The following is a 72,089-nucleotide window of genomic DNA, read 5'->3' as shown; positions in this document are numbered from 1 at the left end:
TAAAAAGCTGCATACGTGAACCTGTTGGGCTGATGCTGTCCCCGGTTGCATTTGGAACTCTGTCCAGTAGATGGTGCCAGTGGAACCTTTTCATTATAGCATCTGCCTGCTTTGGAGAACTGCACAAAGGCAGAGCATATATTTGCACCTGACCATTTGATAGGTAGGTGCTATTTGGACATCATCTTATCCTTAAATTGTGCCAACATTGTCTACAAACAGAACATGTCTCCCTTGCAGAAGCCAGCATGGCCAAAGTTTCACATGCTTAGAAATGAGAATTCAATTCCCTACTCATCAGTGAACCTTACTTGAGTGACCTTGGGCTAGTCACTCTCTCTTAACTAAGCCTACATTGCAAGGCTGTTGTAAGGCTGAAACAGAGGAGAGGAGGACCATGTAAGTTACACTGAACTCTGTGGAGGAAAGCATTAAAATGTACTAGATAAATAACGATGAAAGCAGCATAAGAACAAATGATGAGGAGAATGGCATTTCTTAACTATTGGCTTTCTTAACTGCTGACCTGACCTGCAATATGTGAGTGGAAGTGAAGTGCAGCTGGTCAGGAAAAGTTGCCCTTACCACCAACATGCAGTTTCTAAAAATGAAGGAGATACATTAAAATGATGAGCTAGCAATTGTATAATACCTACCAAAAAGGGGGGCGGGGTGGGGCAGGGCAGGGCGGGAGAGATATGATACTTTCCCCAAAGTATCTGAAGAAATGAGCTTTATCTCATGAAAGCTCACACCCTGCCAGATATTCAGTCTTTAATGTGCTGCTGGACTCTTGCTCTTTTCTACGTCCCCAGAGTGAGGGGAAAGGACTGCAGACTTCCAGTGAGTGGTAAATTTCTTTAAAGAAAGGCTGGGCCCTTCTCTGCCCAGGAGAGACTGGGGTGGGACTTTCCAAGCAGGAATTACGCAAGGTCCCACAGGAAGCCAAGGCAGGAAAAGAAGCTGGATGAACCTAGAGTGCCAAGCTAATCTCAGCCATGTGTCCCTTCTGGATAACAGGCTCTTGCTCCTCCCAGACAGACTATTACTTGTTCCTTAAAAAGTTCTGTGTCTTGCAGACTTCGGGGGCCAAAGCGCACAGAATGATCATGTGACAGCCCCGAAGTTTGTCTCATGCATCCATCTGTTGCTATTGTACCGAGCTACAGGAGAGGAACACATTCTGATGTGGCTTTCTGGGCCATTAAAATATCTGGTCCCAGCTGGAGACTCCCAAGTGATGCAGCAGGTGAAGAAGGTCAGCTTATGAAGACTCTGAGGACACAGGAAGGCTGAGTCACTTAAATTCAGGATGTGTTTGTGTTTATACATGCTTGGCTAGAGCTATGCCTTGGATTGGTCATCTGAGTGATAGTAACAACACTGTCTTTTCCAGTAAAATTACATCTTTTTAAAAAGTCAAGTTTCTAGGCATCAAGTGATTGAGAGCACAGCATCTGTGAAAACCTTCTATGCATACTGGTTCTGGTGGGTTTTCCGGGCTGTGTGGCCGTGGTCTGGTGGATCTTGTACCTAACGTTTTGCCTGTATCTGTGGCTGGCATCTTCAGAGGTGTATCACAGAGGGAAGTCTGTTACATCTGTGTCCTACAGTGTTGTGCAGCAGTATTTCTCTTTCCCTCACATGAATGTTGATGCAAATCTGTTGAAAACGACCATTTCTGCAAATCTGCAGGCTAATTTGAACATATACGTGTGGGTGGAAAGTGGTCAAGTTGCAGCCAACTTATGGCTACCCCAAAGGGCTTTCAAGGCAAGAGATTAAGACCCGCACATGCAGAATAAAGCACTTTCAGTCCACTTTCAAAATTGTTTGCAAGTGGATTTTCTATTCTGCACAGTAAAATCCAGCAGCAAGGTGCATAGAAAGTGGATTGAAAGTGCATTATTCTACATGGGAGGAAGAGGCCTAACGGCGTAGTTTACTATCACCTTCCTCTGCACAGCAACCCTGGCATTCCCTGGTGGTCTCGCATCCAAATGCTAATGATGGCTGACCCTGCTTAGCTTCTAAGATCTGACAAGATCAGGCTAGCCTGGGCCATCCGGGTCAAGGCGTGTTCCATCAGATAAGTCATCCATACAAAATATTCTGCTTAGAAGCAGGTGATGCACACCAAAGAGGCCCATGTTGGCTCTTGCCTGGTTGCTGACAAGCTGCCCTCCACCCATTGGCTGAGATGCCATTGAATTAACCACCTAATTTAGAGCTTTCAGCTTTGCAACCAGCACCTGTTTCTGGGCCTTTAACATCAGCTTTGCAGGCAGTGGCAGGTGAGAATATTTATCTGATGAATGTTTGCCATGAATGTACTACAAGTCAAGCTGCTTTTAAAAGCCCCAGAGCCGAACTCACATTCCTTGGTCTGTTGGCAGCTTTGCTTGATCTCTCTTGGAAGAACTCAGCAGCACCAGACAATGCTGAGAGGTAGGACAACTTCGGAAGAGGGTTTCCACGTTTTCCTGGCATGAATAATCACAAGATACGGGTGGGGAATCAAAACTCTGCACTGCTGTCACGCATCTGTTGAAGATACTGAGCCTTTAGTGGCCCTACAAGGCTGGGAATCAGTGTGGTGTGGTGAGGATAGGACTGGAGGAACAGAGGTTCACATCCCCACTTGCTGTGAAGTTTGCCAGATAATCCTATCTCTCTCTCCCCCAGGCTCATCTACCTTGGAGGATTGTTGTGATAACAAAACAGAGGAGGAAATAGGAGTTAGGGGTACCATACCCAGAATGGGAAACTCCTGAAGATTTGGGGATGGAGCCTCAGTGGGTACAATGCCACAGAGTCCATCCTCCAAAGCATCGTGTTTTGCTAGGGTGACAGACCTCTGTAGTGTAGCTGTAATTCTGGGGGATCCCCAAGTCCCACCTGGAGGCCTGGCATCCCTAATACCAGAGTTGGTTCGGACGTGCCCAGGGGTGGGATCCAACCACAGTTCTCACCACTTCTCTAGAAGTGGTTACTAATTTTTTCTGAATGCCGAGAAGGGGATACTAAAGCAACCACCCCGGTTCAGGACTGGCGCGTGTGTGCTGTGGCGCCACTGTTTGAATCCCACCACTATCGGAACCTGTTATTAAATTTTTGGGATCCCACCACTGGGTGTGCCTGAGCAGAGAGTTTCCCTGGGCCCTGGCCCTTGTCTACCACCAGCTTTGCCAGCCTTTCCACCCCACCATCTGTCTCCAACCTGCCTGTGTGCCCTTTTCTGCTCGCAAGCCTTCCTGCCACCCTCATGCCCTTAGTCTGATGGCACTGGGTGGTGCACATAGTTAGTGCTGCCAGAAGTCTTCTGCTGAGCATTACCTGCACGGCAACAGTGGGCAGCACAAACACTTGTGAGCAGGTGGGGGAAAGGTAGGCATCAGACAATGTGTGTATATGGGCTGGTAGCAGCAGGCTCCACCAAAAGCCCTGGCAACTGCCCCACTGGGAGGTATGCTGATGCCAGCCCTGATATTTGCCACCATGAGATCTTTGGAAGAAGGGCAAGATAGATACGGGACTTCCCATTCCAGATAAGCCCTGTGCTTTCCTGCGTTATAAGGAGAGGGCTGGAAGCTGGAGCAGAAGGCAGGGCTGGCTGGACTCTTTCGGAGTCTGCTCTCCATTTGATACCCAGGCATGCCCAGGCGGTTGGGTGTGGCGTGCTCCCTGGTGCTATATCCAGCTGCCTCCATGCCTCGCATGCCATCATAATCCAGATCATCCTGAACCTGCCGGCCTGTCACAATCGCTTTGCTTCTCAGGAAAGTTGTGCCTGTGTTGACAAAACTCAAGCGCCCTGGAACGCAACTGTTGTTTCTGCCTTGGCTGGCTGTGGGAACCGAGCAGCTGGGAAACACACACGGCAAGTGCGACCCAACTGCCATCTGAACCACTGAGGCAGATGCACATTGGCTTCTGCACACACTAGTCACAGACAAAGGGACAGTGAACCACAGCCTAATAGAGAAGTCCAAACAAGCCATAGGCATCCCCACTGGAGCTGTGTTCACACACTCTGGAATTGCTAAACACTCACCCTCATGAGATTATTTAATACCTCCCTGTCCTATGAATGAGTGCTGTGCCGCAGGAGAGAGTAGGGAGGAACCTAAAGCCCAAAAATCTCTGATAGGGTTACCGGAAGGCGAGCTGCAGCTGCATCCGAAGAGCCCAGAACTCTGCATGCCACAAATTGTTGCTGGCCCTACCCTCTGGTCAGGCGCAGCTATGTCTCTTCTCACCTTCACAACTAGCAGCAGTTTGGTCTTTTTATTCATTCCAGTTCTGTATTCAAGGGGGATGGAGCCAAGGAAAGGCTTTCGGAGATCTGAGAGAAATGGAGTCACACCAGCCAAAATAGCATTTCATAATTTTTTTACCCTGATCCACAAATCCTGACATAAGCCATGAGAGTCACGTGGCTGCATATGATGTTCGCACCGGTACTGGATTACCATGAGAGCCAGTATGGTGTTAGTGGTTAAGAGTGGTGGATCCTAATCTGGAGAAGGAGGAGGAGGAGGAGGAGTTTGGATTTATATCCCCCCTTTCTCTCCTGTAGGAGACTCAAAGGGGCTTACAATCTCCTTGCCCTTCCCTCTCCCCACAACAAACACTCTGTGAGGTGCATGGGGCTGAGAGAGCTCCAAAGAACTGTGACTAGCCGAAGGTCACCCAGCTGGCATGTGTGGGAGTGTACAGGCTAATCTGAATTCCCCAGATAAGCCTCCACAGCCCAGGCAGCAGAGCTGGGAATCAAACCCGGTTCCTCCAGATTAGATACATGAGCTCTTAACCTCCTACGCCACTGCTGCTCCAATCCCAGGTTTGTTTCCACACTTTTCCACATGAAGCCTGCTGGGTGACCTTGGGCCAGTCACAGTCCTCTCAGCAGTGGCGTAGCAACAAGGGGATGGGGGTGCATGGCTCACCGGGCAAGCACCGGGGGTGTGTGTGGTGGGGGTGTTCTGGGGCGTGGCAGGGGCACAGGCTGCATGCGTGCCCAGGGCGCAGTTCCTCCTCGCTCCGGCCCTGCCTCTCAGGATTTTCTTATCCCCACAGTCTCTTGTGGTGGCAGTGTTCGTGGCAGGGGAAGGTGCTTGTAAGCCACTTTGAGACTCTAACGTGGGGTGGGGGAGAGAAGCAGACCTGAAACAGGGAAGTTCTTACCCCAAGGAAAGGGGGTAAGTGGTCAGGTACCATTGAGGGTGTCCAAAAAGGAGATAGACAGATCTGATCCACAGAGTACAACTTGGCTGGGCCACAAGTTTCTTTGAAAGTAACAAGAGCTATGCAAAAACATCACTGTTGAGTTCTATCACAGAAGGATCCTTGTAGTAAGGTGTCATTTAGATTTTCCCAGGCACTTGAGTATCTTGAATCAGACTTGATAGGGAAAGCTTTCTCTGCCTGCTGGTATAATTGTCACCTTTCTCTTGCAATTGTAAATTACTGTGTGGCAGACCTCTGCTAAAGGCACAGGAACAGAGCCAGTCAAAAATGTTGGCAACCTACTGGAAAGTAGAGAAGTTTCATTTCTAATGGTTTGTAGAGTAAAGCATTTGGGAAACTGTACTCTGAGTTGCCAGTGCAACTGCTATGCATTTATCCCATTGCCAGGAGATGACGCCAGTGTGGTACAATGTATCTATCAATTTATGAAATATCTAGCAATTACAAGGAGCAAATAAAATTAAGCTGAAATCAGGGTGTGTTTTTTTTTCAAAAGTGAACTGTCACTTACATAAAAGCATGAAATCAGAAACTCCCTGTTACCAAACTGATGTAAGTTGGTTTGTGTACATGAAAGTACATGTATGTTTGCATAAATACAGTCTCTCAGTGAATGCACACAGTATTCTAGAGTACAAGACCCAATAATCATGTTCAGGTATACAAAAAGCTGCATCTACAGCTGTCATGGTAAGGCCCGACAGAGTGCCACTGGCACTGCCAGCTAACTTCTATTCACCAATCATTATTAGCCAGACACACCACTTATTAGTCAGAACTTATGTCTTTAATCTTCCGATGCCTATCATATGCATTTTCTATCTGTTTTAACCCATATTTTTGTAACTTCTGCAATTTTATGATTTTAATTTTTTGTACTTTGCTGGTCAATGGCCGTAAATAAATAAAACTGATTGATTGATTGATACAGCTGTCATGGAGATTCAAACAACTTGGTAGAAGCAGAAAGGACAGAAGTGCCCAGTTCAAGGTGATGCCCAGATAAGCAGGAAAGGATGGGTGATAAGCATGTATACTTTATGGTTGAAAATGCAATGCAAATATTGCCCTGTGCCTCTGAGAAAGGAAAGAATGGGGGTAATACACACTTTCCCCTCAAAAAGTACCCATAGCTGAAACCTTTTACCACTATTTTATTTATTTAATTTTTAAGCCACTCTTATTTGGTTGTGGGTTTTCTGGGCTGTGTGGCCGTGGTCTGGTAGATCTTGTTCCTAACGTTTCACCTGCATCTGTGGCTGGCATCTTCAGAGGTGTATCACAGAGGGAAGTCTGATACACACTGTGTCCAGTGAGAAGGGAATGTTAATGGGGTATATATAGTGGGGAGTCTCCTATAGGAGAGAAAGGGGGGGTATAAATTCAAACTCTTCTTCTTGTTGTTCTTGTTGTTCTTGTTGTTCTTGTTTTTCTTCTACTACTGCTGCTGCTGCTGCTACTACTACTACTACTATATTGTCCATGCCCCAGGGTGGGAAACCAATCAGTGCTTTATTATACTCTCAACTACTGCTTCACCATTTCCCTCAGGCCTCACACTTTCCCTCAGCACCAGTCTTCTCCTTTAGCTGTATCCAAAGCCAACCTTTTCATTTGCCAATTCGACCACTCCCAATTGAGCTCCACATCATTCATTCTTCTCTGAGGGGGCTGGTCTGGTTTTAAAGCCCAGGCTTGCTTTTTCTTGTCAGATCTCAGGAGCTGAACAGGGTTGGTCCTGGTTAGTACGGTTGGGAGACCGCCAAAGAAATGTAGGGTTGCTATGCAAAGGAAGGTAATGGCAAACCATCTCTGCATCTTGCCTTGAGAACCCCATGGGATCACCACCTTCAGTCAGCTGTGACTTGATGGCAAAGCACACACCCAATTCCTTTAGCTCAGTACAAATGTGTAACAATCCCCACAGTTTCATCTCATAAACAATGAAAGACAGTATAGGTTGTTAACTCAGAACTAGAACATAATATGTTGCAGGCCAGGACACCCAGGTGCCCTAACCCAGGGGTAGGGAACCTGCGGCTCTCCAGATGTTCAGGAACTACAATTCCCATCAGCCTCTGTCAGCATGGCCAATTGGCCATGCTGGTAGGGGCTGATGGGAATTGTAGTTCCTGAACATCTGGAGAGCCGCAGGTTCCCTACCCCTGCCCTAACCCATTCTCTTGCCCCATGCTTTGGTTCCACCTGAAAATCTGGTTGACCTGTCAGAAAAAAAGGGGGCAATCTTTTAGTTCTGGACCAGCAAGACCAACTTGGCACCGTTTTGTGTGGAAATTACTTCCTTATCTCAAAATTCCCAAACTACCCACAGGCTGATTGTGGTTAGGGACTCCTGGTCTATCAAATAAGCAAGATTCCTTCTGTTATGTAATGGAAGTATAGCCTTTTGATTTGTTTTAAAAGGCAGCAACGCCCCCCCCCCCTTCAAGTCTTCCACATATTAACATGCAGGCAGCCATGCCTCTTTCTGTCACCCTCTACATGGATAGGATTTTGAAGTACTTTATAAAGTCATATTGAAGTGGTCAAAAAAACTTTGCTATAAGACTCTCACACTTTTAATCCTGGTGAGAATTCTGGAAGTTGCAACTTGCCATGCAAGCGAGCGACTGAAATTCATCTGTCTCAAAAAGATTAGATGTACAATAGTCATACTGTCCCCCTTTTATGTGGTTACCAGCTGCCTACATTGGACTAGGCCTGTAGGAGTTGAGTTCAAATCCTTATCCAGATTCAATTTCTGCCCTTATTGCAGCCTGGCTGAGGAAGTATGGCCTTGGGAGAAGCTGTCCTTGACAGAAAAAATATCTCCGCTAAAAACCTCTGAAAGGGGCAAGGGCCCTTTTGGGCCTAGAGTTTAAAATCCTAGTATTAGGTAACAATACATGGGCAAAAGAAAAGTGGGTGACCAGAAAGGAACAGAAGAAGCGCACATAACAAAAACAGATACAGCTATTCCCACGTTACTCCTTCGTACATTATGTACACACATGCACAGGTTTTCTAACTATATCTCATAGTTCACATTAGTCATTTGGTGTTTGGCCACCTACACGTGGTAACACATTTCCCAAAAAGCCAAGTGACAGGGATTTTAATATTCATGCCAGAACTGCCACAAATAATAATCCTTCACAGTGTAATTCTTTTTGTGGGCATGACTTATCCCTGCAGAGCCATAGCAAGGAGGAACTGCGTGGAGTGGCTGCCCATGGGGGGCGGGGGGCATCCAACTCAGGTTTTGCCCAGGGCTACAGTTTGCCTCATTACGCCCCTGTTGCCATGCCTCCACCCGCCGCCTGCCATGCCCCTGCACCGGCACACGCCTGGTGCATCACGCCCCTCCCCTGCCCCCTTGGCACTAAGCCACTATATCCCTGAAGCTTTGCCTTTCTTCCATGACTTGACTGCAGGCCAAAGAACAACTTGAGCCTTGATGAGGGCCTTGAACAAGGAGCAAGAGGGGTTAGACAAAACTCAAGAATTCTGTTAATCTTTCCCCACCTTTCTTTAAAAATTAAAAAAAAAAGATCATCACCACTGGCTGCATCAGTGGTAGAAGACTGAGCAACTGAACCATGTTCCAGTCCAATACGCTGATCTAGCAAGATCAACTGCCCATTTTATCTTGTAGAGGTGGGAGAGATGCAGAAAAGGACCACCAACATGATTAACTAGTTAGGAGCTTTTTCAGTTTCAAGAAAAAAAGGAACTTCTGGGGTGACACAATAGAGATAAAATTATGCAGGGAGAGATAATGTTTTTCTCTTTTCACAGTTCTAGAACTGAAGGGCACCCAATGAAGCTGAAGGGCAGCAAATTCATGACCGATTAAAAAAGTACTTTGTCACTCAGCAAGTAATTAGCTTAGGAATCCATTACCACAGAATGTAGTGATAGCCAGTAGTAACTTAAATGATCTTTGAAGGGATTTGGAGGCACTTATGGAAGATAGATTTGATCCATTTAATTCTCACAACAAGCCTGTGAGATAGGTTAGGCTGAGTGTGTCTGACTGGCCCAAGGGCACCCAGAAAGCTTCCGTGGCAGAGCAAGGGATCATACCTGGATCTCCCAGATCCCAGTCTGACCCGAGGATTATGCTTGTAATAACTTGGCCTTCAGTCAGCCTCTCTGAGCTATTTTACCCAGTTTGCCTAGTTGCAGACTTAATTTGTTTTCATTTAAGAAATGTTAGTTTTCATTTATGAAAGGAAATGAAAAGTTTGAACTCTAGAGGATAATCTTACACAAGGTGGGAAAGTTTTATAACCTGTACCTGATAGGTAGAGATTTCTGCTCATCCCAGTCTTTAAAAAAGTGGATGTCATCACTGACTCCCTATATTTTTAAGGGCATTGGCAAAGCTGTATCCAAGTGCAGCTACAGAGAATCCTGTCTAACATTAGGGTACATACACACTATTTATAGTGTAGTGACAGGGTACATACACACTATTTATAGTGTAGATATCTTAAGAAATGAGAACCTGAGAAATGGGTTTAGGAGGGCGGAAGGGGATAATCTAGCCTGCAAACACAGATTACTTGCTGAAGTACCATTACAAAAGCTAAACCAATGTAATTTTCCTTCCCTAGATTTCTTTATAGATGCTCACCGTTACAGTAGGAAGGGGGAAATGGTGCCTTTCCTTGCCATGAAACTTCCTTAGAGCAAGGATTCCTAGATGGTACTCTCGTAACCATCTGCCACTACTCAGGACCTTCTCAGAACATCTAACCTACCCACTGAGAAGGTATTTTTGCCAGCACAGTAGTAGAGCAATAATGTATAATCACCTTGGTAGCACCTGTGCAGTCTAGCACATGGGGAAGAGATTAAGAGAAGCATCCCAGAGAAATAGATTGTACTAAGCAAAGCCAAAAATAAGTCTTTATTAAAAAAAGATTTATTGTAAAAGAGAGAGAGAAAGGGTGGTTGAATTTAAAAAGGGGTAGAAAAATGTATTATAAAATTTAGGGAAAATAACTCAGCAACAATAATAGGGTGATATTCAAATGAAAGGCATGGAACTAACTAAGCTAAACATGTTACCTATGCTGTATCTGGTTCCTCAGAACATGGACAGAGTTCCTTGTGATAACAAGAAGTTGAAGGAGCCTTAATCCTTACCCCACTTCCTGTGATCCCAATTTCCACTGAAGACTGAAAAGAGAAAATCCCAAATGTCCAGATTTTTTGCCTATTTGGAGTTGGATCTAAGCCAGGCTCGCTCGACTGACAAACTGATTCCTCCAATCCCACACAGATCCCCATATCTGAAGTCAGAGGTGATTTTTACCAATCAGAGCCATACACAGTATAGCTCCATCTCCATCAAACTCCTGGAAATGGCTCGGAACTTCCATGACAGATAAATGGTCTGGTCCGAACTGGTTCATCTGGTTTGATTAAATTTGCCAGGATGGTCCAATGTGGAATGGCAGTGAATACCTCATTCTTTAGGAGTCCAAGATCCCAAAAGCTCTCTAGATAGTCCTCTTGAACCTTAGCAAACTTTAGGATTTCTGTCACACAAACTGAAAACTCTTACAGAAATACCAAACTGCCCCACCCCCACACTCTGGCAAAATTCCAGTTCATCAGAATCAGAAGGGAGAGATGGGGCAGTTAAACTACTTCAGGATGGATTTACACCTGCAGTTTATAGTTCGTTTTACTCTTAAGGGGGCACGAGTCACACCTGACTAGTTGCAGTTCATTATTTACTGCGCTTTCCCTTAGTAAACTGGGAAAAGCCCATCAGCAGAACCAAGGCAGGTGCAAAGCGGGGGGCTGCAAACTTGTGGGGCCTGTGGCAGTGGTGGGATTCAAATAATTTAACAACCGGTTATTTACAACCACCATTTTAACAACCGGTTCTGCTGAAGTGGTGCGAACCTGCTGAATCCCACCTCTGGCCTGTGGGCACTTTCAGGTAGAGGGTGCCACCACAAAAATGGCGGCCATGGGAGGCGAGACTACTTGCACAACAGATTGCCAGGAGGGCAATCACAAGATGTTAGAAAGGCATTTGCCTTGGGATAACTTGAAGCATCTCCTACTCCAATGAGGTGGATGAATCCTCATTTGCTCATTGCAAGGGTCTACCAGATAGCCAGAGATTTCTTTCCTTTTCTGGGGGTGTGTGTAGGACAAAGCCAGAAATGCAGTAGTTCATGTTCCTTTGAAGAAAAGGCAGTGAAACACCTCACTGGAGAAGCAAATGGAAAAGGCAGATGTGAACCTCGTCAAAGCATGCGCTGAAAAGGTGGAGACAGCCCTTTATGCCCCCAAATAGAAGAATTTCAGCAGCCACATCCCTTGCACTGAACTGAACAGCTGCTCAGAATCCCCCTCCCAACTTCACTTAACAATTGCCAGTTTCTCATAGAATAAGATTACAGGACTCAGTCAGGAGCCTTCTCTAATTTTGAACCTAGCCTGGTTAGAGGTATTTGACAGGATTAGAAGACAGGCATTTCCCTCTGGGGAGGTCAGATTTATTAGAGGGCAGGAACACTCTGGTTAGGTAGGGTAATGAAAATGAAAAGTGAATGTCTAAAAACGAACAAAAAACCGTACGAAACTAGCTAGGAAACAGACTAAATAAAAGGTCTCACTAGGGCAATAACTCCCCCCCCCCTTCATGCTATAACATATTTCCACAGCACACAAATAAATCTTTTTCCCCTAGGCAATGTTGTATAATGGTTAGAGTGTCAGATTAGGATCAGGGAAATCCAGGTCCAAATTCCATTTCTGCTGTGCTGTGAAAGCTCGTTGGGTGAGCTTGGCCAGCGTGTGTGTCTCTCAGCCTCATCTATCCCGAAGGCTGTTGTTGTAAGGGTAAAATGGATAGGGGAGTGGTGTCGCAAACATGGAGGGGTGTGCCCACACTGGGACTAGAAAGCAAGGCACAAATACCTGTACAAAGCATGAAGAAGGAAACTTGTCTTATCTGCTGAACTGCCTGTCATGCAATCCATTCAAAGCGCAGTAGCCCTGTTAGAAAAGACTTAGCAAACATAGGTTGTGGAGCATTTGCTATTTTTACAGATTACCAGAGATCCATTGTTATCTCTCCACTCCCCTCCCTGTTGGGTTACTGAGGAATATCATTAACTAGAAACCGCCAGGTGCTCAAGCACTATGGAAACCAGACCAGGTGAGTGTTATTGTCAGCAGCACCTGCTTTCTCAAGCCATTGTGACTGCTATTTATAGATTCAGCCACCAGCCCCCCTTCAGTAGCAGAACCCCACAACAACCCAAGCCCACCTTCTCCCCTCCAATCTTCACCAGGCCCAACCCCTCACTAATCCCCTCAGCCACTGAGGTGCCACCTGCTCAAGGGCACAAACAGAACGATTAAGAAGCCAAGCAATAGGCAGGTGGCTTTGTTTTTTAAAAGGCACAGAGCTTGATTCCCACCTGGCACAGGGTTTCCAGTCTTGTTTATTTTATGTGGGAGGAAAAGTCTGGCCAGGAATGGAGCCTCTTTTGCTAATGGAGCTCTATAAGAAGAAACCACATCCGAGAATATTTATGAAGCTTCAGAACTCTTATAGGTGCAGGTTATGTTTAAAGCATGTCAGACATAGTTCAGAAAGACTTGTCTCACTTAAGTGTGCAATGGAGCAGTCTGATATACTTACCTGGAAGTAAGCCCCACTGAACATAGTAGAGCTTCTGATATGGAATACTACACTATCACAGGAGGAGATTTAACCAAGATGAGGGAGTGCACTCCAAGATGGAAGCCCTCGGCCCTGCTTGTTGGGACCACAACACCACAGCTCAGCTGGCAAAGACAGAACTATGAGCAATTATGTTGAACAGTCAGGAGAGGAAAATCCAGCAAAATAGATGTAGGCATAAGTAAAGCTTCAGGGGCTGGATTCTGAATCTCCGTGTCAAATCAGCTTGCGAATCTTGTTTATAGACTTTCACACAGCTTTATTACGGAATGGGAAACCAAAGACTTAGTTGCCAGCTGATCAAGAGAAAACAGTGTTGCTGTTCCTCTGCCTTTAATAGCAGCTTGAGATGCAGAAATCAGCCAAGGTAATCAGGGAGGTGATCACTTGCCAAGTGTTCTCATCTCCAGCAGGACACAGTAGTTCGTCTACAGCCGTGATGGCGAACCTATGGCACGGGTGCCCAAGGCAGCACTCAGAGCCCTCTCTGTGGGCACGCATGCCATCATCTCCCCCTCCCCCTTCCCCCCTCGCCCAGCCAGAGGCAGCTGCCAGCAGACGCGTTGGGAATCACGCTGCACAGGCTGACCGTGCACAAGGCGCTCTGCCGGCTGGAGCTGAGCTTCAGGGAGGTCCTCTTGAGTCAACCTGATTTGCTGTAAGTACCATCTACTGCCCCACGAGTACCCCCTCTCCCCCAAAAGGCTTGGGAAACTGGAGGCTGGCACACTTTTCTTGGCATGTAACTTTTGGGACCAAACTAAAACGTTGGGGGTAGGGTTAAAAAGCGGCAGCCCGGGTGAGGGGCTCCCATTGGGAGGAGTGCATCTGCCAAGAGCAGGGCGGGCACAGTGGTGGGATTCAGGCGCTCGTCCCGATTGGGATGAACCATTTGTTAAGGGCCTCCTTCCCCTGGGAGAGAGAGTGATGGGGCTTTTAGTGCCTGGGAGCCCAGGTCAGGGAGGAGAGATCTTTCAAGGTTCCTAGGCTCGTGACGCCAATCCCGTTTTCACAGGATCAAAGCAAAAGTACAAAGGACAGGAGGCATTTCACACCAAAAAAGAATTGAGCTAAACTAGGCCCAACCAACTGGCAGGAAAGGGAGAGGAGCATCCCTTACTGCCTTGAGTATCCCTTCTTCCCCACTCCCTTGTCAGAATTAGGGCCATTCTGACAGAAGCAAATGTGGGACAGAAAGGTCCATTTCAAAATATTCTCCATGCTTTTATTTTTCTCCTCCTGCTGCATTTTTGTGGGAAGTCAAGTGCTGTGATGACATGTGAAGGAAAAACCGCAAATCAGATGGCTGCTCCACCAATTTAGCTTTCCTGAAGTTATCCCACCCCTTGCACAGCATTCTTGCTTAGGATTGCCTTGCTTGACTGCCTTTTTACTTCTATTTTGTGGTGGGGGGTTATTGGGTTTTGGAAAGCAAAAGTTTTACTTCCCTCTCCCCCCACACCCCTCCCCCTTCCCCCGCCAGGCCCCCAGTGTGATAATAGGGCAATTATTTCAGGGAGATTATTAGCATTAAACCTAAGACCTAGTTTTGGGGAAGCAGTGTAGGTAGCCCTGTTAAGCGCTGTTAAACCCCACTGATTTTCGCGGGAAGAACTAAAGCATGATCCTTTACCTGGGAGTAAGCTTGGTTGCTTGCAATGGGACTTGCTTTTGAGTTAACCCTCCTAGGTTCGTGATTCACCCATTCAAAGTGTTGCACGGTTGCTTCAAAGCAAAGCCACCGACTACCACCGTTTACTCCCGAGTAACGCGCACCTTGGAGCCAAACGTTTTTTCTTAAATAAAACCTCAGTATTCAGGCTAAATTGCCGTGTTGGCACTTTGTGATAAATAAGTGAGTTTTGGGTTGCAGCTTGGGCACTCGGTCTCCAAAAGGTTCGCCATCACTGGTCTACAGGTTCCTCCACAGCTATAAGGGCCAGTCGAACAGGCAACCTTTATTGTGTTTTGGGTTGAAAGTGGAACTCTGGCATTTTGTTATGGGGTCGTGGCGGTGGGAAGATTCTGGAAATCTGGACTTCTGATGTCCCCCCCCCCCCCAGCTGCATTATGAACTTACAAGCAAGAGCTTTTGTTAAGAGCTCCTGAACTTCCAGCTGAGCGTGCAGTTCTCAGAACAAGGAGCAAGCAGAACAGCTGGTCTTGGCCAGCAAGGTGACAGATGGGGACATTCTAGTAAGCCAGGATCTTCTAAAAGCATAAGCTTTATCATGCACAATCCTCCCCTCCACCCTGCAAACAGAGCCAATTAAGCAGCTCCCAGGTGCCTTTGGAAGGAAATAGGGATGAATATAGAAGAAAAGCCACTATTCACAGCATCACATAACCAAATATTATGAGGGAAGCCTGAGGCTCCACCCCTTTCCTTTTAAGGGGGGAGGATTTGCAGGTGAAAGGCAGGGCTGAAGAAATGAATTTCACTCTTCCCCTGCTATTCTCCCCATCCACAGCAGTTTTAAATAAAAATCCGCCCAGCTGGGCTTTGAAATTAAGCCTTGCTAGTAGAGACAAATGGCAAAGGAGGCATTTGTAGGTGGAAGGGTGAAGCACCCTTCCCTAAAAGGAATTTCATGGCAGATCCTTTTGGTCACCTGAGCATCACGAATTCAAACAAAGCCCAGGACTGAGGAAGGTGTTTTCCTAAGCAAGGGTATCTTCATCTGAATCATGTGCCCCAAATTAAGTAGACCTTATTTCCAGGTTTTAGCGGAACTGCAGAAACTGGCGTAGGCAGTTTCCTTTTATCCTCTCACAGTGCGCATTTATAGGTGTTTGGCCTTCAACTGCTTAAGGTAACCAGTTTTCCAGCTTTGAAAGGTGTGTGTAAATGTATGCGTGTGGGGGACATCTTAGCAAACTATCTCAACTTAGGGCAAAGGACAAAAATACTCCAAACTCGATATCAACATTTGAGATTTCTCTCAACCTCTTTACCACTGGCAGGCTAATAAGCCTTAGATGAGTGCCTTTACATCTCGCTCTCTGCGTGTTCTCCATCCTATCTTTGAATCTCCAGAAAGGAATTCAAGATGGTGCACATGGGGTTGTATTACTTGAAGCTAAGCTACACTGAGGCAGACTTGGCTGAGATGTTGAGACCTGGCCAAGTCCTCTCCCCTACATGGGTACCGTGCACAGGTGTATCTCTAGGGAAAATGTAGCCCGTATTGCATATTTAGCAAAGGCTCATGTGTATGGTGTTGAAATGCTCCCCATAACTTGAAAACATAGTCCAAGGAAAATCTTGAGAGATCAGGAACCTGGCCCCATCCCCCTGCTTTTCACAGACCTAGTCCTGCCTTGGACTATCTTTTCAAGTTATTGTTGAAATGCTCTACATAACTTGAAAAGATAGTTCAAGGCAGGACTAGGCCTGCTAAAAGCAGCCAGATTGAGCCATGTTCCTGATCTCTAGAGAGGCCAGGGGGTGGGGCTAAGGGATGCCCAACTTTGCACACTCTATAGGTGGGTGTGGCTTCAGGGGCCACCTGCAGCAGTTGTAGGTGGGGCTCCTGGGGGGCGGGTGCTTTTTGGACCCTGTACAGCTCTGCTGCAGGGTGTCTGCATCTCTCCTTGCTCTTTTCCTGCTCTTTGACTGGTTTTTGGGACAACAGGAGGGAAGGGAGAAGCCTCTTGAAGGAACAAACAGGAGAGCTTGCTGGTGCTTTCCTGTTTGGCCAATGGCTAGTCTGCTGCATTCCTAATGCGGATTGCAACAACCTAGAGAGGAGAGGGTGGAAGTGGAGGCAGTCAGAGTGATCAGTAGTATTTCAAGTTAGTGACAACATTGCTCTTTGGCTACTCACAGAAGTTGTTTTTTGCCTGGGTTTCATTCAGATTTTTTCTGGGCCTGGCCAAAGAACATAGAAAGGACCCTATCCCAGACAGAGGTTTAAGAAAGTTTAGTACAAAATTTGGCTTCAGCTACTGCTCCTCCACATTTCTCATTTTTTGACTGCTGCATTCTTTGGATTACTACCTGCCTGCCAGAGGCGTAGCAAAGGGGAAAGCGCCCAGTGCACCATGGCATCCTCCGCCCCCGCCACACCCAGTGCGTCGTACCCCCCGGAGCTACGCCTCTGCTGCCTGGAGAAGATGTTGAACAGTTTGAAATAATTAGTTTTAAAATTATTTATTTTTGTGAAGTGTGCCAGTTGCATCTTTTAGTCTTCAATCTGTTGGTGGATTGGGGGTGGGGGTGGGGTGGGGCTCAGTGCCTAGCATGTCCTAAAAGCCCTTCAATTGCCTAGAATTTGTGTCCCCCTCCCCCATTTGTTAAAAGTTATTTGAAGGTTTTTGGTGGGTTTTTTTCTTTTGTATTTTAGGGCCTTGTGAGAATGTGTTTTTTTCTTAGCTGTTTTTCTTGGGTGCTGTTTTTCGGGTGTCAAAAACCCCAAGGGATTTTTGGGATGGGTGCGCAAAACACAAAATTACAAAATCCTGAGCCATGAATCCTCACATCCCACTGAGAGCAACTCCTTTGGCGCCCCATATGCAGGAAGGAGGGAGGGGCATTTAGGAGCCTGGCTAGTGGGGTGGCAGTATGAGCTGGCCTCTGCCTGAGGAGGACACTGCCCCGGAGAGGTAGGGGCACAATTGGGGGAAGGGGCAAATTTTTTTGGGGGGGGGACACCCGGGGGTGCCATTTTTGTTCTTGCTTTTATCTTTTGCTTGAACATTCTTTTCTTTTTGTATAGTTTGGTTGTGTGGGTGTTTTGGGTTTTTTTTTTTTTGCAGTTTAATTGGTTGGAGAGTGTGTTTTTTTGCCCTTATGTGGGAGGCTCGTTTTTTTTTTTTTTTTACAGGAATTTCCTTTGGTTGTCTGTGTATATATTTTCTCGTCTCTGTTCCAGGGTTTTTTCTTTGGGTTTCTTTCACTGGGTTTCAGGGTCTGAGGAGAGGAACTTTCAGTTGTTTTTTTTAGTGGATTCTTCCTCTCCCTCCCACCATTTTCTCTGTTGTGTTGGGGTGTTAAGAGTCAAGGATCTTATTTGCCAAATAGTTAAATTAGCATCCAGCAAACCTTTTCAGTGCTCTGAGCTTTATAAGAATTGAAGCCAGGTGGCCGTGGAAAACTAGTTCAGCAGTTCAGGCTCCAGCCTGATTTTGCAGAGGAGCTCTTCTCAATTCCTTTATCTGTTATTGGGGAGCTTGCAGGGGTCAGGACAAATTTTAGCGCATTTACTTTTCACTTTTTAAGGCCTATTATAACAGCCAGTAGCAATCTGCTGTGCAGCTGAAGCTAATCATTAATTTCTGTGGGGTCACAATATAATGTCATGGCTTTGTTTCGTTTGTTTCCCATGTTTCCCTGTTCTTGGCTTGTTGGACCAATGCTGCCTACACAGGTCTGTGAATGCCAGCACTGGGTATAAGTCTGCTGTAATTGAGCCTTCTCAGCAGCAGCAGCAGCAGGAGCTGCCTGAGTGTATTTTTGGGTGAACTTCGGAGAGGAGAGTGTTGTAGCTCTGGAGCTCACCCCAGGAGGGACCAAGAAGATACTGGAAGAGCTAGAAGAGGGGCTCCATGCATTCTCTTTGGTTCCTCCAGAGCCCAGCAGGCCTTCCGAGGAGAGACAGGAGATGCCAGAGGTGGAGCAAGAGGAAGAGATGGAAGGGTGGCCCAAGGTACTGCATCTCAACCCCTTTCCCTTTGATCATCTCTTCCTGTGCCCCCTGGTCAGCATGTCTATTCTGAGGAGATGGCTCTGGGTGTGCACTCAGTTGCTGGTCAGTGTGGGTGCCCCTTCACATCCTTGGTCTGGAAGCACTGACAAGTGACAGAGGATCCCTATTTTGCACAGTGCCAGTGTGGGGTCCATACATCCTCCATATGGGGTGCTGACCCAATTTTTACCAACCTATGGGAGCCATCTAAGGAGAGTCGCCAGCAGCTTTGCTGCGAATTTGGTGCATCTAACTTTAAGAACAACTCCCCATCCCCCACCAAGGCCAGGAAAAATTCCCCATAGCCTTTAATCGAGATGAAGGGGGAGATTAAAGTTTAAATCCCTACAAAACCCCACCAAGGCAAAGCAGGTCCCCCCCTACTTTAAATAGGGAAAATTCTTCTCTCTGCTGTAGCTGAGGATCCTGAAATGATCTCCCCCCAAAACCGAATTGTTTTGGCTTTTTGGGAATCAGGATTTTTGGCTACAGCTTAAAAGGTGCCTTTTTTGGTCATGTTTTGCTGAATGCACACCCTGAAGCAGGACTGGTCATCCTTACCACAGAGTACCTGCTCCTTCTCTCAAGCTAAACTTAACCGAAGAAGCCTCTAATCTGAGTTATTTGGGGCAGCAGTCAGGGTGGGGCAATTTCCTGTGTATTTAAAGGTAACCACACAGAGACCCACAAGCAGCCCTTTTAGAAACGCTCCACTTTAGATCACAGGCCAAATTAGAGCGCAGAGAGAGAAGCAAAATCTTCAGCTCAGCAGTACTGAAGGCATGCACGGGCTGTACAGAGTTGCTAAGCTTCAGCGCTATTCAGCTGGATTAGCTCAAAGCTGTGACTGCGACTCTCTCAGTGCCAGACAGCTACAGGGGAAAAGACCCACCTGCCTCAACTGCAGGCCAAAAACTGGACAACTCCCACTTGTTATTTATTTTCATAGCATTAACACTTTCCCAGCTTTAGTGACCTTGTCATGTATGTAACTTGGAAGAACCATCCGTGAGCCCTAGCTTCCACAAGAATGAAGCAGGAGATACTGGTTTAGACAAACCACAGCATAAGGACCAGTGCAAAAATGACACCACCACTTGAATGCAAAAAAGTTTACTATAGCTGTCCAAAATCAACATCTGAAACCATCGGTGGACAGGATCTGTACAAAAAAACAGCCCTTCCCTCCCCTTTACTCAGTCACATGCTTATCCATACATAAGCTGTACTTGAGGACACCGACCCCTTAACTCTCCCCCCATTCCCAGAACTTGGCCTTGCTTTGCTTTGGAGTGTGGCATTTCCTTTGGAGAGACATCTATTAATATGCACTCTTCATCTCTTCCCCCCCCCCCACATCACCCAGCTTTCCTGCAGCTATTTCCTGAGATAAGCTTCAGCTACAACTGCAAAAAAGCCCCCCACCCCCATCCCGTGCTTTGGCTGCTCCCACAGATGCCTTCTGCCAGAGAGATTCAGAATGATTACAACTAAAGCTTTTTAGAGGAGTAATTCTACCCTGACAAGATGACTTGGTCCAAGCCAATCCCCCTTTGTATTCATTTTAAGAGGGTCTTCACTGAGCAAGACACCATTGTCAGTAACCATCAGGTTAGTCATTCTAACCTTTCCAGCTGCCTATGGTTCTCCTGCTGTTTGTGGATGATTCACAACATTCAAGACACTGCCTGGAAGAAAGGCTGTCCAAGCTATAAACTTACCCATGGTTTCTCTTTCCTAGTACTTGTTTCAGAGAGCAGGAGAAAGGCTCTGATTATTCTCACCATCCTCCAAAGTACTCTAATAAGTTAAACCCCTTCAATTTGCATTTTGTCGAGTTAATGTGTCTTCTATGAATGTTTTTGCTCTCCATCTTTGTGGCTTCCAAAACCATGCAGGGCAACAGGCAGAAGGTGCAATACAGATGGGCTTTCCTTTCCCTGCTGTGCTCTTGGGGGGAAAAAACTGCAGCTCTATAAATAGTAAACAATTTTTTTTCAGAGCATTTGGACTTTTCCAATGTGAAATGAAGCACCCCACCCCCAAATCCAGGCTCAGGAGGTGACATGGCGGGCAGGGTGTGGCTGGTAAAGAGTACTCTTTTGAGCTAATTACAGACAGCCCAGAAGCACAAAAGCCCAAACCACACACATTTTGCAAATAGGATGTATACAGGGAGATTCCCCTTTATTGTCGCCACCGTCTTCAAGTTCTTCCAATATTAGAAGACCATCACTATAAATAACAAAGTGCTGGTTGCTATGGCAGTCACAAGCCCTGCTGTACAAGAACCTCATTGTTCAAATTGTGACAGCAGATATCTTTACAGTTCTTGACCTTTGGTGGATTGACTAGAACAGTGGTGGCGAACCTATGGCACTCCAGATGTTCATGGACTACATGCTGGCAGGGGCTGATGGGAATTGTAGTCCATGAACATCTGGAGTGCCAGAGGTTTGCCACCACGGGACTAGAAATATTCAGATGCAAGATGTTCTGAAGTTCTCATAATTGTAATGCCCCTTAGCTGCAATGTATAGCATCAACCCTGCAGATTCCTCCCCCAAAAGCAATGTTTATCCCAGGTCTGGCCACTGCCCCATATACAGGCTGCCAGTCTTAACCCTAATCCTACTTCATGCCCTAGGTCAACATTCAATTTCTGCTAACACCCCTTCAGTCCTACAACAGAGCCCACAACTAACATTCCATGTCCATCGAAGATTGCCAGAAAGTTCTACTAAAAACAAAAAAAATCCCTGTTTGTTAAGGAGCTCAGATCCGTCTCCCTCTTTCCAGAAGTCACCTAACCCTTTTAAAAAGCAACAACTCAGTTGCATTACCAGATATATCTATATTCTGTTCCTGAAATGGCAGTTCCTTCAAAACATTCCTCCCAGAAATGCAGCATTCCAGATCACTTGTGCTTCTTTGGCCTTACAATTTGTTATATTTTGAGATTCCCTCTGTGCCCCTCCAATACTTTGAGGGCTCTGGCTTGCAGGTTTGCTCCCAAATTCTCACCAGCGCCTACTTCCACCAGCTTGTTTCCTCATGAAGTTAAACAGCCCTAAGCAACTCCAATGTCAATGTCCCAGAAAGCACAGCTAAGTTCACTGGGCCTTCTAGTCTTCTTGGAAGCTTGATAATTTAGAGCCCTTTGAGGCACCCCTAAAGGGGCTCAAGCCTTCTTGCTGGTCAAAAATAAATAAATAAATAAATAGTCCACTTCTTTAAAAAAAAATTAGAGGTAGGCTGGCACCTCTCTGACCTAGACTCACTAATTGCATGGATCCCTTTACAACTGGCTCTCTTCCTCTTCCAGAGAACGGTTCAATCCAGGGATAAACTTGAGTAGTCTTTTGCGGAAGCTTCCAGGTTTGCTCTTCCTGGGCCGTGGCGTCGCCATTGAGTTCTTTTGGTCACATGACTTGTCCCAGAAGCGGGCAGCTCCATTGCTGCTGGCACATTTGACGCTGGCACTGCGGGTTAAAGCTGGCCGGGGCCGTGTGAACTGGGGGACTGCAGGGAGAGTGTCCAAGGAGTCAGCTGAGTCAAAAAAGCAAGTCTGATACACTGAATCCTCACTCTCCTCTGTGGCTGTGCTGACGCAGCCCACACTGCTGAAAGCGCTGCTTGAACTTGGCAAGAACATCCCAAAGGGTAAGGACCCTTTAGCCAACCCAGCACCATACAGGCAGGAACGCACCGACTCCAAGGTGTCGTAGATGCTGGGGTCTTTCACCACGATCCCTAGCAAGAGAGAACAGAGAATGACTGGAGTGAGTGTGGGGATATGTGACCATTTCAAAAAATGACAGAACCGAGTCTGAAGGTTTGTTTTCTCCCCATTCATCACACTTTATGCTTCCTGCCCTACAAGGACTTCACATGCTCCTCCATTTTACTCTTGAACATCCCCTGAGGTATGTCAGAGAATGACTGGCCTGAAGCTGTCCAGTGAGCTTCAAGGCAGAGCGGGGGCTGGAAACTGGGTCTCTCTAGTTGGACACTCTGAGGTTTTTCCATTTGGCTCAGGTGACACACCACAGTTTGGGGCCCCAGCCTGAAGCCTTCAGTTGCTTCGTTTATGGAGAAGGCAGAGGCCTTTACAGGTTTGCAAAGAAAGCTCAGATGTTCCTCAGTATTAGCATGAGCCAGTGGCATACTACTAATGGGGACATGGGGTATCCCATATTCCCGGGTGCATGCCGTTTTGTCACGTGATGAAACGGTGTGTGCCTCAGCCGCCCACCACCGAGCTCCACCCCCTCCCAGCAGGCTGGCTCCTGCCCTCCCCAGCAGAAGCTGTAAGCAGGGTGGGTGGGGCGTGGGGAGCCGGTAATGTCCCCGGGCGCCATTTAGGCCCGGTACACCACTGGCATGAGCCTTAGCCCAGCATCAATGCTATCCACACATGTTACGGGACAGGCTGAGTATTGTGGTCAGTGGGTAGGCAGAAGAGTATTTTGCAAGCAAGTGCAATAATGTGATTTGCCTGCTGAGGACAGAGGTTGAACTACAGCTAAAAGAGTATAATAAAAAAGATGAGAAATGTTCAACAGTGATAGGATGTGTGGTGTAGAAGAGAGCAGCCCTCTATTTTTGCCCCATGTAGTTTAAGAGCTTCACAGGCACCGGGGGTGTAGGGTGCGTTGGGGTGGTGAGCAGCACTCTCAAGTGAGATAGTAACAAAAAAAATTTAAAAGCGAACACAGACAGACTGGGAGGCTAAGCTGTTTTGCATGCCTCCCATGATAAATCAGATTTACCAAAACAAGTGCCTAGACCGCTCATGTAAACAGTCTACACAACCCATTATTTCAGGCTCATGCCATCTGAAGGAATCATAGCACTTCCACTCAGCAGCAAAATGTTGCTGGGAAAATACACCCCCCCCCCCCCCCCCGCACCACCTTTCCCCCAGACCAACATGCTGGGTTTACTGAGATGGTCCTTCTAGCAATGCATTTATTGTGTAAGAAAGGGAATGTCTGGGAGGGGCTCAGTTTGCCATCTGGAACAGAGCTGAGAGGACACTACCACTCATTTTGGAACTGCTGTGCCTCTATGGATAGTCTAGATCAGTGGTTCTGAACCTTCCTAATGCCGTGACCCTTTAATACAGTTCCTCATGTTGTGGTGACCCCCAACCCTAACATTTATCCATTTTACAGATGGAGAACACTGATGCAGAGAGTCTTAGGCAACCCCTGTGAAAGGGTTGTTCGACCCCCAAAGCGGCCGCGACCCACAGGTTGAGAACCGCTGGTCTAGATGCTTCTTGCCTCCCTCCCCCCATCCCTTACCATGGACCAGGCGCTGCTCCTGAACCATCAGGGACCGATACTCTCCCCATTTCTCATACAGTGTTTGCTGCAATGGAAAAGAAGCCCGTTAGCTATGGCTGCAAATGTAAAGAATTAAAACACTTTCTTGGTAGCTCAATTTCATTTGGATGCATGTTTGATAAGCTGGTTATTCTTCCCAAATTTTCCAAAGAATCTGAAAGGCTGCTGTGGGTTTTCCAGACTGTGCAGCCATGGCCTGGTGGTTTTTGCTCCTAATGCTTCACTCTCATCTATGGCTGGCATTTTCAGAGGCATGTCACAGTAAGATGCCAGCCATACATATGGGTGAAATATTAGGAGCAAATACTACCAGACCATGGCCACGCAGACTGGAAAACTCACAATAGCCAGTTGATTCAGGCCATGAAAGCTTTTGACAAATCTGCAAGGCGCCAGGAAAGACTGGAGACAAAAACAACGGTAAAGTCTGGAAGCCTTGCCCAATCGCTCTACCTGCCATTGCCTCCTGAGCTATCATTAGACACTGTCTAGATGCTTCCTGACCTCTGTCAGTGACCGAAGAGACTTAACTTATACTAGCAACAATTCTCAGGATGACAAACCCTCAGCCAGATGTCGGACTCTGCAACTGTTCAGTGGCCTGGCAGCTAGGTGCCTAAGTACACAGCTCTGCAGGGGGCATACCTGGGAGTTACTGACTTCACTGAGAATACCACTAAAGACCAAGAAACACCTCCTGTTAGGTTTACATCAGACTGCCTCCATGATGACCACCCCACTTAGGAATAACCCAAGCAAAGTTTGTTTACCAGGAGACCGGAGTAACTGGCATGTACCTAACCATGTCATTCCAAAGACTTAAGTCCTTGAAAAAGAGGACAGCAATCCCCCCACTTTGCCCTCCCTTGGTAGACCCCTCCTTTCCCCCAAAGGTACTTGTAAGGGTCTGTGAGCCACCAGCAATAAAATATTTTTGTGTGTGTGTGGGGGGGGGGGGGGTCAATGGACCGCAGCAGAGGAGAGAAGTTCCATTCTGCAAAGTTCCACTCCGCCACCTAGATACACTCCAGTATGTCTACCATCCATAGAGAAACCTCGTTTGCTATAACAGCAGAAGACCAGACTTTTAAAAAAATATTAATAATAATAAGCCTTTATTTGGCATAACAACAATCATAACACAATAAAAAACCTGAGATAAAAGGTATACAAATACAAAGGTTTAAGATAAAATATAAATTATTGATTGTGCATCACCTCCAGTAAAAATTGTGCAACCAATTCACAAGTTTCATTGTCAGAATTGTCCAGAAGGAAAGGAAGTCTACCTGATTCTTCCATTTCACTAGGTATCCTAGAAAGAATGTTGGAATATTTTGATCTGATATTAGCAGATTTAGGGCAGCAAAGCAGTTGATGTGCCAATGTTTCAATTTGTTGTTCACCACAAGAGCATACCCTTTCGCTCATTTCCAAGTTGTTAAATCTACCACGCAATAAAGCGGAGGGGAAAACATTGAAGCGAGCAAGTGTGAGGGCTCTTCTCTGCATTGGATTAGTCAAAAAATACAAATAGGGAGCCATCCTGTTTTGATATAGGGGTATTGAAAGATGTAAGGGGGAACAAGTTTTCATAGCAGCCCTAAATAAATTAATCCATTCGCTTTCCAACAATTTTTGTTTTAACAAGTTGTAGGATTCTGAACTAGATGGCGGGAAAAACAAGTCGAGAGATATACCAAGTGATTCAATCTTTCTTTTCGATCAAGAGAACCATGGATTAGCCTCAGTATCAGACAAAAGTAGGTGAGTCAGCGAGTGCTCATCATGCGAGAAATGCATGAAGCCAAAATTTAAAGAGTCTCAACCAAGCCCTATAAACTAATGAATTTTGGCCCAGTTCTAAACAGAGGGGCGCATCACGGTACACAATTTGGCAGGCCCATAATTTTACGAAAAAATTTGGATTGGACAGTATTCAAGGAGTCGTCAACTGCTTGGAGCCAGATAGGTACTCCATAAAGTAACTGCGCTTCTATCTTAGAGTTAAAGATTTTTAGTGCTGCTGGGACAAGGGAGTGGCCCTTTCCATAAAAGAAGCGTGCAATGGCAGAATAACTGATGGTAGCAGCTGCAATAGCAGCTTTTTTGTGGGGTAACCAGGAGAGGTTATAAGAAAATGTAATTCCAAGATATTTGTATTGATTAACCTGCTCCACTGGCACTTTATTAATCGCCCAGTTATGTTTTTTGTATTGTTTGGCAAAGATCAAAATCTTGGTCTTTTGATAATTGATGACTAGTCCGTTATCTGTACAGTACTGCCCACATCTATTCAGCAGTCGACTAAGTCCAACTTTTGAGCGAGATAGAAGGATGGTATCATCAGCATATAGAAGTATTGGAATATGCCTTGAGCCTAATTTAGGGGCATGGTTATTTTAAAAAATATTGAGAAAATCCTTCTGAATTATTGTGAAGACTCATTGCATTAAACCCCGTCATATTAAGGTCATTTTATTGTATGGCTATAAATCAGTCACAGAAACAAATTTGTACTCTGTGCTCAGTGTTGAATTCCAGCCCAGCTTTGTTACCTCTAACCCGGTGGCCCTGTCTCTTGCCCTGCCCCACAGCCATATGGTTGCATGCATTTCACTGAACACCACTGACCTTGAGGTACTGCAGACGGGCTTCAAGCTCTGCTCTCCGAATTGATGTGCCATACAAGGTCTCCAACCTGAATTGGGGGGCAAGGAGACATGGTAGCTCTGGTTACTGATAGCTGGTTGGACCCCATTATTGCTGTAGAAGAACCCGCAAAGGGCCGGGGAGATTTGTGAACAATCCCTTTCTCACCTAAGCACATTCCCAGATGCCTTGATGATTTCCACAATCTCACGGTGGCGGATCCCTTCCACGTTGAGACCATTCACGCCAGTAATTGTGTCTCCTAGGGGTCAGAAGGGAACAAGACAGCAGATATGTCAGTATCCTTTTCGAGGCCTAAAATGACTGCACCAGCATATCCAGTTCACCCTGCCAAGCAACAGAATAGCTGTACTAGGGGCAAGGTGTAATCTGTACCGTAAATATAAAGTTATATGCTAACAGCCTCAAAATTCTGCAACAAATGGGATTTTGCAAACTGTATGGATCATGTTAAGGCCCAGGATGCTAGATCATGGGTGTCAAACTCGTGGCCCTCCAGATGTTATGGACTACAATTCCCATCACCCCCTGCCAGCATTATGCTGGCATCATGCTGGCAGGGGATGATGGAAACTGTAGTCCATAACATCTGGAGGGCCGCGAGTTTGACACCTGTGCTATAGATGGTTAGAAGGGTCTCTTATTTCTCTGGTTTACATGACAATCTTCAAGAGGGCTGCAACTGAGAAATTAAGTATTATATGGATATTAGCAGATTGAATTTTTAGTTTGTAGTGTACATATTTTAGACTTTTTATGTGTTTTTAGCTCTTGTAGCTTGTAAAGGCCTCTGGCTGAGTGCAGTGAAATAGACTGACTGATTGCTAAGTTCCACCTCTAATTCTCCCTGGTTAATTCCTCTCTGCTTATTACAGCTCTTCAGAGACCCCCTACTTGCTATCCCTACCAATCTTGTTCAGCAGTTTCTCTGCCCCCTCAAATTTAAACCAGCTGCTCCTCACACAATTCATAATCACAAAAGTGAGAAAGTCTCCTTTAAGAAAAGGAAAAAGCGAGCCAGCTGTGTAGGGGGCAATCATGAAACACCCCTTTAGTACTAAATGGAAGGAGGGAAAGAAGCAGACCTCAGAAGCACCTGGCCACCCGTCCCTCTGAAACCAACTCCACCGGCTGCAAATGTGGTTCTAGGAACAGCTCTGCAAACAGCAGCTCTCCTGGGAATGGAGCAGCTGTAGAGCACATCACATGCATTGCCCTCTGCTGCTTTTCTCCAGCCTCGTTAAAGTTATGCTTATTCTGTGGTCCCATGATGGGCTTTGATCCACAGGAAAAAACAGCACACCTTTCAAAGGCTCTCCTGTGAGTGTTCATCAACTGATGAAAAAGCCCACGTTCTTTTTCTCAAACACATGGTTTGAGAAACCACTGTTCATCCGGGATATTTCCTCCACCACACAACAGCATCTATCCTTCATTAGCTGCAGATTGGTTGTGACCTAGACAGAAAAAAACTTTGCCCCTCCCCAGGAATTCTTGAAACTGAAGACCTTGCCATCACACTCTTCCACAAAACTCTCCTTTTTCAAATTCAGGTATCTGCCCAAACCATGGGATGCAGCATTAGAGGTCATGAAGGTACAGCTCTTACTGTTTTGCTGGCTTATCCTTCAATTTAGGAATAGCTGGGCAAATACAGCCAGCAATGTCGTGAGGATACCTCCGAACACACAGCCTATTAATGCTTCCTGAATGTTGCCAAGGCTCCAATCTTCAAAGGCATTCCTGGCTTGGTCTGTAGTTTTAGGGTGTTAGCTGCTTAAGGCTCAAAAACAAGGAGGTAACATCAGGACAAAAGGCCAGAAAGAAAGGAGGCAGCCATTTCCCTCAAGGCTAGAGTGAACCAGGAATGACCACGATTAAACAGAGCCGGGCCTGGTCAGTGCTTTGTGTACCTGTGTACCTCACTGTGAATTCCAAGATGGAAAATGTGGGATATAAATGCAGTAACACAAAGACCAACTTCCACTTCCTCCCCACATTGTATAGCCCAAATTGTCCCCCTCCACTAGAATGTTTTCTAACTATTACTATATTTATTTTATGTAGTTCGATTTTACACTGCTTTCTCCACAAGGGCTTAGAGCAGCTCACAGCAATAAACAATACATAAAATCTGTTTAATAAATGAGTAAACAATCAAAACACTTGAACAGTAAAAAAAATAAAAACAGTCAAACAGTTAAAATAAGTAAAACAGTAAAACAGTAATAATAATTAAAACCTGATCCAGCCTAATTAAAATGCATTTAAATTAAAATCGAATAACAGCTAATTTCAGATCAAAGTTAAAATAAGGCTGGCAACAGGTGCTATTAAAGCAGATAAGGAATTAAGATTTGGGCAAGCAACAAATGCAATTACGAATAGAATTACACTTCGATTTCAGGGTCTAGTTTTTGGCCTCAACCAAAAGCCTGAGATGAGCTAAATTTAACCCTCCCCTCTGGCCAACCAAACTCCACTCTCTCTCCACTCCGCCAACCAGGTCTCCTGCCCCAGTGGAATGAGAAATTACCACCTTGTACCCTACTGAAGAATTGCACTAGACAGTTTTCACGGTTTCCTCCTAGACTGGTAAGATACAGTTTATACTATTGTCTGGCATTAATCTATATATATTTTTGTTGACCGGTCTAATACTTCCTTAATTTATGTTTAGTGGTTGAAGGAGGTTCATGCAGCAGGAAGAGGATCTTCTCGTGCAAGCAAAGTGTGCTTATTCTTCTCCATGTTACAAACTAATTTGGCATTTGGCATTATTGGCAAATACTGATGAAACTTAGGAAATGGTGTACAGCTAGCTTTCTGTTTATTTGCCTATGTTAGCTTATTGCCAATATGCAGTAGATAAGGCAAATGTTTGCCAGTTTGACTGCAACTGATACCTTATGCTTGCAAATACAAGCACATATAGACTGTTTGTACTTTTTAAAACCATATTTCGCTGTGTAATTTTGGCTGTGTAATCTTGCTCGCACAAACATCATATAGATTGTTTGATTGTGTTATTTATATTCTTTGTAAGCATTAACTGCTGATGAAAATAATTTAGCCTCAATGCAGCCTTTTGTCATTATTCTTGTCTAGCTCTGATAATGCAGAATTAAGGGAGTGAGTCCGTTCTTTTCTTTCAAACTATTATCCAGCAAACCAGGCAGGACACCTGCAGAAACTTTTCATTTATTAAGCAAGAAAAGATTATTTTTAATGAGTGAGACAGAAAAAATAAAGGCAAAAAATAATTAACCCCCTGAGGGCTGTTGAAATGAACGCTGAAATTATCAGTATTGATTCATCACATTAAAGCTAATGATGGCTTTAAAACAAATGAGCTTTTGTCTCACTGCTTTTAGAGATTATCCAAAAAGCCCAAGTTACCCAAAGTCTCACCAAGAGAACTTATCTCCTCTTCTTCTGAAATGCCCAGCAAGAGAAATCTGATTTGCTTGTCAAAAGAATGTTTATTTATAAAAACTCAATCTTATCTTTGGCTTCTCTTGCATATACAACTTGCACCATTTCCAGGACTTTTTCGATACCAACGTTTACAACAAAATTTGTCTACACTCCCCTTCTCAAAACAGTTTCCTGGCTGTCAGGGTTTTTTCCCCTGACATGCGCTGTACATGATTCATTGATACCAAAAACAGGGATGGGGGGGGAAAACACCAGAAATAATACATTTTAAGAGGGGCGGAGCTGTAATGTAAGGGGCCAACAAAATGGCAGAGCAAGCACCAATATTGAAGTTTGATGCCTGCACAGATGGCGTGGAAAACAGCTAATGGTTTTGGCAGGAAAAATAAAACGGTTCAGTATGATCACACCGTGAAGGAAGCCAGCTTGGAACATTTCAGTGAAAAGAAACACTGTGAAAGTGTTTTCAGACACAACAGGGAAAAACGTTTCCAAAATCAAAGGGTGTGGGGTGGAAAACAATGCAGAACTCCAAGGAAACAATATATTTCCAGCCTGAAAATGTTGTAAATGGCTTATGTGGAAAAGGCGTTTCTCCATGTTTGATGTATCACAATCATGTGGTTATTTCTAGATATCTCATTGGTTACCACTAAATAAAAGACAACCAACGTAAGTGCAAATAGTGAATAAACAGGTGTATATGAGATCATCAGATATATATAGTAAGATAAGTAGGCCAATCTCAACTCTTAAAAATCCTTTTTCTGTACCTGTTCCAGCTAACTGTCCATGATAAAGGCAATCTCGAAGCAACAGGTATGTAATTTCCAAGTTTAAAAATTCAGCAAGAAAAAGGAAGTGATATTGCAATGCAACACCTACCTGTACCACCCCAACTGAAGAAATTAGAGGTAGGGAGCAATAAGCAGGTGGTCAGGTATGTTCCTACATCAGGCATGTTCAGTGGGTTGTTTGCCAGGTCTCTTATTCTAAGTTGGATGCAGCAAGACACCAAGGTATTTGAAACCTGATCAATATTTGGCTAGTTTCTGGAGCCAACCATTTGTCAAAATGAGCCACTGCACAGCAGACAAACCCAGAACAGATTATTTGGTCACATCATCTCTTACCAGGTTTAAGTCCTGCCACCTGGGCTGGACTCCCATCATGCACACGACAAACAAAGGTGAACATCTCCACACTTTTGGTGTCTTGGTGGTGCAGCCCATAGGTCTGAAAAAGAGCAGGGACAAAAGGCATGTGATGAGGGAGCTCAGTGCAACCTCATAGCATCCAGGCTTCATCACAGCCTGAACATTACCTAGTCAGGTAGACACATCCGCATGTAAAAGATGTATTTCCTGGTAGCAAAGATCAGAAGTACACAACACAGAAACAAAGATTTCACCAAGAACTAAGTATGTACTTTGGATTTAGAAATCATACAGTGCTGCTGATGCAGTATTTGGCAAAATATTTAACTTTACTACCCAGGCCCAAGAAGCCACGTGATAGCCCTCCACCCCAAACTATGAAATCGTAAAAATCTCCAGTGAAAAGGATCAAGAAGGAGTTGATGTGAAAGACTTCCTCTCAAAAGTCTGGAGAGCCACCTCTTGTCAGAACAGACCCTGTGTGGTCCCCATAAATTGGCTGCTATGAGGGCAAAAGAAAGAACAAACGAAATCTTTATATATGGTACGTAGCAGCACTTGAGATACATGGCAGGATGGTCTGGCAATAAAGCAGACTTGATCAGGGCTGGGCGTGGAGCACGGTCTGGGCAGGGCTTCTTGGCCAGGGTCCCCGTCAACTCCATAACAATATTGCAGAGAGGCGCGTTACGCAAGGGACACACCAGTACTTCTGAAATCTCAACAGATCAGAAGCGAGAGCCTGTATAAGACAGCTTCACGGGTGATTCTCCTTGGATCCAAGGCCAATGGGCAGGGGGGTTCCTAGGCAAACTGGCACCTGGGGACAAAACCTGAGTTTGGCGCCCCCCTCCCTGCGAATGGGCGGCCACCCTCCCCCACCATGAACAAACAATGATTTTTTGCACCAGCTCACAAAACACCTCCCACTCCCAGCAAAACATACATGGCTCTCTCCCCACCAACTCTTTTCTTAATTTCCTAATCACAACAACCCTATGAGGTAGGTTGTTAGCCTGAGAAACAACTCCAAGCCAGTGCAAGTGGGTATTAAGCATGTAAATCTCTCACAAATCACCCCCAGCAAAACATTTACCAAACAAATGTCAGCATCATCTCTCACAAAACACCTCCAGTGGAATCCACCCCCAAACAGCATCACTTTCAATGGTGCTTAAACTAGGGAGGTCAGATTCTTCTTTTAAATCCACCTTAAAGGGAGAATCTGGGGTCCCCGGTTAAAACAAAATTGAAAGTGATGCTGTTTGGGGGTGGATTCTCCCCCGCCCTGAAACAGCATCACTTTTGAGAGTTGAAGACTCAGATGAAACAAATACCAGATTCAGCCAGAATCTGGGCAAATTTGGGCACGTTTGGACAAAAATTGTCCGATTATGTCCTGCCCAAATATGAACAAATGCGAATGCAAGGTATTTGGGCTTTTGGGGGGGTATTTTTGGTGTTTTTCGGCCTGCAGGGAGGGCATTTTTAAAGCTAGCAGCACCATGATTTCCGGGCATCATCAAGAGACTGCCCTGATGATACCACCCAAGTTTGGTGATGTTTGGTTCAGGGGAAGCAAAGTTATGGACGTCCAAATGGAATGCCCCATCCCCATTGTTTTCAATGGGAGCTAACAGGAGATGGGGGCTGCCCATTTGAGGGACCATAACTCTGGTCCTCCTGAACCTAACTCCACCAAACTTGGGTGGCATCATAAGAATAGTTACCAGATGATACCCTGACATTTTGGTGTCACTAGCTTTAAAAATACACCCCTTACAGGCACCCCAAGAAATTTGCCCAAGATTCTTTGTTTTGCAGTGACTTTGATCCATTGTAGCCAATGGGGAATTTCTGAGGCAGGCTGCACATTTTTGAAGATAGAGGCATCAGACTTTCAAGGTGGCTCCAAGAGGTCTTGGGTAATAGCATCCAAGCTTGGTGAACTTTGATTCTGGAGTGGGGGAAGGGGGGCGAGTTGAGAGAGCTCTGAGAGAACTCAGCCCGCAGGCTTTCATGTGCAGAAGCAGGGACACAAAATAAGCCTTTTGGGGGCCCATAAAATTGAACCCCCCAGAAGCAAAGGTCTCCAAACCTGGATACTATTACCAGGAGGCCCTCCTGGAGCCACCTTGAAAGTCTGGTGCCTCTATCTTCAAAAATGTGCAGACTGCCTACACACTCGGAAATTCCCCATTGGCTACAATGGAGCAAAGTCACTGCAAAACAAAGAATCTTGGGCAACTTTCTTGGGGTGCCTGGAGGGGTGTATTTTTAAAGCTAGTGACACCAAAATTTCAGGGTATCATCTGTTAACTATTCTTATTATTCCACCCAAGTTTGGTGAAGGTAGATTCAGGGGGACCAAAGTTATGGTCCCTCAAATGGGTAGCCCCCATCTCCTGTTAGCTCCCATTGAAAACAATGGGGATGGGGGCACCCCATTTGGGGGTCCATAACTTTGCTCCCCCTGAACCAAACATCACCAAACTTGGGTTTGGCGATGGTCCCCTGGAATTTTGGTGCCGCTAGCCTTAAAAAAGCGCCCCCTGCAGGACAAAACGTAAAAAACCCTAAAAATGTTAAAAACACACAAACGACCCTGAAATGTTGGCGCCCCCCCCCCGTGACCAAATGGGGGCGCCCGGGGACATAGGGTACCCCCTGTCCCTAGGCAGGTACGTCAGTGCCAATGGGATATTCTCTCTGCACTTACCTGAATCTCAAAACCAAAGGTCTGAGCTTCTTCCTTCTCCAGTGTGATCACTTTCCTGAAAAAGGGAATGGAGAAAAAAAATCAATAACTAGATTTCCCAGAGGTAACAGAAGACACAAAGAAGAGACCTTTCTACACCACTTCAGGACCCATCACCACTGGCCAGGGTCAACTGTTACCCCAAATGACTGAGCCAAGTGACTCCCTTGCTTGTAGCTCAGTGATTGCTCTCCAAAGAACGTGTGCCAGGCGAGTAGCTCAGAGCATCATTAGGCCTTTTGATCAGTCAGTGATTTCACATATCAACCTGCCTGCCCCCCAATTAAGCAAGGAAAAAAGTCCTTCTGTACCACCCTTTCTTCACAAATGCTCCAAACAGACAACATGACAATGGCTAGAAACAGGCACCAAAGGACAGCCAGAAGATCGGAAACCTAATTATCAAAGAGGCAGATGGCAGTAGAGCAAACTGAAGTCAACGGAAATTGGATATTTCACAATCATTAGTAAACAAGGAACATTTCATGGTATATTACAGCTGTAATCTAGGGGAAACTTCAGGACATTTTCCAGCATGTTAATCATTTACTTGCTGGATTCCTGCTGTTGCAGCATAGGATCATCACCAGAAGAGAAGAGCCATGTTCAAGCTCCTTTAGTCATGCTGACCAAGGCAGATAATTTCTCTGAAGCTGGGACCATTCTGACTAAAGCACTCTCCTTTGAAAGACTGTCAAGTGACACTTTCTTATGGCATTACCTAGAAAGAAGCTTTAAGTATTGCTATTGTTATGGAACACTTTCTGGGTTGAGTTGCATTAAAGTACTAAAGTAAGCTACAAGGAATCATTTCCATTTAAGTAGCTCCCCCTGAACACAGAAAGTGGCTAGAGCTGGGAATGATATAAACCCTGATTAATTCTCATGTGTCATGTTTGCAATGAATTCCCAATGGAGAGAGAAGTGGAACAGAGTATTTATTCAATTTTACCACACTTCACCACACTTACAATACCCCTTGAAGGCAAGTATCACTATATGGCAGATTGGCAGGGGGAAAGACTGTGGCCCCTTCCGTACATGCAGAATAATGCACTTTCAATCCACTTTCACAATTGTTTGCAAGTGGATTTTGCTATTCCGCACAGTAAAATCCAACTGCAAAGTGGATTGAAAGTGGACTGAAAGTGCATTACTCTGCATGTGCGGAAGGGGCCTCTGAGAATAGCTGAAGACCAACCTAGTGAGTGGCACAGGTAAAATTTGAACCAGGGTTCTCACAGATCATTCCATTCTGCTGTGCTAGATCCCATGCTAGCACGTGGCATATATGCACATGATCACAGAACTGGATGGCCCACTGGCAGCATCTTGACACAGTGAGTTCCACTGCTAAGCAACAATGCAAAAATCCACACATGAAAAACACTACACTAGAGTGGAGGAAACAGTTATTGAAATATCTGTTTCACCTGATCTCCAAATACAGGAGACAGTAATACTCCACCACCTTTCTTTCTTTCTGGCATCGTTTTTTAACCCACCTCCTCCTTTTGTCTTACAAGTGCAGTCATAGCTTAGCAGTAGAGTATCTGTTTTGCCTGCAGAACATTCTAGGTTCAGTCTTGCTCGTGAGTGCGTTAAGTGCCGTCAAGCCACTTCAAGCTCATGGTAATCCTATGAATCAAAGTCCTCCAAATCATCTTATCATTAACAGCCTTGCTCAGGACTTGCAAACTGAGGGCTGTGGCTTCCTTGGCTGAGTCAATCCATCTCATCTTGGGTCTTCCTATTGGCCACTGGCCTTTTCCTTTGGCCACTGATTTTTCCTAACATTATTGTCTTTTCCAGGGACACTTGCCTTCTCATAATGTGACCAAAGCATGATAGGGAGAGAAAGGGGGGGAGGAAGAAAATGGCATCAGGGGCAGGAGGTCACCCACATCCCCTTCCCTCCTCGCCACTGCCCCCCAAAAGGCTCTGGTTGCTTTAAAATTAAAATGAACTTGCTTTCAGAAGAGCGGTGCTGCGGCAGAGAGGCAACTCAAGCCAGGGACAGGCCAGGGAAAGAACCCCCCTCCCACATTATCCCCACCCCCAGTCTCCTGGCCACAGTGCCGCTCATCTGAAATTGTTCATCTTAATTTTAAAGCAACCAGAGGCTTTTCAGTGATGATGGGGGAGAGTGGACAACTCCCCCCCTCGTCACAAGTCTCTTGTTGCTTTAAAATTAAGATTAACTTACTTCCAGGTGGTGAGGTGGGCTAGATCAATTGTGGGGGGGACGACTCTTCCTGCACTGCCCAGGAGCACCTGGAGCTTGAGCCTCCCTGGCCCCCTGGTTATGTGTGTGTTCTCTTTCTGTCTCTAGAATCTGTCTGCAGTGGGCCAAGAAAAAGGCATAGAAGCCAAGGTCTCCCGCCATGTTTTCTTCTAGTTCAGTTATTCAGAGATTTGTTCCTTCTATATATGGAAGTTTTCTTCAGTCGCCACAGCAAGTATCTGCTGATGGATGTGTCAAATTAAAAGATGAATTTAAGAAGATGTTTTCACAAGCAAGGCTAAGAAACTAGCATTTGAAATTCTTCCTTTTATGGACCAAATGTAAGTTACTCCAGGTTAAAGGACTCTTTGGCATCAATGATGAAAAAAAAATCTGAATCTGCCTAATATCAGAAAACAGACAACTGGTCTGTCTAGATCCACATTTCCTCATCTGATTAGCAGCAGCTGTTTGACAGCAAGGAGAGAAAGGTCTTTTCCAACACCTGTTATCTGATTCTTTAAGCAAGAGATGCAAAATACTTTGCACAGGCAAAACATATGGTTGACCACTGAGATACAATGGCAGATTTTCAGTTCTGGGTTGAATGGGGCAGAGGGGAGCAAACCCCCTGGACTTATTGCTCTGTGTCCAGACACAGAAGGTAGCACATCTAACATGTAACGTGACTTGCGCCACCCCCTTTGTGGGTTTGGAGAAGCATTTAAGAGAAGATGTGGCCCTGTGGCTGGCTGTAAAATATTTCCCTGGCTCACATGAAGCAGAGCCTCCCTCCTGACACAGTGACTTAAGTGAGTTGCACTGAACCGATTCCAAGACAGCTGGACCTGGTTGTCATCTGTGGAACTGCCAGGTATCATTGCTTGAAACTTCTTTCCCCTTTGTTAACAAGTCAAATCACATCCAAGCAGCTCTAGAAATAGAGCAAAGTTTCCTTTGCACCTCTACGTGTGCCCGAGGAGAAAACCTTTTGGGAATCCACATTTCCCTTCTGAGCAGAAGTTGGGGTTTCAGAAAAATCTGAAGGAGATGCCAAATCCTTCTGTAAACTGCAAGCAAAGCAGTGTCAAAGAACATAAGAGCAGTCATGCAGAATCAGACCAAAGGCCTGTCAAGTCCAGTGTTCTGTTAACACAGCAGACAACCAGAGGCTTCTGGGAAGTCCACATGCAGGACGACTGCAACAGCACCCTCCTCTCTGGGCTCCCCAGCGACTGATAACACTGCCTCTGATACTGGAAAAAGTAGATAGCCATCATGATTAGTAGTCCTTGATCACCTCCATGAATTTGTCCACTCCCCTTTTAAAGCCTTCCAAGTTGGCAGCCATCACTACATCATGTGGCAACGAGTTCCACGATTTAACTATGCACTGTGATAAATAGTCACACTGATAATGGCATATTCCTGTTTTGAGGAACTGAAGCATGATGCATGATGACGATGCTTGCCAAATGCTCTTGGTTGCTGTTAGCAGCATCTTCTTTCAGTCCCAAATCTAGAACAAGCCACTGTGTTCTTGACCAATATCTACACCATTGAAGCCTTTCTGATCATGGAGTGGAACTCAACTAAATCCTGAGCAGGGACTGCAGGACCTAATCTAACCTCTGCCCACAAGAGAGTCCAATCAATTCATTAGCCCACTAGAGAAGTCTGACTGCCAATGAAATTCCATCGATACAGGGGCAGGCAATTTCTGTTTATCTCCTGGGAGAGTGGGGAAGGGATAAAACTTCACCACAGCAATGGCAGCAGCCTTCTAATTACTTTTCACACGGCCTACCTACTTGATCTCCTGGATTCACTACTGATTGCACATGCCAAGGGACCGACTCTTGAATCAGTGGTTCCACAAATAACGAAGACTTTTCCCATCTCTCTGTACAAAACACATTCAGGGAATCAACGGGCACATCGGCATCCCCTGCTCTGATTCCCAACAGTAAAATGGGAATGATTGTGATAAAAGTTTGCAGTTTATTATCAGGGCAACTACTCGGAAACATTTTGTTAATTAAAGCATTATGGAACTCCTTGTCCGCAGCCTCCCTGGCCTCCATGATCTAGCTGTGGAGTTTGTCTGGAAAACAGACAGAGACTGATTTAAATTACAGTTCCCAAGAGAATAAGCAGAACGTGTGCTGTCTTGGGGGATTCTGTTTGCAGCTGTAAGCCCAGAACCATCCTCTGATTCAAGAGAGGTAATCTCGGCAATGCAAGAGGGTATATAAGTTCTGATTACGGATCTGTCATTCTCAACAGTACCCCCCAGGGAAAGCCAAAAGGCCCCAACAATGCTCTGGGAATTAACCCATGTGTATAAAGGCCAAGGTCTCTACCTCTCTATTAAGCACACCACAGGAGGGGGAAGTGTCCAAAACTCCCCCAGATGATCCATTTGCATGCGATCTTTAGAAATCAGTCAAGCTATTGTTGCTATTGAAGGGCCTCCTCATTCAGAGGTATGAATAGAGGGCCCCGTCATTAACACCCCTCCCTGAATGTCATTCACACCCCAGAGACCATGAACTGAGTTGAGGACACCAGAGGGTGGTTGCGGATGTCACAACTGTGACCAGCGATTTACAAGACACACTGGAATAAATTAACTCCAAGGATGGAATTCACAAGGCGAGCATTATGTACTCATCAGAGACAGAGGCTGCTTCCTATAAAGATTGTTTTCATCTAAAGAAAGAAAACTGCAGGGCTACATGCCTGTCCTGTCTTAAGAGTAAACTGCAGCCTGAACAAAACTTACTGGTCCCGCTCAATTCTCCTGGCAGAAAAGGAACAATATCACATACCTGTGGGGTGTTGTGGGTTTTCCAGGTGGTATGGCTGTGTTCCAGTAGCATTTCCTCCTGACATTTCACCTGCATCTGTGGCATCCAGCCACAAATGCAGGCAAAACGTCAGGAGGAAATGCGACTGGAACACAGCCACACAACCCAGAAAACCCACAACACCCTAGTGATTCTGGCCGTGAAAGCCTTTGACAATACATTCACATACCTGTGCTGCTCAGGTGACTGACTGAGAGACTGCCATTTGAATCCGGAGCCCTGAGAAAGAAGCAACAGAAGAAAAAAATAATTAACCAAGAATACAGAATGAAAAAGACCAGAACATTTTGGCTCCACTGATAGCACAGGCATAAACGATCTATTTCAAGGTTTTGAAGTCAGAGAAATTACAAGTGTACTGGGGTCCTAAAATATGCCAGAATAGAAAGTTTGTGTAATTACTGCCATGTTCTCTGGATTTCTATAACTGCTCAGTACTGTCGACATTTTAATCTGGGAAAAAGGGTAGAGTCCATTTCCTGATCTCTACTCTTCCAGGAGGCAGGGAAAAAGAAGCCACGATCTCAAACACTACTGTGTCGTTTTTCTTTCTTTTTAAAAATCATTTAAAATGTTGTACTCGTACCTGAAAACACTTTGGCAGAAGCAAAAAAAATTACAAAGAAACTGTGCAGTTTTTCCTAACCAAAAGGAATCTTGTGGGTCTCTGAAGACTAATAGATTTATTGAGGGATAAGCTTTTATGGACTAGAACCCCTTCCACTGGATGCGTGCCAACATAAGCTTGTGCTTCAATAAACTGACTAATCTTTAAAGTGTGACAAGACTACACTACACCAATCCAACATGCCTACTCCACTGGAATATAATGTGAGCTAACTTTTCAATAGTGAAGTACTCCTAGATGCAGCTACAGATGCTGTTGCCAGCATGAATTGTTAAGTCCCCACCTCAGATGTCACCTCAGCTACACACTTTTATGTGGCCTTAGGTAAGCCGCCACCATCTCCTGACTTCACATCTCCCACCAGAGACGACTGGGATCATTTCACCTACTGCACAGCACTGTTACGAAGCACTACTGAGGGTTGTTTATTAAAACAATAACTTTTTATTGAAATGAACCATGATATCACAACGCAGTAAACAAGTTCTGAATTGGTCAGAATTCTTCCAGCACGATGAAACATACTGGAGAATCCAGATGCTTACTGAGGGTTGTGACATTTTGGTTGGTTGGAAGAAAAAAAGCACCAATAGCCTTCTTGGAATTTTTCTATGAACTAGCATAGCTACCTAAAGCAGTGGTGGCGAACCTTTGGCACTCCAGATGTTATGGACTACAATTCCCATCAGCCCCTGCCAGCATGGCCAATTGGCTGTGCTGGCAGGGGCTGATGGGAATTGTAGTCCATAACATCTGGAGTGCCAAAGGTTCGCCACCACTGACCTAAAGTCTTCAAGGCAACGCATGTAAATGTTTCGGAGCTCCCCAAGAGGTGCTATTTTTTTGCCATTAAGTTACAGCTAACTTTAAGGTGACCCTTCATGGAGTTTTCATGATAATAGATGGAGATTGTTTGCCATGGCCTGCCTCTGTGTAGCACCACTAGATTTCCTTGGTGGTCTCCTGTCCAAGCAGCCAACCAAGGCTGATCCTGTTTAGTTTCCAAGATCTGATGAAATCAAGCTAGCCTGGGCTACTGAATTCAGGTTAGAAAGGTGCTATGCCCATGGTGGCGAACCTTTGGCACTCCAGATGTTTGGCACTCCATGGCCAATTGGCCATGCTGGCAGGGGCTGATGGGAATTGTAGTCCATAACATCTGGAGTGCAAAAGGTTCACCACCACTGTGCTATACCCATGTTAAATATGATTGCCTTGGATGCAACCATCCTCCAAGGATGTATTGTTGAAGGCAAGTTAAGCGTCTCTTCCATTACAGAAAGCACCACTTAAACTGGAGGAAGGTGCCTGAGGCTGGAGGAAAATTTAAAAATTGGCTCAATGAAGTTGCTGTATCCATCCCCATTCACATGACCTGTATAACTCATTCAAATGCCATTTGACACACACAGCTCTTTGTCCCGATGAATGACTGTGCCTTCAAGGTATGCTGGAACCTTTCAGATTCAGTCTACTTTATGCCGGAGAATCTGCATAAAGATCAGAACTAGATGTGAATGAATGACCTATTTACTGTTAGGTCCTCTAGGACTAACAGGATACCGACTACCAGTTCCAGCATAAACCTGAGCATTGGAGTGGCTTTTCGTAGAAAGCCCCTACCCCCACCCCAAGAAGCCCTAAAGTCAAATGTTTCAGACACTTGACTTGAGATTACAAATTCATAAGAGGGTCTCTTGCAGCTGCTGAACACCCACCAATTTGGATGTCAAACAGGCACAGTTAAAGTCACGTTCTGAACACTGCAGGCTTTTAAAAGACATATGTCTCAGTGCTATGGGGAAATGAAAAATCTTTGGGAGAGAAGGGCTTTGTTTTACCCCAAGACCAATTTTAAAATAAATTAATCATCCAGCCCATCCAGAACAAACCCTCTCATTGTTGGGTATTTAAGCAAAAGAGTGGCCCCAGTGCATGATGGGAGCTGAGGCTAGGGTCTATTAGCCAAATCTATTAGCATAAATATATCCAGCCACCCTCAGAGGTGGGCGGTGGCCCCACATTCCAATTCACATTTAGCATGGAGAATGTCAGACATTTTGGCAGAGTCACAAACAGCAGTTGGTAATAAAAGACAGAGCATTGTCATTAAGTTTCCAAAGTTGTGCGACGTGTGCACACATATACGTCTTTGGGGTTTTTTTGGTTGAACTCAACGTCTTCTTCGTGACCAGCCGAGATACAAGGCAGCAGGTTTCTATTAAAGAGCCACACATGCAATTGGAATTACCATTGAAAGCAAACATCTGTTCACACTCCAACGTGGATGTTTCAGAATATCAGCTAAGGTCTGGATCTGAATGCACAACACACACCCTATATTCCTTTGTTTTCACAAGCCTAAAATGACTGAAAGCCTTTCAAACTGCAGTGTGTCAGCTCAAACTGGTACTTCCTCACAAACTGGGTGCTGTTCACAAGTGTTTTGAAACCCAAGTTTATTAAGCAGAGTTCTGAAGTCAAAACCACACCTGGACAGCTTGCTGGGGGGGATGACCCCAAAGGGCCATGATTCTCGGCAGCACTGACCGGAGGATTCACCCCATCTGAGATGCTTAGGGCCTGTCAATAAAGTGGGTGCCCCACATGTAGAGGGGGGGGGGCCCAAGAAGAAAGAATCAGAAGGCTTGAGTGAAGCTCTGCTGCTGAGGAGATCTAGACCCACTCAAGTTAGGCAGGAAGATGCCTTGACTTCCTGTGAGCTGTACTGGTACATGCACACTACCCTCATGGTGCCATTGAATTGTGGCCCGGGAGAACGGCAGCTGGGAGCAAAAGGCAACCCTGGCTCCACACATCTCTAGAATGGCTCTGAGGGCTGAATGGGAGAGGGAAAATCACCTGCTCTTTGGCCCCATTATGAGGAGTACAGCTCTTTGAACTCAGGGGAGAAGCGGGGGAGGGGGGGATACACAGATACAAAGAACAGATAACTGCAACCTTTGTGTTGCGGCTATTTACATCTTGACTAGAGGGCAACAAAAAGTGAAGCAAGTCAACCCATTATGAGGAGGCTCCAGGGAACCCCGCAAAAGTCTCTGTGAGCCAGATGCTTTTTAGTTTGAGCAGTGGGGCTGCTGCAGCAGCACCAGAGAGTTTAAGGGAAGGTCCATGCTCTTCTTCTCCCTGCTCTGTAAACAGCTCACTGTTTTCCAGTTGTACAGGACTAATCAAGGTAGCCACCTACACAGATAATTTCAGGGCTGGCTGCCCCAGACTGAAACTTGCTCCCTATTGGATACGTTCCCATCTTCTCTCCAACTGTCAACCTCCTTCCCTCTTCCAAAAAAGCCCTTGTGTATGTTGAGAACTATTTCTTCAGCAAGCCAATAATTTAAATATTTTATATCCCAGTTTTTTTCTCACTGACGGACCCAAAGCAGTTTGAAAAACCCACCCAATATACTTAAGACAACCAATAAGCAACATAAAGAAAATTCAGGACAACTCCATAGTAAGCCTAGGATCCAGCTGGGTCAAATTCAGTCTAGGACGCAGGTGGCACGCCACAGGGTAAGGGTGTGAGAGCCCTTTAGCTCTTGTCTAAAAGATTCCACCACTGGCTACATCCAAACTTTAATATCTGAAACAGGAAGGTAAACGGGAGCACAGACATGAACATCTACAGTTATCAGGCATGTTCCCAACATTCCCCTTTCCAGGGCTGATCTTTCTAAATAACTGCTGGGCCTCTCAGGAGCTGCTTCTTTTGCCATGCCTTGTTTGCAATGTATAAAATCTGCAGTCAGTGACTGCAGCCCAGACATCAAGGCAAGGAATGTGCAATGGCTCAAAAAGGAAGTCCTATGTCCCAGCTATGAAATGTAAATATCTGTTCTATTTGGCAGATAGTTTCAGGATCACACCCTTCAAACACAATGAATACTTAACATGACCACCTATTATTTAAAAACAAAAATGCAACCATTTTATCCTAACTCGGTCTCCAACATAACATTTCTTCATAATTTGATTGTATTCCCAACAGGAGCAGGCTTCACCCCTTTGGGTCAGACCTCTCAGGTGTGTCACAGAAACCCAACAGAGTTTGCCTTTTGGTGGTGTGTGCGATTACCAGCACATAACCTTATTTTCTGCAAGAGGACGGCAGCCCACACATAGCTAAGTCAGGACTGCTTGTAACTGGGTGGCTGCAAAAGGCAGAATTCTAAAGGCTGTGTGAGGGGATTTTGAAGGAGTTCTGAACAGAGAGCCAGAATGAATGGGTGTGTGCCAATTGGGCTTCATTCAAAGCTGGTTAAGCTACTCTGAGGGACTGGAGGGTCAGATTAAAAGGAGACTCTGTACTACATCCCTGGTGAAAACAAAATTATTAAATAATTAAATAAACACACATGTTGCTTGGTTGTTTTACTCTGAGGAATACTAAGATACTAAGCAGTGAAGCTTATGAGTGTGGGATTTTTAATATAAAGTTTAAAGGAGTTGGCTTCCTAAGGGTTAGTTGGAATTCCTGTTCTGTTTAAGCAATGTGTGGGATAGCCACACCCAGTGGAAAGGATTGTCTAGCATATAGTACTGTTTTTGAAATACTTACCTGAGGGTAAAAGAAAGATCTTGTAAAACCAACAGTATGAACAACTGAATATAGTGTAACCCAAACTGGGGTGTGTATGTCTATTTAAAATAAACTGAATGTAACATCTTGAAGATATTAAGCTAATGACCTGAGCCAAGCTTGTAGCACTTGTGAAGAGAGAGACTGTAGCATCGTGTATATGGTAACCACTCAATACTTGCTTCGGATTTATTCACATTTTGTTCCTTTGCCAAAATCAGTTTTCTTTATGTATGTAAATAAAAAATTACTTTCATTGTTTTTACTTTAAAGAACCTCTGCTGCCTGCCTTTTATTTTTTAACATAAGGAAAGGGGGTTATTTTTGTGTTCCCTCAGGGCAGGCTTTTCTGCCTAACTGAGAGATGCCCAGCTGAGCTGTTAAATAACATTTTTACTGTTTTATTATAAACATAAAATGGGAAAACACGAAGGAAAATAAATCAAATAAAATCATCACATTCACGCTACTGCTTCACGATATTAACAGTTGAAAGGACTACTCAGGCAAAGCATAGTGACAGTTGGAACTTTTGGAGGGGAAATCTCCTCAGAGCACTAGTGGGCAGAGGGAAAGGTGCAACAGATGGCAAGGGTGCCATGCCTCCTTACGCGCCTCAAAGAACAGGACGGAAAACAAGGTGAGGTCATCCAGTCACGGAGAGGATTCCTTCCATGGCTCTGACCCATCATTTTTTGCTAGAAGATTTCTCAGTATTTGGCTCCTCTCCTTAGCTTTTTTTTTGTCTGCTCCCCGTGCTCCTGCCCTTCACATCGGAGAGTCCATAACTCTCTTCCTATCACATGGCTGAACCATGTGCCCCACACTACCAAAAGCATAGTTTGGTAAATTAAGTTGCCGTGCCCTCTACTGTTGCTGTTGAGAGGCAGGGATTGTGAGCCTTTGAAAGAGGTAGAGCTGAGTCAGCTGGGCTGGGGCAAGGAGCATGAGAGACGGCTGTTGGTGAGGTACATGATTCCCCTGCCCCTTTCCTAAACAGCTAAGGGTACATTAAATGATATTGCTGTGTGAGAGAACAGCATTTGAGGGCGAATGGGTGCTTGTAGTCTGCAGGAGAGTAGATTCTGTTTGTTCTATTGTCTGGTTTGCTGCTGACTGAAGAGGATCTGGCTGCATGGGGCTTTCTGGGCTGTGGTCTGTTATCTTTTGCCCCTAGCGTTTCACCTGCAGCTATGGCTGGTATCTTTAGAGGCATGTAATGGTAAGATGTGTTTCTCTCCATGGCACAGTATGGAGTGATTGTGTGGTGGGATATATGTTTTGTCCACCTCACAGGTGGGAGGAGGGTGAAGCACATCTGCATGTGTCCAGGTGGAGTTCATTTGAAGTTGCATGTGAATGTCTCTGAGTTTTGGTGTTTTTTTAGTTCCAGTAACCAGAGTTTCATTGATTTTCAGACTCTCTTCTTTTCGTTGAAACTGTGGAAACCAACAGTGTTTGTGGATTTCAATGGCTTTTCTGTATAGTCTGACATAGTAGCTGTTGAAGTTGTCAAGAACTTCTATGACTTCAAATAAGATCCTAAAGGAGGCTTGTTTACAGCATGTTCAGCTACTGCTGATTTCTCAGGTTGGATTAGGCAGCTATTTGCCTTTCACACTCTTTAATTCTGTAACTGCTTAGGAAGAAAAATGAAATGTTTAAGAAATGGAGGGGAAGACATACATCTAAAGAAGAGTATCTCTATGGGTAAACCAGCTATCAGAGAGACCAAAGCTCAGAGTGAGCCGAGGCTGGCCATGGAGGCTTGCTACAACAAGAAAAAACAGCGTGGTGTAGTGGTTAAGAACAGGTGGAGTCTACTGTGGAGAACTGGGTTTGATTTCCCACTCCTCCACTTGAGTGGCAGAGGCTTACCTGGTGGACCAGATGTGTTTCTGCACTCCTGCATATGATGGGTGACCTTGGACTAGTCACAATTCTTTGGAAGTCTCTCAGCCCAACCTCCCACACAAGGTGTTTATTGTGGGGAGAGGAAGGGAAAGGAGTTTGTAAGCCACTTTGAGTCTCCTTACAGGAGAGAAAGGTAGGGTATAAATCCAAACTCTTCTCTTTTTTTCAGATATATGAGGAGCCAACATAAGGTAAACGAAGGTGAAAACTCTGACCAAGGGCAGAGAGAAAGCAGAAGGCTCAATGCCTTTTTTGCCTGCAGTTTAAAGCTGGACCCAGCCAAACTGGGACCAATGTTAAATGGCGCACCTGCCCACCCCTCAACTCCATGTGGAAGGCTGGACTCCTGTGTGCAGTTCTGGAGGCCTCATGTCAAAAAGGATGTAGACAGAATGGAGTGGGTACAGAGGAGGGCGATGAAGGTAAGTAGTGGCCTGGAGACCAAACCCTATAAGGAAAGGCTGAGGGACTTGGGAATGTTCAGTCTGGAGAAGAGATGGTTGAGGGGGAACGTGGCTGCTTCCTTTAAGCATCTGAAAGGCTTAGAAGAGGGCAAGGAGTTATTGTAGAAGAAATGTAGAAGAAAAATTCCTCAATACCCCCAAATACTTCCTGCTGCTGAAGGACATTTCTATTCTCCCTCAACCTCTTGAGGGTTACTGTTTTGCAACAATTGAGTACATATGCAAGTGTCTGCACCCTATGGCTTGAGAGCCGAATGTGGCTTAGTAGACAACCAAATATGGCTCCTTATAAAAGACATTTCAAAGGGAAGGTTAATTGGAGTCGTAAGCAAAATGCTAGAATGACTGGCATGTGAAAGGAATGGCAGGAAAAGGTTTCTACAGGGCTAGAAACAATGCTGGGAATATTTGAAGGCAATAGGAAAAGAGGAAGACCCAACATAAGATTGATTTGACTCAGTGAAGGAAGAAGCCTTCAGTCTGCAAGGCTTGAGAAAAGCGGTCAATGACAGGACATGTTAGAGTTGGTTAATCTATAGCAGTGGTGGCGAACCTATGGAACAGGTGCCAGAGGTGGCACTCTGAGCCCTTTCTGTGGGCACATGCAAACAGAGTCCCCCCTCCCCACACATCTAGGCTGGCCTAGGCTGCTGGGCTCGATCCTTAGTATTAAACCTAAGACCTAGTTTTGGGGAAGCAGTGTAGGTAACCCTGTTAAGCGCTGTTAAACCCTCCTAGGGTCATGATTCACCCATTGGAAGAGTTGCACGGTTGCTTCAAAGCAAAGCCACCGACTACCACCAAGCTTACTCCCGAGTAATGCACGCCTCGGAGCCAACCGTTTTTTCTAAACCAAAACCTCAGTATTCAGGTTAAATTGCCGTGTTGGCACTTTGCGATAAATAAGTGGGTCTTGGGTTGCCATTTGGGCACTCGGTCTCAAAAAGGTTCACCATCACTGATCGATAGGATTGCCATAAGTTGAAAGCAACTTGATGGCATAACCCACACACACAGGGTTTCTTAGAAATGATTTACAGAAAGGGAAATGAAAGGTGAACAGTTGCCAGTAAACCAAATGTAAACCAAGCATAGATTTACAACAGTGCATTAAAACAATTGTGCCTGGTGCCCCTGGGTATTTGTTACTGTGAGCTGTTGACTGTATTGCTTCTTAGCAAAGAACACTTGGCCACCAGTGTTTGGATCGCAGAAACTTTGTGGATTATCCGCATGTCACTCATCTGTAATGAGCATTTTCAGTTATGCAAATGTCTTATACTTAACATCCTGTAGCTCTCTTGCTCCAAATTTTGACAGAGTTTCACTCTTTAACTATGAATGATGGCTGACCTCTGGGCAAACACAGTAGTGTACTCTGAGTGTTAAATATGCCACTCAAACACCTCCTTGGAGGTTGATACTGTGTAGGGAACTGTAGTACAGTCTAGTTGCCCTAAGCTTCATACCCCCTTTAAAATATCACACTTTTGTTCAGGGCCCATCTAAATAGAAACTAAACTCTCTCCTTCTCTTGAATATTAAACTCCCCTTTGTGTGGCCAATCAAGTGAATAGTCAAGTCTTTGCAACATAGCACAACTGTGAGCTGCAATCTTGAACACTTTCTTGGTCAGATTCTTGGGTGTGTGTCACTGCCATGTGTACTGAATCTGGACAAATAGCAGACCACTTTGCTGTTCAGAGTCTGAGCCAAATGACCAGATCAGTGGGGCCAAGGGAGCCTTTATCGTAAACCACAGGGAGGAAAGAACTCCAAGAATACACAAACAGATCTTTGCCAAGGGCCTTCCTGAGCCCAGCAAGACCCAGAAGTGACAGAAGCTGCTCCAAATGGCCGCCAGCTGAGAAAGGATGCTTGCCCTTCATATAAACTTGATTATCCCCCTTGCACTCCCACCCTCGCTTTGGTCGCTGGCCCGAGAACAGCCATGGACCTGCTAAGACTGCTGTCTCCATCTGTAATTGGACACAGACGCTTATGCAAACATGTGCTTCCAATATCAAGCTGGAGGCGGCTGGCTCCAAGAGGGAGACACACCAAACATCCTTTGCGTTGAGGATGGGACTCCTGGCCTCCATTGCTGGGTACAAGGGAAGGGAAGGTACCTCTCCCTCTGCAGTAGCACAGAATGGAAGGTTTAAGCCCACCCTCCCCAGCCTCTCCCCTCAATGGGACTCCGAGACACACAGTAAAAGAAGCATGCAAATAATTGCATGCTGCAGAGTTTTGAAAGTGAAATGAGCCTCGGCTACATCACACACACCCCACAAACGGTTGTTGGTTCTGTAAACAAACAGTCTTTTCATTTCCTGGCTGGGAGAGTGACTAGTTTCCTGCTATGGGGTGGGGGCTGCTTTTCCAGGGATACAGCTGGTTTGCACATGGCTGGCGGTTTCCAGCGATTAGACGCGACAGACCAAAGCCTGCTGAGAACATAGCAATGCTGAAACCTGTGTTCACTACCCAACTGATTCACCGAAGCAAACTGCTGATGCCAAGCCAAGAGGCTAGAGAGTAACTCAGCTGTAAGAAATGGTTTCCGCAGCTTCCTACAGGCAGGATCTCTGTGGCATTGCCAGATCATTAGCTGGATGCTTTTTCCAGCCCACTCTGCTTTGCTCCTAAGTGTAGCTCTGAAGTTTCCAACCTCTGACGGGGCCTGGACTTCTCCTAGAATTTTGTCCTATCTCCACTTTACAGGGATCAGTTTGCCCGGAGAAACTGGCCACTTCAGAAGATGTGCTTTATGACATTCCATCAGAGCAGAGCCCCTTCTCCAGGCTCTGCCCCAAGATCTCCAGGAATTTGTCAAGGTGGGAGTTGGCAATCCCATTTGACCTGGACATGCCTTATCGGCCACCCCTTTACAAGTCTAGTAGCAAGATTTCCTCCCCCCCCCCCCACTGTTTTGCATGGGTGTCTCTGTGAAGGCAGAAAGGTGGCACACAATTTTTGCAAAAATAAATGAATAAATAAAATGACAAGGCTGGTCATGTTAAACGTTATGTGTGTCTGATCTATATCTGTTTTAAATCTCTGCAAGTCAGACTGAGCACCAATGTTTGGTTGGAAAAGCAGAATATACAAATAAAAGTTATCAAGGGAAACAAACATAACAGCAACTGACCAAGCTGCCTAAGGGTTACAGACAGGCGAGAGTAATTCATGATGGCTCTTTATGTATGACAAATCCTGCCCTGGAAGGAGTACAGTGGGTGGGCAAAGAGTTCTAGACCTAGGCTATCAATGAGAAGCAGAAATCAACCTCCAAGTGAAACCAGGAGCTGCAGCATCCAGACCTTCCCCTTCTTGGTCTCAGGGCTGTCTATGAGTCCTCCTGCACTTTCCTGGTGTAACACTGACAGAGAATACATCAGTTACAAAAAGCACATCTTCTAAAGGCAGTTTCTCTCTTTTAAACACTGAAGAATCCGCTACCTGACTCTTACCCCTGACAGCTTCAGCTTTCTCAATGTGTGTGGCGCAGGATAGTGGGGGGGGGGGGGGATGCCTTGATGTGCACACTATTCGCTGACATAATCCAATGGGTACCCTACAGTATGAGGCCCACAGCACAGTACAAACTCTCATGAAAGAAGAGGCGTGATATCTTCTTCAAGCCAGAATTAGAAGCTGTTAACATACACATTTTTGTTCGGCTGCAAGCCCCAAACGCCTGGCAGGACGCTAACAGAAGCCAGAATTCCCTACTGGCAGCCATCTGGACGACCAATTTTTAGACTCTCAGTTTTGATCCTGCCACCTCTTCCACTACTACTAATGGAGAAGTCCTTATCAAAATTACAGACTATCACCCCCCATTTAACCTGCCTAGCTAAACATCACCACTCTGAGAGTTGCCAAATAAAGCTGCTTTTTTTTGTCCATGGTGCAAATTAGTTTGAGCGCTATTGCCTCCTGAAAACATTTGTACTAGGCCTATTTTCAGTTAAAGTTGCCATTACAAGAACCACCCTGAAACTGAGTAAATCTTGCATCAAATGGCAGATTTAAGAGTGAATTTCCAAGAGAAGGCTTGGGGTTCATATATTCCAAAATATTGTCCCGCCCATCCTAAACGAGCATGTTAATGGTTACTCATGAAAATGGGTTCTCTGCATGATTAAACCCACTTATCAATTGTCCTGATCAGAGCTCAGTCGGAGCCCTTCGGGGATCGGGCGGTATACAAATTAAATAAATAATAATAATAATAATAATACTGAGCAACAGGCTTGGCATGAGCACGCTAAAGGAAAAAAGGTAGCAACTTTGATTATACCAGAAGGATTCTTCAGCCACGCTCATGCAGCAATAACTTTCTGTCAGACTGTATACAATATTTCTGCAGGAACCAGTGCCCTTAACGCACCTCCATTCAGCAGGAAGATATACTTAAAACAGCAATTCAAAACCATAATGGGTGGTTGTTCTTACACTACACTTCTGGTACAATAGTGAAGAGAACCCTCAGCTTCTGAAGTATGAAGAATGTAGACACAGAGCACAAATTCATCACTGTAACTCCTCTGGGAGCTTAACAATGGTCACACATCAATGCAAGTTCAATACAGAACGAAAGCTATTAAGAATTCTTGCTTCGGGAATTCTATACTTCAGACGGTCAAGTCAGAAAGCCAGTGGATCAAAAACTATTTCTAAATCTTTCCACAGGTCTGTTCCTGACCATGGAACATTTTTTGAACCAGTGGGAAGGCTTACTTTGAAACAGATTAGTAAATTAAGCAGTAAACTGTCACCAAGCGTACACTGTCTCTCACCCAATTGTTCTGTTCCTTCACACTTACGTCACTTCTGTTCTGAACACCAGGCATGTGTCGGTAGCCAAGGTGTTCAGCAAAGACGTCATCCCCTAACGACAGTCAGGCACCCCTCCGTCACCTCCCACTCCACCCCCATATTGAGGTAACAACTTCCGTAATCGGGTAAATCGGGGACTTCTGTGTAGCTGGCACTCTAGTCATAGTAGTCAGAGTTCCTTTCCACAGCTCTTATCTCTGCCTGCAGCAATAGGCTATCATAGCCACAGGATACTATTATGGGATGCAGAATGCTACATAGGAAATGAGTCCTCCCATTTCCCCCAATGTTGTATCAACCGACACATCTAAGTTCAGAGATGTGATGCGGAAAGCGGCATTGGAGGTACAGGCTGTCTGCCCTTAACAGGTTGTTCTAGTCTTGTTTTCAAGAATTCCAGCAAAATATCATCATAGCTTCCCTTAGGTAAGTTAGAACACCACTTGGGCAGAAAAGATGGAGACATTTATTATTCTACACTTGAATGAGGTATCTGCTGCTGACAGGGGAGTTTCCTGTCTCCAGATGCTTTTCATGACATCTTTACATGCTAGTAGAACTAACCCACGATACACATGCCCACACACCCTACCCATAAGCATGGTTGCATCTATACAAGCAAGAGAATGAAGTACAGGACTCTGCCACATTAGAGTATACAAGAGATACCACTCCCTGCAAATAGAATATTAGTGGAACAAACAGAGGAATTGGTAAAAGCCTCTTCCTTCCTAAACTAGATTCACCCCCCTCCCCACACACACCAGGGAGATTTTTTTTTACATAAAGGATCAACTTGGAATGGCAACCCCGGATCCAAACTGAAGGGATACAGCTCACTCTACCACCTCAGGCTTTTATCACAGCATTTTCCAGTCCATGTAGACTGGGCCTTAAGACACTCATGTGAGCAGGGAAGAACACAAGATGAGACAAACAAGGGACTGGGCAGTTGAAAACAGGGTAGGGTGCAATGAAAGAGTTAAAGAAAACCTGTGCATAGTCTGAAAAGGTACACAGACATACACTCTGGTGTTTCCTTCATTCATACCTTGCCATTCTCAACCACCTTGCACAGTTCTCTTCTCAATTTTATCTGAACAGTTCTGTGAGGTACATTAGGCTGAGATGAGAGTGACTGGCCAAAGGTCGCCCAGCAAGTTTCCACAGCACAGTGGAGATGTAAACCTGGAACTCACAGACCCCACTACACCATGTGGCCACATTGGCACCCAACCTCAAAGTGAGTCTATTTTACTCTTACCACAAGCACGATGCCAAAAATTCCCTCCATGGCAAGTATTTTACCCCACACGATACAGCACAGCACCACTCATATGAATAGTAGCCCATAATATGGTGACTTTTATTATCTCTACATCAACATCCTAGTGAATGGGAATTGGGGGGGGGGGGGAGAGGAGGAACTACTCAGAAAATGGGCCAAGCATGGAAACGCACTAACAAATCTTTTGGGTTTTTTTTGGGCAGCCGATTTACTGGCAAAAGGCTGGCACCGAATGTGAGAAGCAATCCTTATTCCTGAGCTTTCTCTCAATGCTTTTCAAAGCAACACTGTACAAAAAATTAACCCATCCTACATCACAGATTACAGAGGATCCTCTCTCTCCTGTGCTATGTTTAATTATTGTTTTTTTTGCTTTTATATGTATTTCAGTTGTGGCTATAACTGTTTTTATTACACGTTGTTATAAAGTTTTAAACACTTTGATGATCCTGATTGGCCAGAAAGGTGGCATATCAATTTTGTAAAGATAACAGAGCTCAAAAATAACAGAAGGGGGATGAAAATAGAAGCAAGGATTGAGCCGATTTTTGCTGGTTCTAGAAGGATAGGTGGGACCCAGCCCAATTGAGTCAAAGGTCTGCTAATGGTGGCAATAAACTGGTTGAATCACACTGAAGTTCTTTATTTTTAAGGGCATCCTACAAGATATCATCACTAGACAGTGTTGACACTTGATGTGGAAGATCTGGGTTCAAATTCCACTGACCCATTAATTCACTTAGTGCTATTCAGAGGTCATGCTCTCATAAGAACATAAGAAAGAGCCTGCTGGATCAGACCAGAGTCCATCTAGTCCAGCACTCTACTACTTGCAGTGGCTCACCAGATGCCTTTGGGAGCTCACAATTAGGATGTGAAAGCAATGGCCTTCTACTGCTGCTGCTCCCGAGCACCTGGTCTGCTAAGGCATTTGCAATCTCAGATCAAGGAGGATCAAGATTGGTAGCCATAATTCTCCTGCATAAATCTATTCAAGCCCCTTTTAAAGCTATCCAGATTAGGGGCCATCACCACCTCCTGTGGCAGCATATTCCAAACACCAATCATGCATTGCATGAAGAAATGTTTCCTTTTATTAGTCCTTATTCTTCTCCCCAGCATTTTCAATGAATGCCCCCTGGTTCTAGCATTGTGAGAAAGAGAGAAAAAATTCTCTCTGTCAACATGTTCTACCCCATGCATAATTTTATAGACTTCAGTCATTCCCCCTCCTCAGACATCTCCACTCCAAAAAAGAGTTCAAATGCTGCAGCCTCTCCCCATAAGGAAGGTGCTCCAGTCCCTCAATCATCCTCGTTGCCCTTCTCTGCACTTTTTCTATCTCTTCGATATCCTTTTTGAGATGTGGCGACCAGAACTGAACACAGTACCCTAAGTGCAGTCACACCACTGCTTTATATAAGGGCATGACAATCTTTGCAGTTTTATTATCAATTCCTTTCCTAATTATTCTCAACCCTCCATTACCATCTGTGAAATGGAAACAGTAGCGTGCCTTGCAGGGCTTTAAAAGACCAGATGGGTAAAGCAGCAACACTACATAATGGAACACCTAGTTCAGCCTAAACCCACTGGAATCAATGGACATAGATGGGAGAAACTTTGCAGGACTGTATGACTACACTGCATGTTAGCACTTTTACTAACACAGCCACGTGGTCTTAAAGCAGTTATGAATATGATGGAGATTAACTGGCAGTACAAGATTTAGTAACAAAGTAAATTTGCAAAGTGTAGTAAGATTTTAAGCAATGAGGGGACAGAGAAAAACTTGCTCCTTTCTTCAAAGTGTAAATTCAGCTGGAAAAAAACTTAGCGTTTTCCAGACAAGGCATATTTGGAAAAGCTGAGCCAAGTACTCATAGCACAAGCTACCCTTGAATTTATGAGACTTAAAGTGATGAGGAGAATTTCCAGTCACCTGACCACCAATTCTGAACAGCCTGCTCAGGAAAGCCGGAGAGTCTTGCGTGGATAGGGGAAGGGCAGCGTAACAGATTAGTCTTTGCTTTACCAGAAAGACTGCCTCTAAAAAACAGCAGCAAATAGCTACATGTGTTAAAAAAAGGATAACTGTTGCGGCTTGTCCTTCTTTAGCAAAATAGCTAATACCAATCAGCAACCTCCAGTCTTATTCCATCCCATTGCTCTAACGAACAGAAATCACAATTCATCTGAATACACTAATAACATATGCTAAAGTCAACTATGCAAAAATATCTTCAGGCCTCCAGAACTCACAGCACCACTATTAAAAGTATCATTGGCGCAGTAGTACAGGTAGTATTTCCCCAGCACATTACATTTTGATTTCAAATAGCAAAGTCCGGCAATACTTCCTGGTATCACATGGGGAACCTGACCATTTTGAAAATATCTTTTGCCCTTGCAGGTACGGATAGTCAGCTCTTTAAAAAAAAATAATAAAACCCAGCCTGAGGAAGAATTCTGGAGAACTCAAAAACTTGCACACTGTTTGGATCCTAATGAAAAGGTATTACATGGATTGTGGCTTGCTTTGGGAATGAGCTATTTGAGATAGCTTTGCCACTCTTGGAATGAGTCTGAGCTTCCCAAGGGGTCTGGGTGTTAAAAGAATAAACTAGACAGTTCTAGGATATGAAGTACTTTTCTCCAAGGAGCTGGGCACAATATTCTCACAGGTGGCCATACGGCAGTGATGGTGAACCTGTTCGAGACTGAGTGCCCAAATTGCAACCCAAGACCCACTTATTTATCGCAAAGTGCCAACACAGCAATTTAACCTGAATACTGAGGTTTTAGTCCTGCGTGCACTCTTCAGTTTCAGTCTGCCCTGCACTGTTCCAGTGCCTCCACCTCACCTCTTTGCCTCCGCCCCACCTGCTCAAGCAGGGGCCAGCCTGCCCTAGCCTCCAGCAAGTCCCGCACACACCGCTCTGTGCCTCTCTAGAATTTCCACCTCCTCTGCCCGCCCGCCCTCGGGCATCAGCCACCCGGAGCACAAGCACCAGGCCTACCAGCTGAGTCCTCCCTGCTCACTGTGGAGCCCAGGCCAGCCTAGATTTGTGTGTATGTGTGTGTGTGTGTGTGGGGTGATTTTCCGGCCCCCCCCTTATGAACTTTGTGTGCGTGTGCCCACAGAGAGGGCTCTGAGTGCCACCTCTGGCACTCGTGCCATAGGTTCACCATCACTGCTATACGGACTCTTTGTACCTGCCACCTACACTTCACACTAGCAGTATTCATTTCCAATGTTAGCACACATTAACATATCACACTGATTTTAAAAAATGAGCAACGGAAGTATACCCACATGGCCATCCCAACTCATCCTAAAGACAGGTGAGGAAAGCAAAAGCTGGTGCTGAAGAGAAAGAACACCCTCAGGCCAAAGGAACAGAAACAAGGACTGAAGACAAGGCCAGGCCACACAGTTAACTTATAAGACCATCTCCTGGTGGGCCACTTCCCTAGAAGGCTACTGACTCTCAGGCCCCACTGGCTCAGATATTTCATTGATAATCAGAGTCAACTGGCCAACTGCCTCTTCCTGAACTGCTGTGGGGTGAGGTGAAGCAAAGGGTGAGCCGATGCTCATTGCCGGCACCCCTGAATTCAGTGGGCCCTGAAGTGCCGGCTTGTAGCACCACAGGGGCTGTTCTGTTGGACTTGCTACAGGGCCTTTCCCCCCCTTCCCAGCGTCTTTGGTCTGCAGGGATAGCCTTACATTTGGGGTGGAGAAGGACAAACATTCAGTTAATCCTTCTAATTATCACGGGGCAGATAGGCCTTACAATGGGTCAGAATTCAGGTAACCGCCCTTTGAGCATCACAGATGATCAGACAATTCATTTACTTGTGGAGAATGGGTGGGAAGTTCATAAAGCTGCTCCATTTATATGACTCATTTGTTAAAATCCCAGATAAGGGTTTGAAGGGCCTTTGTGGCAGAGGAGCAGCAGTGGCGTAGGAGGTCAAGAGCTCATGTAACTAATCTGGAGGAATCGAGTTTGATTCTCCGCTCTGCCGCCTGGGCTGTGGAGGCTTATCTGGGGAACTAGATTAGCCTGTGCACTCCCACACATGCCAGCTGGGTGATCTTGGGCTAGTCACAGTTCTTCTGAGCTCTCTCAGCCCCACCTACCTCACAGGGTGTTTGTTGTGAGGGGGGAAAGGCAAGGAAATTGTAAGCCCCTTTGAGTCTCCTACAGGAGAGAAAGGGGGGGATATAAATCCAAACTCTTCTTCTTCTCCTTGTAACTATTACAAAGAGGGGAAAAAGGTAAGAAGTGGTTTGTCATTAAGAGCTGGTTTGCAAGTGCCTGCTGTGTATTCCTTGGAGGTCTCCCATCCAAATGGTTGCCAGGCTCAACCCAGTTTAACTAATGAGCTCAGGCTAGCCTGGACTATCCAGGTCAGAGGGGTCTGTGGTGTGTAAGAACTGAATATCTGAATGCTGCTATTATATCATAAAACTAGAAAGTGAGAGGCCCTTCTCAGCAGCCCCTTCACTAGTCATGAACCTGGTCGGGCAACTATCAGCATGGGAAAAACAGTCAAACCAAATTCACAAAGAGCCTCCTCAACTGTAAACTCATCAGCTCAAGATTTACCTCCTCCTCCCAAATGTCTCTCAAAAGAGTTTTCTTCTGAAATGAGCATCTGAATGTAAACAAGGGAATGCCCATGATTCATATCAAGCACGGATGAGATGAAGCAGCTTTGGCTAAATCTTAAACGACAGCCCCAGGTTTTACAAGTGCTTTCATGCATTACACGAGAATTGCCCGCAAGCGCATCTCACTCTTTTTCACTAGCACGGGAGAACAGACAGTAGATGAGCCCCATTTTGAAAACCAAAAGGCCACCCTCAGCAGCACAGAAGAAAGGCTCACTTATTGCACAAGAAAGAAACCCAAAGTGATTTGAGTTCAGTGCAAAGCTCTCCTGGGTCAGGTGGAGCATTGAACTATGATAGCAACATACACCACAAACTTCACAGTCCCGCCACTCCCATTCAGTAGTCATACTGGAAGCCACCATCTCTCCAGCTTTCTGGATAGACTTTTAGTTACCAAGTGATCATCTGGTCTAGCTTGTGTCAAGAGTCACATGCATGTTCAGCATCCATTTGCAGCAAAGTTTTTTATTAGGCATGATTATCTCAATGGACTATTAAGTTAAACAGTAAGGGAGCACTAGAAGCGACCCCAGCAAGACAGGTACAATCCAGGCCTGTTTGGGTCCCAAGGGATACCTAGAAAGGTATCCTTGTGGAAGGTCTTGGTTTCCAACAGGAACCTTGGACGTGCCTGAGTTCTAGGCCAGGTGAAAGGCAGGAAAGGTGTATGAAAGTAAACTATCATATTGGGTCCCCCACATCATTCTTGGAAGTTACCCTTTTCTCACCCCAAGCAGTGAATGAAAAGGAGGCAAATGAAGCATCCTTCCTGGGCACGAGCAACAATTTATGAGCAAGTAACTGCAGTGTTTGCCCCCTTCCACTCTACACGGACAGATTGTGGTGCAACTGGGCAGAAACCAGAACCACCCGGGACCACCTTTCAGCCTCTTCATGAGTCTACCAGAACTCATCCCCTCCCATCGTCCGTCTAACGACAAAGGCGAACCTAGGCAAGGCAGCTCACTGGCGCGCACAACAGCCTTGCAGGGAGCCTCCGAGGACGGCGTGCTGCAAATCGGGTGCCCGGACTTGTCAAGCCTGCAGGGCGGCGGGCAAGGCTGAGGTCTACGGAAATATGTCCGGAGGGTCCATTAGAGGAACTGAGGAGCGGGAAGGGGACAGGAGGCAAAACGACCACTCGGGGTCCTCCGCCCTCCCGTGGGGTGGAACAAGGACTGCCCCTCGCGGGTCTCGCTCGCCCCTTCGCCTCTCCTTTGTGGCAGTAGGAGCAGAGTCTGGGGCGGGCACGGGCGAGGGAGTCCGGATCCAGGCACGCCCCAGGATCGGGATCGGAGGGAAGACAATGCCGGGAGCAGGAGGGGGGCGAGAAGGGGACGTCGCACGCGCGGGTCCCGCTCCAGCCCCCGCGACGCCGATGCCGGGGCGACTCACCCTCTTGGCGCGGGGCAAGGTGCCCCCCGAGGCCGCCAGCGCCCGCTCCAGCTCCGACGCCCGCTCCCCGAGCACGCCCGACCCCTCCGCACTCAAGGCGGCCGCCGCCGTCACCTCCCGCTCGGGCTGTCCGGGCCGGAGTCGCCGCAGCCTCCGCAGGGTCATGGCCAGGCCGTGGGGAGAGGGGAGAGGGGCCGCTCGGTCCTATATGGACTCTTAGAGGGGCGGGGGCGGGGCACCGCGAAGGGCACGCCCCCACCCCGAGAACACGCCCCCTCCGCTCCCTACCTAGACTCACTGAGACGTCTCCTCCGGCTAGGATTCTGTAGAGCCCTGGAAGCCACGCCCCTCGGCTACGTCCCGCCCCCAACAGGCTCGCGTGGGGAGATTGCAAGGCAGGAAGGTGGTGAACTTTGGGGTGGCCGCCTCTCTGCGCCCGACGCCCCTTCCGCGCTTCCCAGCCTTTGCGCGGAAATTCCGACGCACCCAGGCCGGCCGCGGCAGGCTGCCTCTGCTCGCCCCTTCGCGGGCAGGCCCTGTTTACACGAGCTCCGCCCTCTTCCCATAAAGACAGATCTCCCCTGCAGGAATGCATTGTGACTAGGACAATGCTTGCAAAGCTCTCCTGTCTCTCCACCTTGGAAGTCGCCTCCGCCACTGTCCTCCCCACGCGCCAACAGGGTCCTTGTTGCATGGTGCGCGCGTGTGTCTCCTTGTTGCAGGGTGTGTGTGTGCGTGCGTGCAAAAGCGCCGCTGAAACAAACGGGATCAGGACTTGGTGGTTTTCAACGGTCTTCAGCCGACCAAAGAGGAGACACAATGCTCCTTTCTGTAGGAGGCTGCAGGGCTTCCGCAGCATTACCGCCCGACGATGGGTCTGCTTCCTCAATATGAAAGCAACTATTGTGACAGCAAACAAAAATAACTCTTGTTTTTAAGGGCGAAAAAAATGTAAACGCTCTCAAAGGATTAATTCGGAGGGAAAGAAAAATAATCGATCTAACTAATTTCATGGACATTCCCCTATACGTTATTTTAAGGGCAAAAGGCTGCTATGTGATATACGAAAAGGGCAAAGGGTTATTAAAGCAAACTAGGAACGGAATTGCAGCCCGATACACAAATCCTGTTAAAAAAGATGTCACGGGACGACGGATTTTAACTCGTAGGCACGTTTCTTTCGTGGTAGCAATAAAATACAGGCTAAGTGGTGCATTAGCGCCCTCTACTGCCAACTCTTCTCAATTGCAGGAGAAATGTTCATATAGTAACAGAGGAGGTCCCGAATAAGTAATTGTTTACTAACAGGAATGGAAGCTTTTTCTGTCGCATTATCACGCTCCTTGACTAGAGAAAGAAGTTGCAACCAAAGATTCCCGGTTATAGCTATGAATACATGAAGCCACCTTCTGCTGAGTCAGACTCCTCCCATATCAAAGCCAGCATTGTCTACTCTGATTGGTAATGGACCTCCAGGGCCCAAACAGAGGTCTTTCAACTGCTTCTGGTGGGTTTTCCGGGCTGTGTGGCTGTGGTCTGGTGGATTTTGTTCCTAACGTTTCACCTGCATCTATGGCTGGCATCTTCAGAGGTGTATCACAGAGAAAAGTCTGTTTCACACTGTGTCTAAGTGAGAAGGGAAAGCTTAGTGTGGTATATTGTCCATGTCCCAGGGAACCAATCATTAAGTGTTTGGGTGGAACTTGCTATGCAAAAGTGTGGTTGAGTGCACTGTATTGTGGGTGGGTCTTTCACATAATCTACTACCTGATCCTTTTAAATGGAGATGCCGGGGGCTGAGCCTGAAAATCTTCTGCATGTAAAAAAGGAGCTCTGTATCAGTGGCATATCTGCCCAGAGACACGGGGGGTAACCCATGTCTCCCGGCGCATGCCATCTGGTCACATGATGGGGACACAAAATCAGGGCCCATGGCTAGAGAGTCACCTCCCTCCAGGAAGCATGCAGCCAGCAATCAAGCCTCCAGGCGCACCCCTCCCCACTGCTCAGAGCCTGGGAGGGTGGAACACCCCAGCTTTGCCCCACCCACATGCAGAGCTGGGCCTCCCTGGAGATCTGGGACATGGCACCATTCGGCTGCTTTTATTATTTTTTATTCATTATTAATTTTCATATTTAGCAAAGGCTCATGGGTACATTGTTGAAATGTTCCCTATAACTTGAAAACATAGTCCAAGGCCTTGGAGATCAGGAACATGACCCCTGCTTTTATCAGACCTAGTCCTGACTTGGAGTATCTTTTCAAGTTATTGTTGAAATGCTCCCCATGACTTGAAAAGATAGTTCAAGGCAGGACTACGCCTGCTAAAATCAGTCAGCTCTTCGGGGAGGTCAGGGGGTGAGACTGAGGGATGCCTGATCTTTGCATGCTGTGCAGGTGAGTGTGGCTTCATGGGCCACCTGCAGCAGTTGTAAGGAGGGGGATGCCGCCTGGAGGTGGCTTTGTCTCCAGGTGCTGTTTGGACCCTGAATGCCTCTGCTCTGCATAGAGGAAGAATGACTTGCCCTTTTATCAGAGACTGGCTGGGGTGTGGCTTACCAGGTGAAGTTATTTGTGCTCAGAGACCAGTACAAGCAACTTCTGCTTATCTTTTGGTTTAAGAGTTTGCCATCCAGCAGCTACAATTTAATGGCACTTAATGGCCATGATATGTATATGCTTCACAGCTTGCAGGCACAGTTATGTGTGTTTCCTATTTGCTAAGTGCTAGTTTTGGAGAGTCTGGAGAATCTAGGATACTATCCTCAGAGTCATCCTTAACTTAGAAATGGGGTGCCAGGTTTGGGGGGGGGAATGTCCTGTCCCTCAGTGGTGATGGAAAGTGCTGATAAGTCTCAGCTAACCTGGAGTGACCCTGTGTTTGCAAGGCAAGTGATGGTCAGAGATGGTTTGCCCCTGCCTGCCTCCATGTGGACTGAGAGAGTTCTGGGAAACATTGACTGGCCCAAGATCCACCAGCAGACTTTATGTGGAGGAGTGGGGAATCGAACCCAGTTCTCCACGTTACAATCTGCTGTTCTTTTTCAGGGAGAATATATTTTTATTAAGACTTTGAAAACATACAGAAAGAAGAAAGCCCAAGCAGAACAAAAACCAACCAACCAAAATAGAACACAAAGAGAGCATAAAAATCATACCAGCGGATGAGGGAAGACTCCCAATTTTGTCTGCATCTAATATAAACACACTTAAACATTTATTACTTGTTCTCTAGTTACAATTGTAAAAATAATTTTTAATTATTCTTACTAATAACATTTATACTTTTCTCTATTATATCTGTTTTCTGTTTTTCTATTTCACAAATCCACATATCATCAATTCATTTTTTCTCTTATGCAACAAGTCTGTCAGAATTTCCATTTATCAATGAGTTTAGATAAGTTCTTTTTCTAACGAAAGATGTGAGTTTAGCCATTTCTCCCAATTCCAACAACTTCACGAGCTATTCTTCTGCTGTAGATATAAATGAAGTTTTCCATTTTTGCACATATAATATGCTTGCGGCTGATGTTATACATAAAAACAAAGTTACATTTTTTTTCTCAAGCTGTTTGTCCATAAGACCCAAAAGAAAAGTCTCTGGTTTTATTTGTGTGTTAATCTTTTAACATTTTCTGAATTCAATGTATTTGTATACAATTTTTAAAGCTTTATTACAAGTCCACCAAAAATGATAGACTTTCATGACAATGACATTTCCAATATACATCAGGAGATTTTTATACATTTTTGCCAATTTGTCTCGTGACAAACATCACGGATACATCATTTTATGTAAGTTCTCTAAAGGGGGGGGGGGGGCTGAAGCTGTGTTGGATTTAGTGTGACCTGGATGCAAATATTAGTTCTACCATCATCACTCAAAAAAGCACAGATGCCGATATAGGGGCATTTAGGCCACTGCAGGGGAGCTGCACGACTCCTTGGTGCCAAAACTCTAATGTTCCCCCACCCCTCCATGCTGTTGCTTCTACACTGCAGGAGGCCATGCCAGTGTGGAGGAGGGTGGGATGTTCCTAGGGGTGGAGGAATTTCAGACCAGGAATGGCCCCTTATAGCGGCGCAAACTGACACCACCCAAAAGTGTGGAGCCATGTGTTTCCATGAACTCCCCCCAGAGAGAAAGGAGCTGCTTCTTGTCCCCCGGTGCCTGTGCCCCTGATTGCCTCTTTGGAGGCAGCAGCGCTGGCCCTGGTGGCCCGTCTACCACCCCACCTGCAAATTGGCTGTTAGACTGATTGCCCCATCCAAAGGGGGGAGATGAATTCATTTCTGGGAGTGGTGTGCTGCAGGCTCTACCCTCCCTGGAGAACTTACCCCAGCAGAGGGGTGATCTCTCCAGTGTGCGGCTACTGCCACCCCACCCCCACTGGAATGGGACCAGGGAGGAGCAAACATTCATTGGCTCTCTCTTGGCCTTTGCCGACGTTACAATGATTTTTCCTTGTAGTTGCCATAATGAAGAGACTCCCCAAAAGTAGTCTCTTTAACCTGATAGCTGCACATAGGTGATTGTCATGCAAACTTTGTGGCCCTCAAGGATGTTATGGACTGGACAGTTCCCCATCCATCCCCCCCCCTGCCAATGTCATTGCTTAGTCCACATAGCATCTGGAGGGCCCAAGTTTGGGATTAATCCTGTGTGATAACACATGCATCTCCAGCATTGAAGAATACACAGAGACGTATGTAACGTAATCTGTTCACATTCCCATTGCTGGCATACAAGCCCATTGCAAGGGCTGCCATTTCCGTTACTAGAGGATCGGTGCCCTCACAGAAGTCAATCTCTCTTAGTGCCATGTAAGACAGGTTCATAGGCCGAAGATGGATGCCAAATCTTAATGCTGGATTTTGATACTAATGTGGGGGAGGACTCTCCTTGCCATATTCCTCTTCACCCCACTCCCTAATCAAGTATGTGTAGCAGTGAACACCTTTCCTGAAATCTTTGCGGTTTCAATCTGGATAACAAAAGCCCCAGTTTTAGGAAGCCATGTCAGTCCTCATCTTAATAAAAGTATGCACAAACCCAGCAGCTATGACACAATCAGCTTCCCCAATTCTCTTCTTCCCTACTCAATCTGATCATAGCTTTCCCTGACCTTTGCTATTCCAAAACTATCTTCCCTCACTGTCTAAATTCTAGGCTTCTTGAAACTGTGTTGTGCTTTGCTAATCTGTGTGCATACCTTTTATTATTTTTTGTTCTTAAATTTTTTTAAATAAAGCTACACATAAATTCTGTTTTCCTGCAGATTCCGGCCCTTCACATTGCATGATCTGTTTTCACTAATTCTCCAAACAAAAGGTAACATCATAATCTCTGTAGCAACCAGGTCTCATAGTTTAGGCAAAACCAAAAGGAACCATTCGCTTATATCTGGTTTAAACAAGTCTATAGCAATCTTCTTTCAAATGCACTATTATCACAAAACAGGAAGACAAAACCACAAAGGTTCAAAAATAAGAAAAAGAAATGCCCCTCCTTCCTTACCCCCTTTATTCAATTTTTGCCAAATTATTTTAAATTATTTTATTTCCCTTTTTAAAAGTACCATTCAGATTAATAATTTCCCAGAGGAAAGACTATCTCACCACAAGGCTGCTTGTCTTCAGTGCAGATGAAATCTCTCTTTAAGATTAATTATTCTCCAGTAGCAGATAAATGGGGGCTGAAAGACCAGCTCTTCATTCCAAGGTGAGTTGCAAAAACCTCTTCTTTCACAGTTTATGCCAGAGGAGAGCTTTTTGAAGCAATGTGGGTTATCTCCCAATCACTCTTGATCCAAAGTGATTACTCAACTGGTGATTTATGTCTCCCAACAGGTGATCTAGCCACAAAGATCCTCTGCAGTATGCAAAGGCATCAGCACTTTGTGAATCCTCACCAGAAGTCACACACACGAAATGTAGAGTCTGCTGTTCTTAATCACTGCACCATGCTGGCTCTGCATATAATTTTTTGCCATCCAGTCGCAGCTGACTTACGGCAACCCCATAGAGTTTTCAAGGCAACAGGCTAACAGGGGTTTTTGCCATTGCCTGCCTCTGCATCATGGCCCTGGTATTCCTTGGCAGTCTCCCATTCAAATAATAGCCAGGGCTGAGAGTGTGTGACTGGCCCAAGATTGCCCAGCAAGTTTGCATGGCGCAAATGGGGATTTGAACTTGTGTTTTTCAGGTCCCATTCTTAACCACTATACCGTGCTGACTATATGACCTTAACAGAAGCTTCACAGGATTCATTTACCAGGTGATGTTATTGACCTTCAAGCCTTGAAAAACATTCAGTTGCCCCTTTCAAAGCAGTAAACCTTTAATTGGGCAAGATATTTTTCTGCAGGCAGTTGTAGATGAGCTTTTTGGCAAAACTGGTGGTTCAAGTGACACCTGAGCGGTTTTGTACGTCGCCGTTTTGATGGACGACTAAACTACAAAGTATGGAGATGAAAAATGGCTGCGTCGTACAACTGTGCACTTTAATTCTAATTCTGCATGCAGCTTTCTTATCAAATTGGGATGCCTTGTAAGGGGAAGGACAGTAAAGAAATGTCATAAATGAATGAAAAAGCTGAAGTCCTTGATCACTTGCAGGGCCATTTGGATTTTAACTAATAGAAAGCTCCCTGGTAGGCAAAACACATTACTTTAAAATATACATGTTGTAAATATGCGTTTGTGAATCTTGCAGTGTAAATTGCAGTGCGAATGTTCTGGTTGGGAATCGGGATGAATTCCCCTTTCCTAGAGAGAACGTGGGAATTACGAAATGATGGGTGTTTCTGTACTACATTTTCTAGTTTGCTTTTTAGTGATGAATGAGTTGTGGGCCTCTCAGGAATCACTTGGTGGGACAGATAAATTCCTCCCCATATCTCCCTCTGCAGGATATCCTGAGCTTTTAGAGATTCCCTGCTTTGCCCTTATCTTTCAGGTGCTGAGTGCTGGAAGCACGCTCAGTCCCCGACACACTTCTTTGTTTTTCTTTTTGATCTTATCCATTTTCTACAAAGTATAGTTGTAACAGTTCCGTAGGTCACAGACATTCCGTATTCCAAGGCAATGTGCAGCTACCAAAGATGTTCTGGTGCATTTGTGGCACAAACTGGCTCTGATCCCCCCCAAATTGTGAGCTACTCCTGATTTTACGTTGGCGAGTGCTGCGAGTCTGCCATAGTTTAGCAGCAGATCTCTGAGGCACTAATAGGCTTAAGGCAGCTGTCTACTAAAGCTGTATTTTAAGTAATGCAGAGTTCTTGACTCTGTATGTATTCTGTAGTAAGCATATGGTTGTGTTTTGTTTTGGGGGTGGGTTTTTTCCTCTTCTTTTGCCTAGCTAAGCATGGATTATCAGTTGTAGAGGTCATGTTTTTAGGTCAGTTGTGGTTGAATCATGCTGTAGAGATATATGGGAAAAAATTAGGGAAATTAATGCATAGGCTGCCTGTTTCTGTATTTTAGGGATTCCTTTGAATAATATAGAATTTTAAATGATGGGGACTGTTTTTTTTAAAAAAAATCTTCATGTTTGTCTTGGACTACAGAGACCCAGGTGATGAAGAACAGAATAGAAAGCCTTTATTGGCATATTAAAAAAACCACAATAGCTACAAAACAAACCAATACAGCAAAACACATCCAATGCAAACCCGCATGACACATCGATCCATGTTCACATCTTCAACAAAAAGAAGGCCCCCAGTTCTCATTCCACTGGGCCCGAACCACCCAACAACAAGCAAATTCTGTCTGCATCATACTGGCCATGTTTGCTATGATTACTATTAGCAAGAGACAGAAATTGAAACACATATTACATCTAAAATTAATACCACAGATAAACATTTCAGAGCTGCTACAGAGACATGCTAAATTCCCAGGTTAATATATTGTAGTATAGCAATAAAATATTAAAGTAAGGTGGCGTGATAAGGAAGGGAGAAGTTAATTACTTATGCTCTAAACATACTTAGACCCATTGCTGGATTATTTGCATTCAATTATTTCAAGGAGAAAGTTTGCCACAATCTCAGGGTTGGTATTATTCAGAAGAATTGGAATTGCAACCAAGTCAGCAGGGGCAGAGACCCAGGTTTAAATCCCCACTTGCCATAAAACTTACCAGGTGACTTCGGGCCAATCTCTCAGCCTAACCCACCTCACTGGATTGTTGTGAGAATAAACTAGAGGAAGGATGATCCATGAATGCTCCCCGTGAGCATTTTGAAGGAAGGGCAGCAAAAGTGCCCTAAATAAACATGTGCTATGTAGTAAATGTTTATAGTTCTGCAAATAGCAAAGTCGGGTTGGATCTGGCCTAGATTGCCTTAGGCACAAGGAGGGAGGCAATTCCCTGCCCCTACAGCAGGCCAAATAATCTCCCCCAAATTCTGTTCCTAGGGGATGGGGGACCCCCCATGAATAGCATGCAGGGAGACTGGAGTTCTCCTCTGGGAGAGGGGAATTGTCAAAAATCTCTCTGCCTTAACCTCATTGGAAGCTACATGGGATCCACCCTTTGAGATGAAGCTGGTGTTGATGACAGAGTGAAGCAAGGTAGAGATGTTTTACATAATGAAGAGATGCTCTAATCCCCCAAGATGTTGGGACTCTGCTTTTGACTGCATGTAAACTATTTACATGCCTTTTGTGACTTTCTAGTATCTGGTTTGTGTGGCAAAGCCACTAAGATGATATGACCCAAGCCAGTCACTGCTACAGAACCTCTGGTAGAAAGTAGCCATTTGCCTGTTGGACAGCGACTAGGGAGAACCATGTTCAGATCCAGGCTTGTACTGGCAAGCAGAGGTGTAGCAAGGGGGAAAGGCACCCGATGCACTGGTGCGTCCTCCACCCCGCCCTGGAACGCCCCCGCCACGCCCTCACCACCCCCACAGGGGTGTGCGCCTGGTGCGTCGCCCCCCCCGTTCCCTTGGAGCTACGCCTCTGTGGCAAGTGGAAACAGCCAAGGAGCATGCCCAGTCAAGGGGTCCCTGGGGTGTTACACTCATTCCAGACCTGGTCTGTGGCACCCATCATGAGTATCAGCTTATCTGTTGCCTCTTCCTCCACCACCCCAGTTGCCAGCAGCACAGGGGAGGGATGAGCCAACACCCGTCTTAGGCAACAGCAGCCAGGCCTGAGTAGTCCCTGCATCACTGGCAGAGCCACTGAGTCCTGGTTGGGCTTGCTCTCGTCTGCCAGTTAAACAGCAAGTCTGCTTCTGTTCAAATGCAGCTGTGTTACTGAAACTGGTGTTGGGCCTGTCATGCTATCCTTCAGCCTAACCTACCTCACAGGGGTGTTGTGAGGACAGAGTAATCTGCAGAGAACCACAGATGCTGCCCTGAACTCCATGGAAGAAAGGCAGGATAAAAGGGTGATAGTAGCTGAGCATTACGTGCTCCATGGACGAGGCCTAGCAGCTCCTTTGACATCTGCACAAAGCATTTCCTCTTTCTGAATAGCTTTGGCTCAGCAGCTGGTCTTAATTTTTAGCAAGGAATGAAAGCAGTGCCAGCAGCCAAATATGTCTCCATTAAGAACAAGCGTAAACACTGAGTGTCTGGGGACAGCTGGTGAGCAGCTGTAAGGATTGCACAAGGGTCTGATATTTTGTGTTTTGGACGTATCCCCTGAAATGCTGTGAGTTATGCATGCTTTTCTCCTTTGGGGTTTGTTCACTTTCTGGAAAAGCCTTCTTGTAGAGGCTGATCAGAGGGATCCCCTTGTCCCACCCAGTGTTAAAAGGAAATAGCTGGGATTCCTGGTGCAGCATCATTTGCGTGGATGTGATGCACAAGCTTTATGGCTAAAAAAGAAGAAAAGAAGAAAAAACACCATTACCGAGCCAAGAGTTTTCCATTGAACTTCCACAAAGAGCTTTGGGAAGAGGGCCAGCTTTAATGCACATGAGCTGGCGAATCCGTAGCTCCTGCTCAGGCTGTCCCAATGGTCAATCTCTCTGTGCGTGCCATCAAGCCACAGTTACAGCGACCTTGCAAGATTTTCAAGGCAAGAGACATTCAGAGGTAGTTTGCTAATGTCAGCCTCTGTGGGAGCTGAGAGAGCTCTGAGAGGACTGTGACTGGCTCAGGGTCATCCAGCAGGTTTCATGTGGAAAAACGGCAAATCAAACCCAATTCAGCAGATTAGAGGCCTCCACTCTTAACCACTACACCAGCGGTTCTCAACCTGTGGGTCGCAACCCCAGGGGTCGCTTAAGACTCTCTGCATCAGTGTTCTCCATCTGTGAAACGGATAAATGTTAGGGTTGGGGGGGTCACCACAACATAAGGAACTGTATCAAAGGGTCACGGCATTAGGAAGGTTGAGAACCACTGCACTACACCATGCTGGCTCTCTCCTGTAATACTGAATGTGTGTGTATCTGTTTGTAAGAAAGCCAGGGGCGGAGTGGTCGCGGGGACATGTGGGGGCAGAAAATTGCCCCCCACGCCCCTCCCCTTGGCCCCACCTGCCAGGCTGCTCCTTCAGCTGGTGGAGGCTCTGCCGGCTGAAGGAGCAGCCTGATGGGGCCGAGCTGAGGGGTGGCAGGCTAAGGTAAGTGGGGCACAGGGGTGGTAGAGGAGAGGGCGCCTGGAGCAGGTGCCATTGCCCCGGGTGCCATCCCCCCCCCCATGCCTCAGGAAAGAGTCAGTGCTCTTTCACTTTACAAATGAAACAGGAGCCCCATACCTGGATAAACATGGGTCCTAAATCATGCACTCAGCCAGTGGCGTAGTGCCAAGGTGGCAGGGTGTGTCCAATGACTGTGGGCATTCCAGGTGTGTTCTGGGGTGTGGCAGGGGTGCAGGGCACATGCATGCCCTGGGCACAGTTTCCCCTTGCTCTGGCCCTGCACTCAGCTATAGGTGTGCTGAATGTAACATGAGAATTACTCAGTGTGTGTATAAAGATAAATTAAGTGTACACTGTACATGGATGCCATGTACATTTACTGTACTTGTGAAACAGGCTTCTGTGTCATGCATACAGGTGGTCCAGATCTTAAATCAAGGCTTGGAATAGCCTGTTCAAATGACTCACCACAGTTTCAAACAGCAGGTCAGTGGCTGGAATAGCTGAAAGCAGAAAGAACAGAAGCAGATGCTAGTTGTGTGCTGAAGCACAAGGACACAGAGCCTGTGGGGTCAGATGTCCCTGGGCTGTGACCATTTAGTCACGGGGGATGGGAAAATCGCCCCACACCCCTCCTCCTTCCCCCCAGGTCCATACACTGACTTCAAGATGTGGTGCAAAAGGGGTTATTTAATCATGGTGAGGGAGGGCGGCTGCACATACTGGGGGGGGGGATTCAGATTTTGCACTGGGCTACATTTTCCCTGGATATGCCTCTGCACACAGGTGAGGCTGATGGTGAAACTGGTCAGAAAATTCTGAACCACTTTCAGCAAAATCAAGTCTGGTGACACATTAAAAACTGACAAAATTTAGGGACAGGCATTTGGCCAATCAAAGCTTTTCTCTAACGGTCAAGTATTGTTAAAGCATTAACTTTATTAGAGCGCTTTGAAGGGGCATTAATTGTGCACAGGTCTGATTCTTGCACAAATTGTAAGTGCAAGAGCTTTGTGCAAGGTTGTTGAAGGAACCATACGCTTACTGCGGAGCAGAACACCAGTGCATAATCAGCCTTTGTTTCTATGATTGGTTGATTGCAGTCAGTATTGCCTTCTTTGACTGGCTGCAGTTTCCCTGCGTCTCAGGTGCAGACCATTCACATCACTTCCTTCTTGAGTCTTTTAATGGAGATGCCTGGGATCTCCTGCATTCAAAAACTCATGGCTGTACCCCTGAGCCACGACCCTTCCCCTCCTAAACCATAATCAGGTTTTTTATACACTAGAAAGTTCTGTATATTTTTATTAACACAAGTGCTATCTGAGACCATTCCATGAGAAAATATCCATGTTTAAAATGCAAGTGTTTAATTTAAAAAGAATCAAAATATCCTGTTAGTTTGGCCACAGTATCCCAAATTACGTGTAAAGTCAAAATGTTACAAGTTGCATTGAAGCTTGACTTGTGCTTGTTAAAGTGTTTCAATTCCTTTCTCCATCTACTATTTCAAGAGATAGGGGGGTCATGTATGGAAGAGAATGAAGAAGTAAGAAGGGCACCATAAAGAGGGATTCACAATTTCGGAATCCATTTCAGTCTATTGCAGCAAAATAAAACAGGAGTCCAGTGGCATTAGAGACTAACAGAGTTTATCCCAGTGTCAGCTTTTAAATGTCAGACCTCCCTTCTTCAGTTGTGTAGGAGACTGCAAAACGGGGATACATTCTGGGAAGTGGTTTTCAGGAGAGAGAGCCCATCTTCTTGAACATTTTAATGGAAGGAGTGCTTTTGTTACGATTAGTTTGAGGTTAAACTGTTTTTGAGCTAGACTATCTGGTCTGTCAGGTTACCCTGCTCACATAAATACACGTGCTCGCCAGACCAAGAGCGGCTTAACCAGCTCTCTTGACCTTCACTAAAACATATGCAACAATTAAACCCTATCCACAAATAGTCTTGAAAGTGAAGATACAAGGAATATAATGCACATTCCTCATAAGGCCTTTCCTTTAACAAATATGTGATTCAGCTCCACTAAGTTTTAACTGTATATAGCTGAGAACTGAGGCCCAGATGGCAAACTCCTGCCTGCATCTAAATTAAGCCCCCCCCCCACTCCAATTCCATTTGGCTGGTGCTTGAAAATAGGTAAGCCACCATAATGTTGTTAAGGGATAAACGGGGTGGGGGTGGGGGTCCTCTCAAACATGTTCTGTTCATGTGGACTAGTAACATGGTGAGAGCTTAATTTACAGAAAATTGGATGAACATGTCACTTAGTCTTATACCAAAGTGGATCTGCAAGAAGAGGGAGAACTAATGGAATTTTTAAAAAATATTGTTAAAACACATTTCCCCCAGCTTTAAGCCTGATAAGCTTGTTACGATTACTGCATATTCTCTAGTGCATAGAAGGGATACTTTCAACAGTTTTTAGAAAGCTTATTCCTCCCATCAACCTGCTGCTGCTTCTTATCTAAATACTACACAAAGAGAAGGCTAAGTGGGCTTAAGCCTCAAATGTTTTTTGT

General features: G+C 45.6%; 1 protein-coding gene across 1 annotated transcript; it reads right to left on the bottom strand.

The window, feature by feature from the left end:
- Nucleotides 1-19,754: 19,754 nt before the first annotated feature.
- TAMALIN (trafficking regulator and scaffold protein tamalin) lies at nucleotides 19,755-59,186 on the bottom strand. Its single transcript, XM_048491945.1, has 8 exons — nucleotides 58,947-59,186; nucleotides 39,298-39,347; nucleotides 33,996-34,050; nucleotides 31,253-31,355; nucleotides 26,829-26,922; nucleotides 26,643-26,709; nucleotides 23,967-24,033; nucleotides 19,755-22,410 (listed from the first exon to the last, which is right to left on the bottom strand). The coding sequence occupies exons 1-8, from the start codon at nucleotides 59,109-59,111 to the stop codon at nucleotides 21,956-21,958; spliced, it is 1,056 nt and encodes a 351-aa protein (XP_048347902.1). The 5' UTR covers nucleotides 59,112-59,186; the 3' UTR covers nucleotides 19,755-21,955.
- Nucleotides 59,187-72,089: the final 12,903 nt, after the last annotated feature.

This window comes from Sphaerodactylus townsendi, linkage group LG03 (genome assembly GCF_021028975.2).
Source record: "Sphaerodactylus townsendi isolate TG3544 linkage group LG03, MPM_Stown_v2.3, whole genome shotgun sequence".
NCBI classification, from domain to species: Eukaryota; Metazoa; Chordata; class Lepidosauria; order Squamata; family Sphaerodactylidae; genus Sphaerodactylus; species Sphaerodactylus townsendi.
This window is presented reverse-complemented; position numbering and strand designations above follow the sequence as displayed.

What these genes read in the sequence shown, in the direction of transcription:
- TAMALIN (XM_048491945.1), bottom strand. Translation starts at nt 59,111, where the DNA reads ATGACCCTGCGGAGGCTGCGGCGACTCCGGCCCGGACAGCCCGAGCGG. An exon ending in CCCGTCTGCAGTACCTCAAG is followed by an intron (nt 24,034 to 26,642) that starts GTCAGTGGTGTT and finishes TTTCCATTGCAG; the next exon opens with CAAACACTGTATGAGAAATG. An exon ending in GGAGCAGCGCCTGGTCCATG is followed by an intron (nt 22,411 to 23,966) that starts GTAAGGGATGGG and finishes CTCTCTTGCTAG; the next exon opens with GGATCGTGGTGAAAGACCCC.